Genomic DNA, 72,089 nt, shown 5'->3' with positions numbered 1-72,089 from the left:
TATAAAAAGTCAGTAGCATAATATGGCAGTAAGGCCCTGGCATAATATTGTAACACCATTTGCCCTGCAAAGTATCTTAAATAAAGATTTATTTAGTTTTTTTTTGTATTGTTTTGTTTGTTTGTGTTTACATGCTAAGAATTGCAGCTCTGAAACCCCAGGTGTTGACCTCAGAACATACATACATAGTAATGATGGATGACTATGTCTACACTTCTTTGATTGACAGGCAAGATAGTATACAGTGTGTGAGCTCCTATAAGCATTTGTGCTGGCTGCAAAGTTGGTACAAGACGCCCAGCATATCTTTTTCATCTTGATGCTCACTCCCATCATGCTACTGATATTTACAACCATTTAAACTACACAAAATAAGTGGTACCATGAGGAACTTTTGGAGATTCAAATACTCATTGTTATTTTTTGTAGTTTAAAGTTGTGCAAAAACTGAAAGAAAATTAAACCAGACAAATCTGAGTATTTTTGTTACAAACGCATTGCCCTATAAGTTAATAATAACAAGTATTTATTTTTCTAGCTTTGCAGCGTTTGAGTTGCTGTTGTTCTTAGTAATAAAGATCACTTTGTATTTATTTTATTCCTTACATCAATTTCTTTAAAATTCTGCAAAACTAATTCCAGCAGTCTTCATATCGATGATCTATAAGCCGTGGTGTTTTATTGCTGCTTGACTCAATACAAAAACGGGAAAATAAAATTTTATCTATGTGTTTTGGGTCTTTAATTAATTATTCGTTTTATGGCCAACTATAAAAAAGTAAGTGAAATGAAAGCAAAAAAGCTAGTATGAGTTTAATAACCTATGTGTTATCAAATTCATCAGATTTGTGTATTCTAAAACTTTCGCAACACATATAATTATTTTATTATTGATTGTATATTTTACTTGTAATTTTTAATGGTAGTTTACAGAAATAAAATCTAATTTCAGCCAGCTTCTATTTAAAATGCAATCAACTTTTTTTTGTTCTACAAAAAGCTTAAAAATCTATTCGGATTGTTGTACTTTTTTGTGATAAGTTTTTCAACTGAAATACAATCTACGCTTAAATATATTTAATTTCTCTACTTATGTTGAGTTTAGATTTTTTAAATAATACAGATAGTTCTACTTGGACACAGATTAATTAATTACCATTTTGACTTTTTTGATGCTATACTTTTTTTTTAGCAGAACTGTGTCAATATACAGAAAGATTACATCTGTATGCATTTAACATTAGTGTTAATACAAATGTGCTTACCTCCTGCAGGAATGAAAGTAAGCAAAGCTAAAATATAGAAGACAGAACTCATCTATTATACAGGCCCATTAAAATGTAATTAGCAAGAACTCAGACTCCATGTCCTGTAAAGACAAACTCATTTACTATAAATGAATAATGCTTACCATCCTGAAACTTCAATATGTAACATTTTATAAAGTAAATACTGTACATCTAACATAGGGAATTCAAAATATTTTCAACATTTGCTCCAAAATATTTATTTTGCTTTCTCATCTAGCGTTTTGCATTCATTATCATGTTCTCTTCTCTGGTAAATACTATCGTATTAATGACTTAGGGAATGCAACATATGCTAGCTATAAATCTGGAGCATGTGGATTTTCTACAATATTAAACTTCTATGATCTAATTTGCTTTATTCTCTCTGTATCCTTTGTTGAAGGATCAGTAATGCACTACTGTGAGCTATACAAATTTGATAAAATAAATAAATTAGAAAGTTATTTAAAATGACATGCTATGCTGTCGGAGGTATCTCGACCCCTATTAAATGAAAGGCGATACTTGCGAAAGGCCCATGCCGATATCGGTTTCTTACAAGAAACCCATCTAAATTTAGAGGAATCTTTAAAATTAAAGGCACAATGGGTCAAAGAAGTCTTGGTAGCACCGAGTGTTGGGAAAAAGAGAGGTGTGGCTATATTAATTGGGAAAAGATCTGAAGTGAAGGTTCTGCACTCTGAGGCTGACTCCGGGGGGAGATATATTCTGGTAAAACTTAAGGTCGCTCAAGCAACCTATACATTCTGTAATGTGTATGGCCCAAACACCTCTGATCCATAGTTCTGGAACTTAATTCAATCAAAACTCTTGTTATTTAGTGAAGGACATTTAATCTTAGGGGGTGATTTTAACATGGCACCACAATGCCCCCTAGACAGACTCAGAAATAACGTCAAACAGTTAAAGCAGAAAAAAGATAACTTAGGCTCTAAAATACTCAAGAAAATTAAACATAACCTTGCAATTCGAGATATTTGGTGAGTCCAAAATCCGGACACCCAGAACTATACCTGCCTCTCTAAAGCTCATAAAACCCTCTCCAGGATTAACCTATTTCTAATTGACGAACGCCTACCCACAACAAAAGTGAAAGCAGGAATAATGCCAATTCTTTTATCCGATCACGGACCCATTTCCCTCGAACTCTATCTTGATCATCTTAAGCTCAAAATATCGCGATTCTTTTTTCCTTATCATCTCACTACAGACTTAAAATTAAAAAAATGGATCAGAAATAAGTTCACTGAATATGCTAATTTTAACAATGATTACGTACAGCGCCAAGATATATTCTGGGAGGCTGCAAAAGCTGTGCTCAGAGGAGAAATTACTGCCTATGCTGCCATGTTATCTAAAAAGGTTAAGTTGAGAGAAAGGGAAATGAGCAATTCTCTGGTTAATTCATATAATCACTTCTTACTCGAAAAAACTCCCTTAAATTGGGCGAAATATATCCGTGCTAAAAATATTAGAGATACTTTCTTATTGACCCAAGAAACCCATAGAGAACTTAGGCCTAGATTTAGAGTTTTGCGGCCAAAGGGGTGCGTTAGCTACGCGTGCTTTTTTCTGGCCGCACCTTTTAAATACCGCTGGTATTGAGAGTTCACAGAATGGCTGCGTTAGGCTCCAAAAAAGGAGCGTAGAGCATATTTACCGCAACTTCAACTCTCGATACCAGCGGTGCTTACGGACGTGGCCAGCTTCAAAAACGTGCTCGTGCACGATTCCCCCATAGGAAACAATGGGTCTGTTTGAGCTGAAAAAAAACCTAACACCTGCAAAAAAGCCGCGTTCAGCTCCTAACGCAGCCCCATTGTTTGCTATGGGGAAACACTTCCTACGTCTGCACCTAACACTCTAACATGTACCCCGAGTCTAAACACCCCTAACCTTACACTTATTAACCCCTAATCTGCCACCCCCGCTATCGCTGACACCTGCATATTTTTTTTAACCCCTAATCTGCCGCTCCGTAAACCGCCGCTACTTACATTATCCCTATGTACCCCTAATCTGCTGCCCCTAACACCGCCGACCCCTATATTATATTTATTAACCCCTAATCTGCCCCCCACAACGTCGCCTCCACCTGCCTACACTTATTAACCCCTAATCCGCCTCACTCCCGCCTCAATAACCCTATAAGAAATAGTATTAACCCCTAATCTGCCCTCCCTAACATTGCCGACACCTAACTTCAAACATTAACCCCTAATCTGCCGACTGGAGCTCACCGCTATTCTAATAAATGTATTAACCCCTAAAGCTAAGTCTAACCCTAACACTAACACCCCCCTAAATTAAATATAATTTAAATCTAACGAAATAAATTAACTCTTATTAAATAAATTATTCCTATTTAAAGCTAAATACTTACCTGTAAAATAAATCCTAATATAGCTACAATATAAATTATAATTATATTATAGCTATTTTAGGATTTATATTTATTTTACAGGTAACTTTGTATTTATTTTAACCAGGTACAATAGCTATTAAATAGTTAAGAACTATTTAATAGCTAAAATAGTTAAAATAATTACAAAATTACCTGTAAAATAAATCCTAACCTAAGTTACAATTAAACCTAACACTACACTATCAATAAATTAATTAAATAAAATACCTACAATTATCTACAATTAAACCTTACACTACACTATCAATAAATAAATTAAATACAATTCCTACAAATAAATACAATTAAATAAACTAACTAAAGTACAAAAAATAAAAAAGAACTAAAATACAAAAAATAAAAAAATATTTACAAACATTAGAAATAAATTACAACAATTTTAAACTAATTACACCTACTCTAAGCCCCCTAATAAAATAACAAAGACCCCCAAAATAAAAAAATGCCCTACCCTATTCTAAATTTAAAAAGTTCAAAGCTCTTTTACCTTACCAGCCCTTAAAAGGGCCCTTTGCGGGGCATGCCCCAAAGAATTCAGCTCTTTTGCCTGTAAAAAAAACCCATACAATACCCCCCCCCCCAACATTACAACCCACCACCCACATACCCCTAATCTAACCCAAACCCCCCTTAAATAAACCTAACACTAAGCCCCTGAAGATCTTCTTACCTTGTGTTCACCTCGCCGGGTTCACCGATCGGTCCAGAAGAGGGTCAGAAGTCTTGATCCAAGCCCAAGCGGGGGGCTGAAGAGTGACGTCCATCCTCGGGCTGAAGTCTTCTATCAAGCCGCATCTTCAATCTTCTTTCTTCCGGAGCGGAGCGGAGCCATCTTCTTCTCAGCGGACGCGGATCCAACCTCTTCAAGCGACGCCTACTAGCCGAATGACGGTTCCTTTAAGGGATGTCATCCAAGATGGCGTCCCTCGAATTCCGATTGGAACAGCCAATAGAATGCGAGCTCAATCTGATTGGCTGATTGGATCAGCCAATCGGATTGAACTTGATTCTGATTGGCTGATTCCATCAGCCAATCAGAATTTTCCTACCTTAATTCCGATTGGCTGATAGAATCCTATCAGCCAATCGGAATTCGAGGGACGCCATCTTGGATGACGTCCCTTAAAGGAACCATCATTCAGCTAGTAGGCGTTGCTTGAAGAGGTTGGATCCGCGTCCGCTGAGAAGAAGATGGCTCCGCTCCGCTCCGCTCCGCTCCGCTCCGGAAGAAAGAAGATTGAAGATGCGGCTTGATAGAAGACTTCATCCCGATGATGGACTTCCGACTGCATCCCGATGATGGATTTCTTCAGCCGCCGCTTGGATCCAGACTTCAGCCCGAGGATGGACGTCACTCTTCAGCCCCCCGCTTGGGCTTGGATCAAGACTTCGGACCCTCTTCTGGACCGATCGGTGAACCCGGCGAGGTGAACACAAGGTAGGAAGATCTTCAGGGGCTTAGTGTTAGGTTTATTTAAGGAGGGTTTGGGTTAGATTAGGGGTATGTGGGTGGTGGGTTGTAATGTTGGGGGGGGGGGTATTGTATGGGGTTTTTTACAGGCAAAAGAGCTGAATTCTTTGGGTATGCCCCGCAAAGGGCCCTTTTAAGGGCTGGTAAGGTAAAAGAGCTTTGAACTTTTGTAATTTAGAATAGGGTAGGGCATTTTATTATTTTGGGGGTCTTTGTTATTTTATTAGGGGGCTTAGAGTAGGTGTAATTAGTTTAAAATTGTTGTAATTTATTTCTAATGTTTGTAAATATTTTTTTATTTTTTGTAACTTAGTTCTTTTTTATTTTTTGTACTTTAGTTAGTTTATTTAATTGTATTTATTTGTAGGAATTGTATTTAATTTATTTATTGATAGTGTAGTGTTAGGTTTAATTGTAGATAATTGTAGGTATTTTATTTAATTAATTTATTGATAGTGTAGTGTTAGGTTTAATTGTAACTTAGGTTAGGATTTATTTTACAGGTAATTTTGTAATTATTTTAACTAGGTAACTATTAAATAGTTATTAACTATTTAATAGCTATTGTATCTGGTTAAAATAATTACAAAGTTGCCTGTAAAATAAATATTAATCCTAAAATAGCTACAATATAATTATAATTTATATTGTAGCTATATTAGGGTTTATTTTACAGGTAAGTATTTAGCTTTAAATAGGAATAAGTTATTTAATAAGAGTTAATTTATTTTGTTAGAATAAAATTATATTTAATTTAGGGGGGTGTTAGGGTTAGGGTTAGAATTAGCTTTAGGGGTTAAAAAATGTATTAGAGTAGCGGTGAGCTCCGATCGGCAGATTAGGGGTTAATACTTGAAGTTAGGTGTCGGCGATGTTAGGGAGGGCAGATTAGGGGTTAATACTATTTATTATAGGGTTATTGAGGCGGGAGTGAGGCGGATTAGGGGTTAATAACTTTATTATAGTAGCGGCACGGTCCGGTCGGCAGATTAGGGGTTAATAAGTGTAGGCAGGTGGAGGCGACATTGTGGGGGGCAGATTAGGGGTTAATAAATATTATGTAGGTGTCGGCGGTGTTAGGGGCAGCAGATTAGGGGTACATAAGTATAATGTAGCTTGCGGCGGTGTGCGGACGGCAGATTAGGGGTTAATAAGTGTAGGTAGCTGGCGGCGACGTTGTGGGGGGCAGGTTAGGGGTTAATAAATATAATATAGGGGTCGGCGGTGTTAGGGGCAGCAGATTAGGGGTACATAAGTATAACGTAGGTGGCGGTCGGCAGATTAGGGGTTAAAAAAATTTAATAGAGTGGCGGCGATGTGGGGGGACCTCGGTTTAGGGGTACATAGGTAGTTTATGGTTGTTAGTGTACTGTAGAGCACAGTAGTTAAGAGCTTTATAAACCGGCGTTAGCCCAGAAAGCTCTTAACTACTGACTTTTTTCTGCGGCTGGAGTTTTGTCGTTAGATTTCTAACGCTCACTTCAGCCACGACTCTAAATACTGGAGTTAGAAAGATCCCATTGAAAAGATAGGATACGCAATTGACGTAAGGGGATCTGCGGTATGGAAAAGTCGCGGCTGGAAAGTGAGCGTTAGACCCTTTCCTGACTGACTCCAAATACCGGCGGTAGCCTAAAACCAGCATTAGGAGCCTCTAACGCTGGTTTTCACGGCTACCGCCAAACTCTAAATCTAGGCCTTAGATTTCAAGCCAAACTACACAGATTTGGCAACAAATCTGGAAAGATGCTAGCCAGATTAGTTAAAAACGAAGGAAACAAACCAACGATAGAAAGACTTTTACATAATGGGAAACAATTAATGAAGCCAGAAGAAATATCTGATCTATTCATAGAATATTTCCGAGATATTTACACATGCAGAGGGTATGATGCTGTGAAAGCTTCAGAGTTCTGGAGCAAAATCACCTATCCGATAGTTTCGGCTGATGAGATAACCAGCCTTAACTCTCCTATTTCAAAAGAAGAGATAGAGAAAGTAATCTTTAACATCTCTCTCAATAAAGCAGCAGGTCCGGATGGACTTCCGAATGAAGTCTACAAAATTTTGTCACCTGAAATAACACCTTATTTGAGCAATCTTTTCAATGAGATCTATGTCAATGGCAACTCGGTCCTACCCTCCTTCTCTTCGTCATTTACAACTTTGATTTTAAAAGGAGGTAAGGATCCAGTGCAAAAAGAGTCATACAGGCCTATTGCTCTGCTGAATTCTGATTATAAAATGATGTCCTCTATCTTAGCGAATAGGCTACAGTCCATCCTATCCAAAATAATCCACACAGATCAAGCCGGTTTTCTCAATAAGCAAAATTCCACGACTAAAATTAGAGAACTTCTTGTCACCCTGGATTACACCCAGAACCTCCCCTCTTCTGAAGCAGAGAGAGAGGGCGCCCTGGACTTAGCCATTCTGTCAACTGACGCAGAAAAGGCGTTTGACTATTTAACCATATATTAACTTCTTTAACAAATTTCGGGATCAAAGGAAACTTCCCTAGATTCCTAGAAAATTTGCATAATCAGTCTCATACGAGATTGATAATAAATGATACCATCTCACCCCTGATTGCAATGGATAGAGGGACGCACCAGGGCTGCCCTCTCTCTCCGCTTCTTTTTGATATAGCTATTGAGCCTCTGGCAATCATGCTAAGGGAATCACTGGATGGCATAAAAATTCGGAACTATGAGATAAAAATCGGACTGTATGCTGACGATCTTTTTATCTATTTGTCTAATACAAAGCTTAACATACCAAGACTTCTTCAAATAACCGACCACTTCAGCTCTTTCTCAGGATACAAAGTGAATAAATCAAAATCTGAGATTCTCTGGCTGAGGAGAAATAATAGTTCTATCTCAAATACTCCATTTAAAGTGGTCTCTGAATCCTTTAAGTATCTTGGGATTCATATACCAATTAACTTTGGAGACCTATATAAACTCAACATATCTCCTATACTAACTAGCATTTAAGAGAAATTAAAAGATTGGCAGCACTTACCATTATCTATCTCCGGCCGATCAGAATTGTTTAAAATGACTCTTCTTCCTAAGCTTCTCTATATTCTGCAGAATGTTCCGCTAATCTTGTTAGAAAAAGACATTCGTTCAATCAACACTGCACTCAGACAATTCATTTGGCAAGGGAAAAGATCCAAGATATCTCTTATCAAACTCACTGCACCAAGGGAGTATGGAGGCATAGCAGTGCCAAATATCAGATTTTATAATCTTAGCTTCTTAGCACGTATAATAATGGATTGGATCTTCACTAAGAATTATATTCTTAACAATAAACTGGAACTTAATATCTGTGAACCATACCTTCCATTGGCCATGATTCACTGCCTACCAAAGAAGCTCCCAGAAAAAATCAAAAGACTTAAAACTATATATAATCCCATAAAGGCATGGTGGAAAGTAACCAAAGTCCTGGCAATAACCAGCATTGTCTCAAATTATCTTCCCTTGATAGGAAACCCACAATTTCAAGCAGGTATAAACTCAGCGGTTTTCAATCGATGGCATAATAACGGCCTTGTTACGATTTCCTCTCTGATAGATAGCGAAAGAAAATGCATTAAGACCTTTGAAGAATTGAAGAATGAATTTAACCTTGTCAATAAAGATTTCTTTGCATATTTGCAAATAAGACATTTCACAGCTGAATTAACTAGAGAGGCTGGCTGGTGCTGGGCGCTAGGTAAGCTGGAAAATTGGCTAATTTTAGCTAAAAATGGCCATATGTCTATTGCTCCGTGTTATCACATACTTAGTGTTAGTAAAGCCGCCCCTACTCTGGAAGAGTTGGCAACGGTATGGACCTCCCTAATACCTCAAAGTAATATCGAATCCAAAACTCTTCAGTTATCGATTAACAAAGTGGCGTCTACCACCATTTCGGCTACCTGGCGCGAGGCGCATCTTAGGCTCCTTCACAGGACTTATTTCACCCCAGAGAAAGGCCTCAGAGTGCATAACCAACAATTTAATAAATGCCCCAAATGTTGCTGTCCTGCGGCAGACTTGATACATATGTTCTGGCATTGTCCCAAGATTAGAAGATTTTGGAATAAGTTAGAATACTGGCTTAAAACTGCCTTGAAAATTGAGATAACTACTCTATCACTATATCAAATCATTCTATGTTTAAATATAGATAGTAGCGTTTGGAGTAACGAAAAACTAGTAAACCTCTCTATCTTAGCCTCTAGATACTTGATCTGCAAAAAATGGAAAATGAGAACCCTGCCAACCATTACCGAAGTCAAGAATTATTTAAAAAAACAATGTGTATTAGAACAAAAAGATACAAACATTGACAAGGAATCGGATATAAGGAAGTTCTTTAATAAATGGGCAGCTCTTATAAAAATATTTCATGAAAGGGAAATTGATTTTCTGATCTTCCCATTTAAAAATTCAGAAATAGTTCTTCTTGGTATTTGGTAATTGGAGATAGGGGGCGGAGAATAAAAAAATCCCTGGGTTTTTTTTTTTGTTTTTTTTTTTGTTTGTTGTTATGTTTTTGTATTTTCTCGTTTACGTAGTGTGGCTGTATGTTGTATGGTGTACTGTCATGACCTGTCTTACTCAGTGGTGGCCATTGTCTCATCACTAGTCCAGACTTTGATTAATAATTTGATCCAACACTTAAATTTGGATAAGGAATTTTCCCGCGAAAATAACAAGAACAGGGGAAATCTTAGAGTATATATAAAAGCTATCCCGTTGAGAGATCTCAAGCCCTCAGATATTATAGATAGACCCCAGTCTGTCTCTGTTATACAGGTGGATAGCGATTATTAACACTTACATTTACACAATATCAACTCTTTTTCTTTTTTTTTCTCTCCCCTATATGTGATGTCATGAAGGTCATGACGATTGAGAAATTGTTAAGATAGGAAGCAAAAAAAAAAAAAAAAAACCCAGCAGAGCATACAATTTAATTTTGAGAAATCCTGTTAATATTGATAAATATTCCTGTTTGTGATTTTATATGATTTTTCTGTTGTTTGATTTGGGCCCTGCGTGGCGCTAAATATGTTTTTTCTTTCATTTTCCTTTTGTATGCACTGCTGGTTATAAATAAAAGTTTAAAAAAAAAAAATGACATGCTATATGTGTAAATAATAAACGAAAAATGTGAGTTTCATGTCCCTTTAAAGTCTATCGGCTATATTTAGAGTTTTGCGTTAGCCGTCAAAACCAGCGTTAGGGGCTACTAACGCTGGTTTTGGGCTACCGCTGGTATTTAGAGTGGTGTAGGTAAGGGTCTAATGCTCACTTTTCAGCCGCAACTTTTCCATACCGCAGATCCCCCTACGCCATTTGTGTATCCTATCTTTTCAATGGGATCTTTCTAACGCCGGTATTTAGAGTCTTGGCTGGAGTGAGAGTTAGAACTCTAACGACAAAACTCCAGCCGCAGAAAAAAGTCAGGAGTTAAGAGCTTTTTGGGCTAACGCCGGTTCATAAAGCTCTTAACTACTGTGCTCTAAAGTACACTAACACCCATAAACTACCTATGTACCCCTAAACCGAGGCCCCCCCACATCGCCGCCACTCTATTAAATTTTTTTAACCCCTAATCTGCCGACCGCACACCGCCGCCACCTACATTATCCCTATGTACCCCTAATCTGCTGCCCCTAACACCGCCGACCCCTACATAATATTTATTAACCCCTAATCTGCCGCCCCCAATGTCGCCGCCACCTACCTACAATTATTAACCCCTAATCTGCCGACCGGACCTCACCGCTACTATAATAAAGTTATTAACCCCTAATCCGCCTCACTCCCGCCTCAAAAACCCTATAATAAATAGTATTAACCCCTAATCTGCCCTCCCTAACATCGCCGACACCTAACTTCAAGTATTAACCCCTAATCTGCTGACCGGACCTCACCGCTACTCTAATAAATTTATTAACCCCTAAAGCTAAGTCTAACCCTAACACTAACACCCCCTAAGTTAAATATAATTTTTATCTAACGAAATAAATTAACTCTTATTAAATAAATTATTCCTATTTAAAGCTAAATACTTACCTGTAAAATAAACCCTAATATAGCTACAATATAACTAATAATTACATTATAGCTATTTTAGGATTAATATTTATTTTACAGGCAACTTTGTATTTATTTTAACCAGGTACAATAGCTATTAAATAGTTAATAACTATTTAATAGCTACCTAGTTAAAATAATTACAAAATTATCTGTAAAATAAATCCTAACCTAAGTTACAATTAAACCTAACACTACACTATCAATAAATTAATTAAATAAAATAACTACAATTATCTACAATTAAACCTAACACTACACTATCAATAAATTAATTACATAAAATACCTACAAATAAATACAAATAAATACACTAACTAAAGTACAAAAAATAAAAAAAGAACTAAGTTACAAAAAATAAAAAAATAATTTACAAACATTCTAAAAAGATTACAATTTTAAGCTAATTACACCTACTCTAAGCCCCCTAATAAAATAACAAAGCCCCCCAAAATAAAAAATGCCCTACCCTATTCTAAAATAAAAATATAAAAGCTCTTTTACCTTACCAGCCCTAAAAGGGCCTTTTGCGGGGCATGCCCCAAAGAATTCTGCTCTTTTGCCTGTAAAAAAAAAAACATACAATACCCCCCCAACATTACAACCCACCACCCACATACCCCTAATCTAACCCAAACCCCCCTTAAATAAACCTAACACTAAGCCCCTGAAGATCATCCTACCTTATCTTCACCACGCCGGGTATCACCGATCAGTCCAGAGGAGGCTCCGAAATCTTCATCCAAGCCCAAGCGGGGGCTGAAGACATCCATCATCCGGCTGAAGAGGTCCATCATCGGGCTGAAGTCTTGATCCAAGCGGGGGCTGAAGATGTCCATCATCGGGCTGAAGAGGTCCATCATCCGGCTGAAGTCTTGATCCAAGCGCGGGCTGAAGATATCCATCATCCGGCTGAAGTCTTCTATCAAGCAGCATCTTCAATCTTCTTTCTTCCGGATCCATCTTCATCCCGCCGACGCGGAACATCCATCCTGGCCGACAACTTCCCGACGAATGACGGTTCCTTTAAGGGACGTCATCCAAGATGGCGTCCCTCGAATTCCGATTGGCTGATAGGATTCTATCAGCCAATCGGAATTAAGGTAGGAAAATTCTGATTGGCTGATGGAATCAGCCAATCAGATTCAAGCTCAATCTGATTGGCTGATTGGATGAGCCAATCGGATTGAACTTGAATCTGATTGGCTGATTCCATCAGCCAATCAGAATTTTCCTACCTTAATTCCGATTGGCTGATAGAATCCTATCAGCCAATCGGAATTCAAGGGACGCCATCTTGGATGACGTCCCTTAAAGGAACCGTCATTCGTCGGGAAATCATCGGCCAGGATGGATGTTCCGCGTCGGCGGGATGAAGATGGATCCGGAAGAAAGAAGATTGAAGATGCCGCTTGATAGAAGACTTCAGCCGGATGATGGATATCTTCAGCCCGCGCTTGGATCAAGACTTCAGCCGGATGATGGACCTCTTCAGCCCGATGATGGACATCTTCAGCCCCCGCTTGGATCAAGACTTCAGCCCGATGATGGACCTCTTCAGCCGGATGATGGATGTCTTCAGCCCCCGCTTGGGCTTGGATGAAGATTTCAGAGCCTCCTCTGGACTGATCGGTGATACCCGGCGTGGTGAAGATAAGGTAGGATGATCTTCAGGGGCTTAGTGTTAGGTTTATTTAAGGGGGGTTTGGGTTAGATTAGGGGTATGTGGGTGGTGGGTTGTAATGTTGGGGGGTATTGTATGTTTTTTTTTACAGGCGAAAGAGCAGAATTCTTTGGGGCATGCCCCGCAAAAGGCCCTTTTAAGGGCTGGTAAGGTAAAAGAGCTTTTATATATTTTTTTTAGAATAGGGTAGGGCATTTTTTTATTTTGGGGGTCTTTGTTATTTTATTAGGGGCCTTAGAGTAGGTGTAATTAGCTTAAAATTGTTGTAATCTTTTTATAATGTTTGTAAATTATTTTTTTATTTTTTGTAACAGTTCTTTTTTTATTTTTTGTACTTTAGTTAGTTTATTTAATTGTATTTATTTGTAGGTATTTTATTTAATTAATTTATTGATAGTCTAGTGTTAGGTTTAATTGTAACTTAGGTTAGGATTTATTTTACAGGTAATTTTGTAATTATTTTAACTAGGTAGCTATTAAATAGTTATTAACCATTTAATAGCTATTGTACCTGGTTAAAATAAATACAAAGTTGCCTGTAAAATAAATATTAATCCTAAAATAGCTACAATATAATTATTCTTTCTATTGTAGCTATATTAGGGTTTATTTTACAGGTAAGTATTTAGCTTTAAATAGGAATAATTTATTTAATAAGATTTATTTTATTTCGTTAGAATAAAATTATATTTAATTTAGGGGGGTGTTAGTGTTAGGGTTAGACTTAGCTTTAGGGGTTAATATATTTATTAGAGTAGCGGTGAGGTCCGGTCGGCAGATTAGGGGTTAATACTTGAAGTTAGGTGTCGGCAATGTTAGGGAAGGCAGATTAGGGGTTAATACTATTTATTATAGGGTTATTGAGGTGGGAGTAAGGTGGATTAGGGGTTAATAACTTTATTATAGTATCGGTGAGGTCCGGTCAGCAGATTAGGGGTTAATAATTGTAGGTAGGTAGCGGCGACTTTGGAGGGGGCAGATTAGGGGGTAATAAATATAATATAGGGGTCGGCGGGGGTTAGGGGCAGCAGATTAGGGGTACATAGGGATAACGTAGGTTGCGGCAGTGTACGGAGCGGCAGATTAGGGGTTAAAAAAATTATGCAGGGGTCAGCGATAGCGGGGGCGGCAGATTAGGGGTTAATAAGTGTAAGGTTAGGGGTGTTTAGACTCGGGGTACATGTTAGGGTGTTAGGTGCAGACTTAGGAAGTGTTTCCCCATAGGAAACAATGGGGCTGCGTTAGGAGCTTAACGCTGCTTTTTTGCAGGTGTTAGGTTTTTTTTCAGCTCATACTGCCCCATTGTTTCCTATGGGGATATCGTGCATGAGCACGTTTTTGAAGCTGGCCGCGTCCGTAAGCACCGCTGGTATTGAGAGTTGCAGTGGCGGTAAATTATGCTCTACACTCCCTTTTTGGAGCCTAACGCAGCCATTCTGTGAACTCTAAATACCAGCGGTATTTAAAAGGTGCGGGGAAAAAAAAGCACTCGTAGCTAACGCACCCCTTCTAACGCAAAACTCTAAATCTAGGTGTATGGAAATAGTTAATGTTTATACAGTTTACAACAGAAATAAAAATGAGGTCTTAGATACTTACAAGTAACAGATGGTAACTCCGGCTTTTTATAGAATAACACAGAAGTGAAAATGAAGCAATGAATGGGAATGAGAAATCCTTAAAATTGATGCACTGGGCCAGATTCAATAAAGTTATTTTGAAAATTGAGTGGAGGTGTAAGGTCTCCTAGGTCCCTTGTATAATTCATAAAGAATAAAACCTCATTGAGAATTCAGAAGTTCACTGGAGGGGGGTAGTCAATATCTTTCTGGAATAGCCAGTGAGAATAAGCACTTCCAGCCTTAAATACAAAATATGTTTTGTATTCTGATAAAGAGTTGGACAATGTTTCATGGTTTCTTTACCATGTTCAAACACTTTTTTTCTGAAATCATAAATTCAAATTTTGATGGTCATAGTTTACTTTTCTACAAGTTTTATATTTATATTTAAAAGAAGGCATTTAAAGGGACAGTCTACACCTTTAGATTAAGCTGCAAATAGCCTCCTGCACCCTCTCTATACCATGCAGCAGTAACTGATAAAAGTTTATTTTGAAATGACTATTGTTTCTGGCCACTTTGAAATGGCTGCCAAGCTCCGCCCACTGATGACATCAAGATCTGGGCTGCATTTAAGGCTTCACTAGTTACAAAAGGCTCACTAATTGTATTCAACAGACTGTCAATGCTATTCAGCAGAGTGCTTAAATGCAGCCCAGATCGTGATGTCATCAGTGGGTGGAGATTGGCAGCCATTTCAAAGTGACCAGAAACAATAGTAATTTTAAAAAACTTTTACCATTCCTGCAGCATGGTATAAAAATGGCGCAGGAGGATATTTGCAGCTTAATCTAAAGTAAGACTTTAAGATGACTAAGGTGTCCCTTTTAATATTGGAGGGGAGTGGACTCAATGTGAAGCACCTGATAAGGTTGTAGTGTAAGTAAAACTGTAGAAAACTAAAATAAATATATAAGATATAATGGCAATATTGAAAACACAAGGTCTATTCTTGTCAATTATAAGAGCTAGGCAAAGGGATTCAGACAAGTGTTTGAGGGGTTTTAAAGGTTGAGGTCATTCATATACATAATTATTTCTATTTTATTTTACACACCATAAAAGCCAGGAATTTATTAGTTTTGTCCCCTTTATTTTTTGTGAATGTTTCAAGAGGATAAACAAATAGGCATTTCTTATATCACTGCTAGATCAAACAAAAAAGCCATAATCGCCGTCTGGTATGGTATATAATTGCAGGTACAGTTTACGCTTTCATAATTTGTTCTTATTAGATTAACATAAGTAGCTCAGCATAAGAATTTGATATAGAGATAGACAGGAACAAAATGGTAAAAATGGAGCTATCAACAAGGTAGAATCATTAAATAGATTTTCATGTTTGTGCACTAAAAGTGATGTGAAAGTAGTTTCCATAGAGTGGAATAAGATTTGTCATTTGTCTCTATGGGGTCACTCTGCTGCTTAGAACAACATCATTTTATAGAAAATAAACCTTCATTTGTTAATTGTAGAGTAGATCCCAATAGTTCTCAGCCCATGAACAAAGTAAGCCACTGGTTTTCTCAAATGATCAGCTGATGTTTGCTACTAAAATGACACTTCATGCTGAAATTTCCATAACCCACTTCAGAAGTCTCACACTTAGGGAAAGTTACAAATAAAAAATGTTCCCTAGATCAGTGTTTCTCTACACAGACCCCAAACGACACAGGGAGAAGAGCAGCCCCAGGCTCAGAGGGAGAGATACACACTAAGGAGAGGGAGGAAGAACAAATACAGAGTTTGAAAATAATCAACTTATCATCTGTCACACTAGAAGAATCTTAGTTAGAAGTACTTAGGTTGGGTCTTAACTTTGTACCCTCAGTTGATTTTGATGTGTTCGAGACTTTGCTTGATGTGAACAAGTTGGTTCGCAAATTAACATTAAAAAAGTTTTTCACTGCAGAATTGGTTGAGCAAGATGCTGTACAGATTAAAATCAATGTTGACAGAAGGGTGGAAAATGATTATTTTCAGGTAAAGGATGCAGTGGATTTTCTATCTTTGTATCAGCTAGAAAAGGATAGTAACATACTTGAAAACACCAAAAGTTCACATGTAGGTTACAGACCTAAGTCAATATTTTACTCCACTAGAAATAGAGGGAATATATTAGAACAATTTCATAAGAGAGTGGAGGAAGACTTAGTGGTACTGAAGTCACAAGGAAAAAGCCATAGAGAGAACCTTACAGCTAGACAGAAAGCTGGCTTAAAACTTCTGAAGCAAAGGGTTGATGTGGTAATAAAAAATTCGGACAAGGGAGGCTCCATTGTGATCATGGATAGAAGCTCCTACGTCCAAGAGGCATTGAGACAACTCAATGATGAGGAGGTGTACCTTGTGTTACGGGGGAACCCGGTTTCGACTTTCCAAAAAGAGATGAGGAGTTTGCTGGACGACGGGCTGGAGCTTGGGGTAATAGATCCGGATACCTTTGAATATTTGATGGTGGAGGAGCCGGTTACTCCGATCTTCCACCATTTGCCAAAGGTGCATAAGACCTTGGAGGATGTCAAGGGACGCCCAATAGTGTCTGGTATAGGTTCTCTATTTGAGAACCTGTCTAACTGGATAGAATCTCTGCTCCAGCCCATCGTTTGGAAACTGCCATCATTTCTAAGGGACACTAAGCACTTGTTAAATTTAACAGAAGACTTAGTTTGGGAATCTAATTACAACTGGCTCACCATAGACATGGTGGGCCTTTATTCAGCTAACCCCCACAAGGAAGGCCTAGAAGCTGTTAAATATATGTTAGACAGCTTTAGTGATTATGACACCAACCTCAAAAGTTTCATCTTGCGGACACTCCTTTTTTTATTAACTCATAACTATTTTGAGTTTGATGGTTTGTTTTATCTGCAGAGACGTGGGACAGCCATGGGGGCAAAATTTGCCCCGGCCTTTGCAAACATCTATATGGGTTGGTGGGAGCTGTCCCACGTCTATGCAGATGACAATCCTTTCAGAGACTCAATTGTAGCATACAAGCGCTACATTGATGATTTGATAATGGTTTGGTCAGGTACGGAAGCAGAGAGTGTATCCTTTATGGAATACTTAAACTGCAATAGAGCTGGCTTGCAGTTTACTTATGCTTTTGATACTAAGAAAGTACCATACTTAGATGTTGAATTGGAAGGGGACATAGCAGAGGGAGCAGTAATATCAACCCTGTATGTAAAGCCAATTACGGCTAATGCATTTCTTCATGCAAGGAGCTGTCATCCACGCCATATGAATTATGGAGTGGCAAAGGGACAGTTCATAAGGTTGAAACGCAATTGCTCCAGAGAAGTAGACTTTCAAGTAGAAAGCAAGTTGTTATGGAAAAAACTTAAGGCTAGGGGTTACCCTGATGGGCCTCTGCGAAAGGCCTACTTTGATGTACAAAAAATCTCTAGGGCAGATTTACTTAAGCCAAAAACATCAGGTACTACAAAAAGGCAAAGCGAGATAACATTTGTGACTAACTATTCAAATCAGTATAGGGAGGTTTGCGAGATTATCAAGAGAAACTTGCCAATTTTAAGGGCAGATGAAGCACTGAAAGAAGTGATAGATAAAGGTTGCCAATTTGTTTCAAAAAGAAACCTAACAATTGGCAACATTGTTTCACCCAGTGCTCTTAAGAAACCACAGAAGGAAAGCAGCTGGCTTAGCTGTAAGGGGCACTATAAGTGTGGATTACATGGCTGTACTGCATGCGGATATACTACAAGCGGTAAGGTTTTTCAGTCATGTTACACGCAACGAGTTTTTGACTGTAACTTCTGTACCAACTGTCGCTCTGAATTTGCAATTTATGCAATCACCTGTACATATTGCCAGAAACAGTATATATGGTGTACGACAATTGAGACACGTGAACGGATACGTGAACATTTAAATGACATTGAGAAAGGGAGGACAGCAACTGGGGCATCTAAGCACTTTATCCATGAGCATGGAGGTAGTGCTAAAACATTTACCTGGATGATTATAGATATTATCAAAAATAAACCGAGAGGAGGCAGTAGAGTAAAGGAGCTATACAAGAAGGAGGCCTTTTGGATCATTAAATTGAACATGCGTATGCCGAAAGGCCTAAATATTGAGACCGATCTGATTAATCACTGGCAATAAATAATTGAGAATCCAATACATAAATAAAGGTACATTGTTCAATTTGAATCTTCCAAACATAGCCCCAAGTTACGTCATTAAACAGATAATAGTATTATACCATAGGTAACAGTATATTAAACATTACTGACAATAACCAGGAGGAATTAGAAGGTGCCCCCATTCTTGCTACTTGACCAGTAATTCTGCTTCATATTCCCACATCTAAAATAATAACAATAGGGAACATATGTGTATATATATAGAAACATACACCAGATTGAGTTATGTGATGTTATGGTAATACATTTAATTAGAGTAGAAAGGTAGAAAGCCAAAGGTAACAATGGGCATTGTTAAACATAAGTAAATAACGCATTTAATAGTATTGTTAACCAGTTAGAAATAATGGCAAATACTCTAATGTTAATGAAAGTGTACACATATGTTTTCCTATATAATATTATGAAACAGTATATCAATCAGTTTTTTTCAAGGAAATACTTTTTAGGTGAGCACTAGTAAGCAATTAGTGTCCTCTGACAAATAGGGAAAAAGAACTAGGAATACCTAACACAGACAACCAATCAACGTAGAGGGAGTGAAATAAAAGACACCAATTGGTTATGACAAGTAGAGTCTATGATTAAGGCTAACTAAAGCCGAAACATGTTAGACATGTCTATCAGAAATGTGCTGTGTTTTTAACTACAAGCTATGTTTTAAGAAGAAGAAATAAAGAAAATTCTTAAGTTTTATACCTGTGCCGTTTTCCTTTGGTGATTGCTGCAATACGGCATAGGAGAGTGCCGTCCGGCCAGGTTCAAGTAAAACTTTTTCAACTAATTCCCAGTGGTATCTGGGTCATCCCACAGGATTTCCGAAGTGGACCGCCAGGACCGGTGACATCCCAATCCAAGGAGGAACCCCCCTAGACCGAACGGAACGGAACGGAAGATTGTGCAATACCCTGACACCAGAGGCAGAGAGGAAGTCACATGACCGGACAGGCCGGGTGACGTCAGACGCCGCAACACTGGTGAGGGGAGCGGAGGCTGAGCGGCAATAGTCGGCACTTTCAAATCGAAGAATTGGAGTAGGTGAGCCGTGAAGAGTCGCCGGGAGCCTTCTAGCTGCATATTTACTTCTGAATACGGCAGAGGGAGATTGATGATCCGGATTGGGATCGGAGAGGACGGGGTGTCACCGAGAGCGGTAAGATTCCTTTAGCTCACTACATTGTGTGTAACTTTTTGGCAGTGTTTCTCTACTTCAGTCCTCAAGAGCCTTAAAGTGATGGTCAATTTTTAGTATTTCAATATTTAAATATTAATAATTGAGTAATTATACATATCGCATATATATTTATTTAAAAATGTTAATCCTAAATGTAATAAATTAATAGTTTACTTTCACAGGGTTACCGTTCCTTGCTCCTCCCCTGCCATTACTTCCGTGTACAATCTTCATCTCTGCGATAGAGTATAACCACCCCTCCCCACGTCACCGCATTGTCATGTCAATCTTCTTGCCTTGCTCTGCGCACGTGTTACATTTATGTATGCAATACATTGTATCCAATCATTTGCAAATAAGCGTTTACAGTCATCTGCACCTTCAGAAATGAAAAAAAAAAAAATTGCCTGATACAATATTTCAACAGATGTTAGCCTCAGTAAAATGTTGCCAATCGCCTTAAATAAATGGTGAGCATGCGCACAGTTCCAATCTAGAGCACTCGCAGACACCGATAGAATAGTTAGGGCATGGGTAAGAGAAGTGTCGCCGACTGGCCTAAGCTGTCAGTGGATGTTAAAAAAACGTGACCTGAGAATTTTAATGGCGGCCGTGGTACGGGAGGAGGATATAAATAATAAAATCAGAGTTTAAACAATAAATATTTTAATAAATATAGCGATTTTAGAAAATTCATGAATTAAAGTCACATTATTATTTTTTTTGTTAAAATAACGATCGTTCAAGGTTGTAATAGTTTACCATCTCTTTAACAGGCCAGAGTTTCATTATATCTTAACTAGAGCACAGGTGAAATAATCATCTGAAGGGTGAGAGCTGGTTAGTTACCATGGTTACTGATCAGCTGATTATTTCCCCTGTGCTCTAGTTAAGTTATAATGAATATCTGGCCTGTTAAGCTTTTTAATGCTAACAACGGCTCTCAGCCGTTGCAGAGTTTCCCACTCAGGTGCTAACAACGGCTCAGAGCAGTCGCTAGCAGTCTCCCACCTTGAGGGAGATCTGCGGGCTCCCACCCGCTCCTACCCCAGCGATCAGGCCTGTATAGTGACAAGCATCGCCAGAGCTTCACGTTTTGCGTGGTGACGTCACGCGCAATGACGTGATGATGTCACCGCACAACTTTATTAAAAAAATACAATAAGTATAGAGAAAGGGGGCATACTGTTTAGAAGCCTGTATCTCAGGCATCTAAGCAGCTACAGACCCCCCAAGACTCACCATTGGAAAGGTAATCGCCTAAAATTTCCAACGGTATAAGTCTTGGGGATCTGAGAAAAAAAAAAGTTTTAAAAAAGAAATATTAAAAAAAATTAAAAATTAAAAAACCCCTCAAATTAGCTTAGCACCCATGTGGGAAAGTGCTTAGCACTCAAGGGGTTAAGGGTCTTGAGGACTTGAGTTGAGAAACACTGCCCTAGATTATAGTTAGGAGGCAAACACATTGCAACAGTAGTCTAGGACCAGTTGGGGAATATCATTGGCTTATCTGAACTCTAGAATGCTGACTGCTAATGACAGCAGAAGATGGACAAGACTTCAGGACACTATCAGAGGGTCCATGTTGTTAGACAATATAGACAGAGGATCTTGTGTGTTTCAGTATAAAAAATACATTAGTTCATTGCCTTCTGATCTTTTGTGGGAACTACAGATTTATCATTCATTTGAGCATTTTTTTACTCAAATAATAAAAGCTAATGTTTTCCTGTACTAAATAGTTCCATGGGTCAATTCTCTTCTTGAAAATTCAGTTAAGTTCCAAATAAATTAACCCTCATTATAAACAGACAACTGTACAAAGTAATTCAATTACTGACTGAAAACTTGTTTATCTAATGGATTGAGTGTGCTCCAAATTTAAAAACAGCTTATTGCACAATGTTAATATCAGAATATACCCCAGTAATAATATAAGTATAAAAAAGTTACTCATATTAAAATATCTTTCAAATAGAGTATCATTTGCCTTGATATTTAGCTGAAATATTAATATATAATTTTATATAAAAAATCATAAAATAATCATTATAGTGATTAAATTGTTACAGCATGTAATTGTTCTACTAACAATGCTACAATGCTATCACCTAGATTACGAGTTTTGCGTTAGGCTTAAAAAGCAGCGTTGGCCGGTCCTAACTCTGCTTTTTAACGCCCGCTGGTATTACGAGTCTTGCAGGTACAGGTGTACCTCTCACTTTTTTGGCCAGACTTGGAAATACCGCAAATCCACTTACGTAAATTGCGTATCCTCTTTTTTCAATGGGACTTGCATAGTGCCAGTATTACGAGTCTGCCAAGAAGTGAGCGGTAGACCCTCTCCTGTCAAGACTGGTACCGCATTTTAAAGTCAGTAGTTAAGAGTTTTACACTACAAAGCCGTAGCATAAAACTCTTAACTAAAGCGCTAAAAAGTACACTAACACCCATAAACTACATATTAACCCCTAAACCGAGGCCCTCCCGCATCGCAAACACTAAAATAAAATTTTTAACCCCTAATCTGCCGAACCGGACTTCGCCGCCACTATAATAAATATATTAACCCCTAAACCGCCGCACTCCCTCCTCGCAAACATTAGTTAAATATTATTAACCCCTAATCTTCCGCCCCTAACATCGCCGACACCTACATTATACTTATTAATCCCTAATCTTCCGCCCCCGACATCGCTGCCACCTACATTATACTTATTAACCCCTAATCTGCCGCCCCAAACATCGCCGACACCTACATTATACTTATTAACCCCTAATCTGCTGCCCCAACATCGCCGACACCTACATTATACTTATTCCAATCAGCCAATAGAATGCAAGCTCAATCCTATTGGCTAATTGGATCAGCCAATAGGATTGAACTTCAATCCTATTGGCTGATTGCATCAGCCAATAGGATTTTTTTCTACCTTAATTCCGATTGGCTGATAGAATACTATCAGCCAATCAGAATTGAAGGGACGCCATCTTGGATTACGTCATTAAAAGGAACCTTCAATCAGTGTTAGCCGTCGGATGAAGAGGATGCTCCGTGTCGGATGTCTTGAAGATGGACCCGCTCTTCTCCGGATGGATGGATGAAGATAGAAGATGAAGACTTCTCCTGGCTTCGTTGAGGACTTTGGCCTGGTTGCATGAAGACTTCTCCCGGTAAGGTGATCTTCAAGGGGTTAGTGTTAGGTTTTTTTAAGGGGGTATTGGGTGGGTTTTAGAGTAGGGTTGGTTGTGTGGGGTGGTGGGTTTTAATGCTGGGGGGGATTTGTAATTTTTTTTACAAGTAAAAGAGCTGATTACTTTGGGGCAATGCCCCACAAAAGGCACTTTTAAGGGCTATTTGTAATTTAGTGTAGGTTAGAAAATACCCTTTTAACCTAAAGGGAAAGGTGGGAAAGAACTCGAGGTGACAATCACAAACCTAAGTCCAGATAAACCTATGTACTGGATAAGGTAATGCCTAATGCCAAATATGATATAATAAAAATGAGGAGAAAAGGAACAGAGGCATTAATATGGCACACTTTAGGGGATTGTCCTCTCATTACATGAAGGGTAGGTGATTATGTAGTGTGATTCTATGTATTTAATTAAAACTTAACATTTATTAAAGATTAGATAAAATATTATCAATGTTGTGGACCATGCCACTTTTAAATAAAACACATAAGTAGATTATTTCACATATTCACAACCAAAAGAATAACTCAAAATGCTATAATTAGGATAATAATAGCTTACCGGGTATTGGTTTTAAAAATATAATTATCATATTGATTAATCGTTGGCCCTCTTCTAGGGCACCTATATAGGTGTAATCACTTAGCCTGCTTAGGATTAGGAGAGTGTGGAAACTGGTAATAGTTTAATTACCTTAAAGGCAATAGAAGCTTTGTTGATAATAGTTACGCTTCTTACACTTCCACCTAAGCTTGCTGTGGCTACTAATGGTAACGATAGTCTAACTATACCTTTTACCCTGGCTCAATATAATTAATTTTGTAGCTGATAGGAGGTAACTCCTATAACAGAGAGCTCACAGTGCATGTATATATCTTCTTTTTTTCTTTTTTATTCATTTTGAGTTATTCTTTTGGTTGTGAATATGTGAAATAATCTACTTATGTGTTTTATTTAAAAGTGGCATGGTCCACAACATTGATAATATTTTATCTAATCTTTAATAAATGTTAAGTTTTAATTAAATACATAGAATCACACTACATAATCACCTACCCTTCATGTAATGAGAGGACAATCCCCTAAAGCGTGCCATATTAATGCCTCTGTTCCTTTTCTCCTCATTTTTATTATAATTTAGTGTAGGGTAGGGCTTTTTTATTTTTTTGGGGGGGCTTTTTTATTTTGTTAGGGGGATTAGATTAGGTGTAATTAGTTTAAAAATCTTGTAATTTGTTTATTATTTTCTGTAATTTAGTGTGTTTTTTTGTACTTTAGATAATTTTATTTAATTGTATTTAATTGTATTTAATTTAGGGAAATAATTGAATTATAATGTAGTGTTAGGTGTTAGTGTAACTTAGGTTAGGTTTTATTTTACAGGTCAATTTGTCTTTATTTTAGCTAGGTAGTTTATTAAATAGTTAATAACTATTTAGTAACTATTCTACCTAGTTAAAATAAATAGAAACTTGCCTGTAAAATAGAAATAAACCCTAAGCTAGCTACAATGTAACTATTAGTTATTTTGTAGCTAGCTTAGGGTTTATTTTATAGGTAAGTATTTAGTTTTAAAAAGGAATAATTTAGTTTATGATAGGAATTTTATTTAGATTTATTTAAATTATATTTAAGTTAGGGGGGTTAGGGTTATACTTAGGTTTAGGGGTTAGTAAATTTAGAATAGTGGCGGCGATGTTGGGGGCGGCAGATTATGGTTAATAAGTATAATGTAGGTGTCGGCGATGTCGGGGCGGCAGATTAGGGGTTAATAAGTGTAAGATTAGGGGTGTTTAGACTCGGGGTTCATGTTAGGGTGTTATGTGTAGACATAAATTTTACTTAAAATTTTTATTTTATTGAGGTTTGTAGCAAAATGTACATTACAAATATAATCTGCCACAGTACGATATAAACAGGTGTAATAACAATTTTTGTACCTTAATAAAAAAAGAAAATATACAACAGTGAGTTACAGAAGTACTAAAATATAAACAGATTCAAATAACAACCTGTAAACCTAGGAATTACAGGCAAATATATCCTAAACCTTTTTTTATATATTTATAGAGACATCCTTTGCTATTCATTGGTCACCCTTGGACCCTTACGTACTTATCAGTATTGACGGAGGTACGCTAGAATAGTGTAAAATTTTATGAACCTCCCGAGTAATATATGGGCTACTAAAGAACCAATGGACTATATCTTGGGTGGCTGGAGGTAAAAAGTCTATAGTGATATACGGTCACTTTCGGACCATAACACATAATCTGTATTCTGTAGTATAGCATAAAGTTCTTAACTAATATATTTTCTCTAGTAAATGTTCCTCTCTGTATTTAGAAGATTACTCTTGCATCTAACTTTTCAGATAGCTCAAGAAAGAGGAAGTTAGCAATTAATAAGATCACTCTTGGATCTTATTATATAAAGTACAGATTAGGAGCATCAGCGGATACAAGTCGCTTAGGGATTAACCCAGTGAACCAGCTGGGCTAAACTATGACCATATATATGAGCAAAAGGCATGTAATGAATATGGAGGGAGAATATTCTGATATGGGTATATGTGCACAGGTCCCTTAGTCATAAGTTGTTATTCTAATCTGCATAGCTAAAGCAATAAAGCAACTCAGGGACAGGCTTAACTGTTGTGGGCCCTAATTTTGATTACAATCTCTAACATCCTGTTAAGTATGCAAATCTTCATGCCAGGATAATCTATTATATGTGACCATTTCTGACAACCTACTACCAGGAGTACCGAGAGTAGCACATCAAATACTACTATATATAAATGTATATCTTTGTTATACTAGTGGACCCCTTCAATTGTTGTGTTTACCCTGGGTGCTCTAAATTACTGAAATGGAAATTCAACTGACCACTATAAATGTATACTATAAATGTATAGTGTACATGAGATGGGTGTCCAGTCCATTATAGACTGAACGAAATAGTGGAATCTCAGATAACTATGATATTAACCTAGGTTTTTAACTGAGGAAAGAATTCTTTCAACTAGGAATATTCCTAAAGAAGCAAACATAAGCAGTTAAATATTAAAATACATATGAAATGTGTCCAAGAAAATAGGAGAGAGGAAGTCTAGGAGTACAGATACTTATAATATATAGCGAGACCTTACATATTCTCCATAATTGTAGTATATACAGTATATATATTGGTGTAAAACCTCCACCTAATCGTTTTATTAACAAACACACATTTTCTTTTCCAATTCCCCTCAAATCCTTACTGAGCAGCCAACCATCCCCATCTCAAGTAGCGAAATGACATACAAGCTAGTCTCAATAACCCTAGCAAGGTATAAATACTTAACATTAGGCATAATTGTCAAAAATATCCACATTAGTAGTATGGTATGTATATAGAGCCAGAACTGGCATAAATCCCAATAATAATCCCCACTGCTAGGGTGGGTATACATGCAAAACTTGAACTGACATAGAACAGTCAATATTAACTTTAGTAACAAAATAATTAGGTTTGACAATGTTAATATACATAAACTATTACTCTGAGCATAGGAGATAGGATAGAAAATACAGTTTAAAGAAGTCTATTTACTTTACGTTTATCTTTAATAAAGACCTCATCCTATGCTGCTTTGAGAGAATGTAACTGAAAACATTGCTCGAGGTCTCAGCATGTCAGACCCTAATACAAGTGATAGGCCCTTTGGAACGTAAGTGGACCTAGATACTATAGTGGTTAAAGTAGCCAAAGCAGCTATGTCCATCACCGGCATCCCAAAAATATAGTCGCACTCTTAGCCACAAACCGGCGTACTCCGACCGGAGCCAATTCATCCAAACCACTCTGTTTATCTGAAGGCGACATCAACTGCAACTTGAAACATCCGGAGGCATCCACACCACTCCCCGGGAGTTCGGCAGCAACTTCCCAGAGAGCTACCGCAGACAACTCTCCCTCCGACATTTGAGAACCTTGTGTACAAATAGCATCAGAGTGTTATTTGCTTCCAGCAGGGCACAAGCTATCTCCTTCTGTTTGTCCACATACTCTGTGTTAGTATATTGGTAATTTTCAAAGCCCGCCGGAACAAAAGAGCCACTCTCTGGTGAATCCATCTCCTTACTGATTAAATGTTGCGTTTCTTTCTCTTCCTCTGCTTCATAAGTACTGCCTTGTCGGGATACAGCAATCGGAACATGCTGTGATTCTTTAGACTCACAAGTCAAAGTGCTTGGCAACTTAACAGGCCCTAGGTCACTCTCCGTTGATGAGACCTCGTCATGCGTACTACTTTGTAGTAAGACAATTAAGTCTGCTCAATTACGATTCATTTTTTTTTCCATTTCCATGATAATAGAGCATATTAAATTGCAGAAATCCTCCCTCTCCTGCATGGTCACAGCTTGGCACATAACCCAGGCCTAGTGGGGGGAGATGAAAATGTTAACAGCAGGCCACGGGCTGACGTCCACTTAGCTCAATTCAGTGTTGGGGCACAATTATATAGCAATAGTCATATGTAATAGATAAACTTGGATCATTAATCCCACCAGTGTTGTTTATAAAATTGGATGGCAGTTAGATCTTGAGATAACCAATGAATTTTATAGATCCCATGTGGAACTTCAGAAAATGCGACCCACCATCTCTGCTGTGTAGACATGCCCCCCAGGTGTAGACATAAATTTTATTTCCCCATAGGAATCAATGGGGCTGCTAAACGCTGCTTTTTTGCAGGTGTTAGACTTTTTTTCAGCCGGCTCTCCCCGTTGATTCCTATGGGGAAATCGTGCACGAGCACACACAACCATCTCACCGCTAACATAAGCAGCTCTGGTATTGGAGTGCGGTAATGAGCAAAATTTTGCTCAACGCTCCCTTTTTGTCTGTTAACGCCGGGTTTGTAAAAACCCGTAATACCAGCACTGTCTGTAAGTGAGCGGTGAGCATAAACTGCTCGTTAGCACCGCACAGCTCATAACGCAAAACTCGTAATCTAGGTGTATGTGTTTAACCAATGAAAGTATGTTAAACGCAGTAAAGAAGTAAAGAACTGCTTAGGAGAATCATAGAATTTCTAGTCCCAATCAAAAACTGGCGCTGACTTAATCAGCAGCACTAGCTGTACATCACACAGTTATGTGACTAGAGATGCTGATTCGATGTGGCCCCTTGCTGATTCTTTTTGCCCTCCATCAGTACTTTTCCTATGTGTTTATCCCAATTTGTGGGGATTAAATATACAGGACAAGATTACAAGTGGCGCGCTAACAGTTTCGCACTAGCAATATCGTTTTTCTTTGTGTCTGAGTGCATCGGATGTAACGCTCGTATTACAAGTTGAAAGTAAACACGACCGAATGAGGGCAATTTAATGTAACACACGTCGGAAAAGCGCAACCTCAGAGCTCTGTTAACTGTTTTGTGAGTCAAAAAGGTGTCACAAAACATATTCGCCTAGATTACGAGTTTTGTCGGTAAGGCTGTGCGGTGCTAACAAGCAGTTTTCCCTCACCGCTCACCTACAGACAACGCTGGTATTACGTTTTTTTACAAACCCGGCGTTAGCCGCAAAAAAGAGCAAAATTTAGCTCCACATCTCACCTCAATACCAGCACTGCTTACGTTAGCGGTGAGCTGGCAAAACGTGCTCGTGCACGATTTCCCCATAGGAATCAATGGGGAGAGCCGGCTGAAAAAAAACCTAACACCTGCAAAAAAGCAGCGTAAAGCTCCTAACGCAGCCCCATTGATTTCTATGGGGAAATAAAAATTATGTCTACACCTAATACCCTAACATGAACCCTGAGTCTAAACACCCCTAATCTTACACTTATTAACCCCTAATCTGCCACCCCCGACATCGCCGACACCTACATTATATTAGTAACCCCTAATCTGCCGCTCCAGACACCGCCGCCACCTACATTATACTTATGAACCCCTAATCTGATGCCCCCAACATCGCCGACACCTACATTTTATTTATTAACCCCTAATCTGCCACCCCCAACGTCGCCACCACTATAATAAAGTTATTAACCCCTAAACCTAAATCTAACCCTAACCCTAACACCCCCTAACTTAAATATAATTTAAATAAATCTAAATAAAATTACTACAATTAACTAAATTATTCCTATTTAAAACTAAATACTTACCTATAAAATAAACCCTAAGATAGCTACAATATAACTAATAGTTACATTGTATCTAGCTTAGGATTTATTTTTATTTTACAGGCAACTTTGTATTTATTTTAACTAGGTCGAATAGTTATTATATATTGATTAACTATTTAATAGCTACCTAGTTAAAATAAAGACAAATATACCTGTAAAATAAATCCTAACCTAAGTTATAATTACACCTAACACTACACTATAATTAAATTAATTACCTAAACTAACTACAATTAAATACAATTGAAAAAAATTGTAAAGTACGAAAACAAACACTAAATTACAGAAAATAATAAAATAATTGCAAGTTTTTTAAACTAATTACACCTAATCTAATCCCCCATATAAAATAAAAAAGTCCCCCAAAATAATAAAAAGCCCTACCCTATACTGAATTACAAATGGCCCTTAAAAGGGCCTTTTGCAGGGCATTGCCCCAAAGTAATTAGCTCTATTACCTGTAAAAAAAATTACAATACCCCCCCAACATTAAAACCCACCACCCACACACGCAACCCTACTCTAAAACCCTTCCAATACCCCCTTAATAAAACCTAACACTAACCCCTTGAAGATCACCCTACCTTGAGAAGTCTTCTCCCAGCCGGGCCGAAGTCCTCAACGAATCCTAAGCTAGCTACAATGTAACTATTAGTTATATTGTAGCTAGCTTAGGGTTTATTTTATAGGTAAGTATTTAGTTTTAAATAGGAATTATTTAGTGAATTGTATTAATTTTATTTAGATTTATTTAAATTATATTTAAGTTAGGGGGGTGTTAGGGTTAGGGTTTAGACTTAGATTTAGGGGTTAATACATTTAATATAGTTGCGGCGACGTTGGGGGCGGCCAATTAGGGGTTAATAAATGTAGCTATGTGTCAGCGATGTTAGGGACGGCAGATTAGGGGTTAATAAAATTAAATTAGTGTTTGCGATGCGGGAGGGCGGCGGTTTATGGGTTAATATATATTTTATAGTGGCGGCGATCTCCGGTTCAGCAGATTAGGGGTTAAAAATATTTTTTTTGTGTTTACGATGTGGGGGGGGGGGGGGCTCGGTTTAGGGGTTAATAGGTAGTTTATGAGTGTTAGTGTACTTTTTAGCACTTTAGTTAAGAGTTTTATACTACGGAGTTAGCCCATAAAACTCTTAACTACTGACATTTAAATGCGGTACCAGTCTTGACAGGAGAGGCTGTACCGCTCACTTTTTTACAGACTCGTAATACCGACGTTATGCAAGTCCCATTGAAAATATAGGATACGCAATTGACGTAAGTGGATGGATACGCAATTGACGTAAGTGGATTTGCGGTATTTTCGAGTCTGGCCAAAAAAGTGAGCGGTACACCTGTCATTTCAAGACTCGTAATACCAGCGTTAGGAAAAAAGCAGCGTTGCGACCAACGCTGCTTTTTAAGGCTAACGCAAGACTCGTAATCTAGGTGATAAAAATACATGCAAAAAAGTTGCCAGGGCTCAAAAATATGAGGACTCAGGTTTTAGAAGAAAAAAAAAGCCAGGCAAACGGCTTTAACACAGAGATACATACATATATAAATATGTATATGTGTGTGTGTAAGGTAATAGAAGACAGCACTCGCTGGGCTTAAGGATGAGCAATAGAAGTTTTTATTTACGTGACGTTTTGGGACAGCTCCCCATCATCAGACCAACAATAAAATGTGACAAGCAAACATTTATACCCTCTAAGACCCTCCCCCAGTGAACAGAAATTGCGCCAAAAACGTTTGTCAAGGCAACCATACACTGTTTACACCAAAATACATACTCACCCAAATACAAGTTAATTAGTATCAGATACAATGTACCCAATCTATCCCAGAACATCCACCTCAATCTAAGTGAACATATAACATTAAAAAGTACAAATTACAAGACAAAGTCATGGACATAACTTGCTTCTAGCATAGAGCAAAAAGAAAAAAAAAGGGAGAAATGACATAGCAATGATAAAAGCATAGCAGTAATCTAAATATACATCATGATATAAATATAAATATATACACATGCCAATCTGTAATGTGACCAGAGGAATATCAGTACAGCAAATAGGAAATACAACATAATGGGCACTAAATAAATTGGCACTTAATCAATTGGAGAGTGAGACATACTGCATAAAGTAGGATCAAATAGCCATGCAGGATGCGATAAACATGCTAATAATATTTGTAGCACTGAGGACAATGAAACTGCATGTATCTCCCATACATATTTATTTTAAAGAGAACCATACAAAAATTCTTAAAACACTCCGTACATCATCAGAGCCACCATTCCCCGATGTGTGTAGCAGATTAGCCTTTAATATACATTAGCCTTTAGTATATAAGCCTGATGAAACAGCGTGTCAGCTGAGAAACTAGTTGCATGATTTTAATACATAGTGGGAACTTTTTGTACACTGTGTTTTTATACTGTTTTTATTAAAAAGTGATTTTATAAATTTCACTTGACTGAGAGCCGGTTCTTTTGTGGTTGGAGACTACGCCCCTGACGGAGGTGTGTGAGAGCCCAAGAATAGTGAGCTGGTACACTGAGAGATCCCAGTAGGTGCCACTAAGCACGAGTGAGTGCTGCCACACTTGTGTGTACCAGTCTATTGCCACTGTATATATGTATACTGCTTGTACTATATCACACTAGGAGGCGCCCTTCTGTGTTTTGTTTGCAAAATCACCATAGAACTAGCTGATGAGCTGTTGTTCGTTCCTGGTAGAGCGATTCTTATTTTGTATGCAATATATTTATATATATGAAATAAAGTACAAAGCACCAGCGCTAGAACTTAAGTGATGGTATTTGTATGTGCCTATCAGTAGATGTATCTGAGTTCAGTACAGTTTGGTATTTATATGGAGTGGATATATATAGGTGTATGTTCTAAAATTAAACTGTAAGTATATCGGTATATTGTACACCCAATACCACAAATATAGCAGGTATAGAAAAAAAAATTGTAACAAAATAGATAGTGTGCAGCCCAAATATTGACACAGAGTACCCCTGTCTCTGTAGAAGATGTGGTAGAAAGAGAGTTCAATAATGGTAAATAGGCACTCAGCTAAAACAATTTCTTTCTGAAATATGAATATATTCCTTTTCAACAATTTATAGATGGTATTTTGAATAATGGTCTTATGCAGATGAAATATTGTTCTTTCTCCCAGTTATCACTTCTCAATGTAATAACGTGAAGTAAGTGTTTCCTACTTACCAGCTTTTACCCCAATCGTATGAGGTAAGGTATTCGCTCTTTCGTGGGTAAAGTTGGTGATTTCTCTGTGCCTTTATAGGAAGACCTCCAAGTATCCTGATCCGTTTGTAGATCCCTTTCTTAGGGTGTGGCTAGGAGATTCAATGGAAATCCTGGACTCTCATGTTTCTTCTCAGATGGTGGTGAGAAGCGTTGTCCCCTATAAGCTCAGACTTTATGCTAGAAACATGGCCCCCTTCCGTGCAATACTGACGTTACTCGAAGGAGGAGTCTGGACGCGGCCTCTGCTGCCAGCACAAAGGCTACAGCCAGCAGACGATACGGCTTTACGTATTACATACAACAGCCGCGGATCACACATGAACAAGTTTCCTCACTGCAAAAGTATTTTGTCCTTTTATACAAGTATACTCCAGATTAGCACTAGAGAAGGGGAGGTATGTGACTGTTAAACTTAAGTTACCGTGCTGTTTGGTGTTTATGCATTTACTATTAGCTAATAAGCTAATAAAGTGCACCACGTCTTGTGCAGCTTTCACTCTTACACTGCACTGCTGGGATATACATGCTTATTGGACTGGGTCTCCTTTTTTCCTTTTTCATACATATATAAATTACTGGGTCATATTGGCAGCACTCCCAACGATGTGTATATAAACTTTTTGTAAGGTATATATATATATATATATATATATAATATATATATATAAAATATATATATACATTTGTACATTTGTATTTATGTATTTATATGTGTATATATGTATTTACGTTTATTTTTACTTTTTTTGATCCATTGACTTATATGGGGAAAGACGTTAACATGCGTACAATATTCTCACCAGCTTTTTGCGCTCATCTGGTTAACGCGCAAACAAACTTTTTGCTTTCAACTTGTAATACATGTGCTACCCAACGTTTAATACCGCTATTACTGTTGCCAAATGTAAGTGGTTGTTTCCATATTTTTGCCACTAGTAAAATTACAAAATTTAAAGTGACAGAGATTAAATTATGTTCACTTGCTTTTGGTGAATGTAAAGTAATAGGAAATACTCAAACATTATCAAAGGAGAAACACAAAAAAACTAAAATGATAAGAAGATTTCTTTCTAACCATAAATGCAGTGTATAAGTATGAGGAACGTCTTTCAGTAACCTCAAGACCAAGATATCACTTTTTATTTAAGTTCCAAGAAAATCCTTTTTTACTGTTAAAACTTATTTTAGTTTTCTATTATATTTCTGCAGTCCTCTGAAACTCTTTATTTTCAGCATATTACATGATGATCCCTATCTGACAGACCATAAAGATCAAATAGGTTGGGCTTTGAGCAGGGCTGAAAATCTTCCTAGTTCACAAATCCAACAGCATCCAATTTATGTCTCCCAGATCAGTATTTGACTGTAGTTTTTATGTCAAGTGTATTTTTTTTGCTTAGTTTATTATTCATCAGCTGCTTAATGATATAGCTCATAAGAAAATTCACAGTTTTTCATTGGTTAATTCTGTTTTGTTTTGGGAAACTTTATCTGCCAGAGGAGCTTTCACTGAACTTTTTTTTCAGTAGTAAATTTTGAAATATGATGTTTCATGAACTTTTAACATCATTTGTACTTTTTGGAAGTCAAAATGCACAGTTCAGCATGCCAGGGGGGTGCGATAATCAGAGAGTAACTTTTGTTTAAGGAATACAGCTATATATTCTAATCCTTTAAAAACTTTTTTTTTTCTTCTCAAATCAATTATCTAAAAATTGACTTAGGCATTAATAGTGTATTTGTAGAAAGCTTTATATATGTTCATAAAAATGAACTTAAAGGGATATGAAACTCAACTTTTTTATCTGTACCATATTTATTTATTTGCTTATTTATGTATTTAAAGGGACACTATACCCAAACATTTTCTTTCATGATTAAGGTAGAGAATATAATTCTAAACAACATTCCAATTTACTTCTATTACCTAATTTGCTTTATTCTTTAGATATACTTTAATGAAGAAATAGCAATGCACACAGTGAACCAATCACAGGATGCATCTATGTGCAGCTACCAATCAGCAGCTACTAAGCATATCTAGATATTCTTTTCAGCAAAGAATATCAAGAGAATGAAGCAAAATAGATAATAGAAGTAAATTAGAAAGTTGCTTATAATTGTATGCTCTTTCTAAATCATGAAAGAAAAAAATTTGGGTTTCATGTCCCTTTAATTGTTAATATATATATATATATATATATATATAGTTGTTATCAACATCAACATTACTCAACCCCTATTGCAAATCAGGTGTATTGTCAACATGTACAGACTTTCAGCTGTTTGCAATGAATATTTCAAGCAAAAGCAATTTAAATAGCTCAACTAGCTTCAAGTTGTTTTTCAAAATGGATATGTTCATTGCAAACAGCTGAAAGTCTCTACATAGTAACATAGTAACATAGTAACATAGTAGATGAGGTTGAAAAAAGACCGAAGTCCATCGAGTTTAACTTATACAAATTTTGACAATAAACATGATTTGCAATAGGTTGAATAATTTTGATTACAACTATATATAAAACACACAGAGAAAGTCCAGCACTCACTTACAAGCTCTCAGCTAAGATTTATAAGCAAAAATGGAAAGGTTAGTTACCGCATCTGGCCAAATGGGACAAGCCCAGGTACCACGTCAAGGTCCTTTAAAATACCTGGGACCCTAAAACAGCCACACAATGCAAGCTCTCAAATCCAAACAAACTAAGAACAAGGGAAGGGTGCACAGGCTAATGTAATCACCCTAGACATATACAAAACACGGAAGGGGACTGCACTCTCATACCGGATTGGGTACACATCCTATGACTCTGTAACATGCTCAGCCCTGGGTGCTCACCGGAACTCACAGGAAGCTGTCCTGTCCCCAGAGTCACAGGCAGTTAACCCCAGACAGGTCTGGGTGCAAAAACCATAGGGAAAATTACAAAACAAATTAATACAACACACAGAGAAAGTCCAGCACTCACTTACAAGCTCTCAGCTAAGATTTAAAAGCAAAAATGGAAAGGTTAGTTACTGCATCTGGCCAAATGGGACAAGCCCAGGTACCACGTCAAGGTCCTTTCTAATACCGGGGACCCTAAAACAGCCACACAATGCAAGCTCTCAAATCCAAACAAACTAAGAACAAGGGAAGGGTGCACAGGCTAATGTAATCAGAGTCACAGGCAGTTAACCCCAGACAGGTCTGGGTGCAAGAACCATAGGGAAAATTACAAAACAAATTAATACAACACACAGAGAAAGTCCAGCACTCACTTACAAGCTATCGAATTTCATATTTGAAGAGACTTAATTTAATTAATGACCTAAATATATCGTAACTCCTACCTAATGCAGATTCTAATAAACCCTGTATATCAGCAATTCTGACCTGGTACTTAGCAAAGCGCTTTTCTTCTTGAATTTGAAGACAGCGTCTTGAGCGCAACATTAACTGACTGTAGATAATTCTATCTGATTACTTAGCTTGTAGTCTAGCAAGATACTATTGACCAGATTACGGTAAAATAATCTGCTCATACTTGATTATTTAACTCATTTTGTAATACTAGTGGTAAAGGAACAGCATATATCAGTGACGTTCATAGTTAATTGTGGGAACGCTTTTTTCCTTAAATTTAATGTACAAGTTTTTAGATGTATAGTAACATAACTGAGGGTAAACCCTGTCATTTGTGGCTCACAAATATAGTTACAATAATTTAAGCCAAATGTTGCAGTATTCACAAAAACAGACAACCATGTCAGCTGGTAATGATTAACCTGGTACAAACAACCTGTGAAAGCTGAAGTAGGGGAAAGTTTTAGCATTTTTTCACAGCTCAAAGAATACTGAGGGTTACACTAATATCGTTGCTTGAATAAGTTACTCGAATACTCAAAAACATAATTACAACTATTCAAATCAAATGTTGAAGTATTTACAAAAAATAGACAATTATGTTAGCTGTTAGCTGTGAAAGCTAAAGCAGGGGAAAGTTTTAGCATTTTTTTACAGCTTAAAGAATACTGAAAACAAAGGGCTACCCCAACATTGCTGCTTGAATAAGTATAAAAACAGAGTAACCTATGTTTGATAACTGCTGGTAAGCAGCATTTATAATCACAACCACAGTTAATTAATTAGAATTTTCATTTTCATGATACAACAACCTGTGAAAACCGAAGCAGAAAAAAATCAGCATTTCCTCATAGTTCAAAGAATACTGAAAATAAAGGGTTAAATAAATACTGTTACTTGAATAAATATAAAAAACAGAGTAATCCATGCTAGATTTCTGCAAGTAAACAGCATTTGTAACTATAACCTTAGTTAACCAATTGGCAAAAGGTATAAAGTGTAGAAAGATCTGACTAAGATACCAGATATGCATATACTCAAGATTAACTAATCTAGATCAAAATGTCTGAATGTATGACACAAGCAGTGCAAAGTAAAGCACTACGTATTTATTATAGTTAAGTGAACAGTTCATGGACTAACAGATTCCATATATTGAATTCAATCGGTTGAAATGACTAACACATCCAAACTGTGAATAAAGTTCCAAAAAACAGTAATTACACAATATATACCTCAATCCTAGCATAAAGCTTATAACCACTTAATTATACAAGCCCAATAGAAATACAATACCAAATGTATAGTGACGAGACAATATAACCAAGGCCTCGATCACATATGCAGAGTCTCCCGTAAAAGCCGGTGACGCCAGATTTTGCGTGATTTTGGTATTACATATACGGCGTAGCATACAAGTTACGGCCGTATATTTCATCTGTCGCTCGCAATTTTTACTCCCATAGGCTAACATGGGACCGAGTCGTAAATCGTTATCCAATATCCAGCGCAAGGCCTTATGTGGCGAAAATGGAGAGCACCGTAACTCCCTAAAATGCCTGCAAAAATAAACTAACACCTAATGAATGCGCAATGTCTATCTACCTGTCAACCGCAATCCCCCACCGCAATAACTAATAAACTGTATTAACCCCTAAACCACCATAGCCCACACCGCAATAAACCTATTATAGTATTAACCCCTAAACCGCCATAGCCCACATAGCCTATTAAATGTATTAACCCCTAATCTGCTGCCGCCAACGTCGCCGCCACTATAATAAAGTTATTAACCCCTAAACCTAAGTCTAACCCTTACACCCCCCTAACTTAATTATTATTTAAATAAATCTAAATAATATTACTATTATTAACTAAATTATTCCTATTTAAAACTAAATACTTACCTATAAAATAAACCCTAAGATAGCTAATATTTATTTTAACTAGGTACAATAGCTATTAAATAGTTAATAACTATTTAATAGCTACCTAGTTAAAATAATTACAAATTTACCTGTAAAATAAAACCTAACCTAAGTTACAATTACACCTAACACTACACTATCATTAAATTAATTAAATAAATTAACTACAATTACCTCAAATTAAATACAATTAAATAAAATAAACTATAGAACAAAAAAAACAAACAATAAATTACAGAAAATAAAAAACAACTTACAAGAAGTTTAAACTAATTACACCTAATCTAAGCCCCCTAATAAAAAAAAGCCCCCCAAAATAATAAAATGCCCTACCCTATACTAAATTACAAATAACCCTTAAAAGGGCTTTTTGCGGGGCATTGCCCCAAAGTAATCAGCTCTTTTACCTGTAAAAAAAGAAATACAACCCCCTCCCTTGAATTCCGATTGGCTGATAGGATTCTGTCAGCCAATCGGAATTAAGGTAGGAAAAATCCGATTGGCTGATGTATTCAGCCAATCGGATTGAGCTTGCATTCTATTGGCTGTTCCAATCAGCCAATAGAATGCGAGCTCAATCCTATTGGCTGATTGGATCAGCCAAACAGATAGAATCCTATCAGCCAATCGGAATTCAAGGGACGCCATCTTGGATGACGTCATTTAAAGGAACCTACATTCATTGTTAGTCCGTCGGACAGGAAGGATGCTCCGCGGCGGATGTCTTCAAGATGGTGCCGCTCCTCGTCGGATGGAAGAAGATAGAAGATGCCGCTTGGATGAAGACTTCTGCCCGGATGGAGGACCTCTTCTGCCCGGATCGGATGAAGACTTCTGCCTGGCTGGAGGACCACTTGTGCCCAGATCGGATGAAGACTTCTGCCCGGCTGGGTGAAGACGTCTCAAGGTAGGGTGATCTTCAATGGGTTAGTGTTTTTTTTAAGGGGGGATTATGTGGGTTTTAGAGTAAGGTTGGGTGTGGGTGGTGGGTTTTAATGTTGGGGGGGGGGTGTATTTCTTTTTTTACAGGTAAAAGAGCTGATTACTTTGGGGCAATGCCCCGCAAAAAGCCCTTTTAAGGGCTATTTGTAATTTAGTATAGGGTAGGGCATTTTATTATTTTGGGGGCTTTTTTATTTTATTAGGAGGCTTAGATTAGGTGTAATTAGTTTAAACCTCTTGTAAGTTGTTTTTATTTTCTGTAATTTAGTGTTTGGTTTTTTTTGTACTATAGTTTATTTTATTTAATTGTATTTAATTTTAGGTAATTGAAGATAATTTATTTAATTAATTTAATGATAGTGTGGTGTTAGGTTTTATTTTACAGGTAAATTTGTAATTATTTTAACTAGGTAGCTATTAAATAGTTATTAACTATTTAATAGCTATTGTACCTAGTTAAAATAAATACAAAGTTGCCTGTAAAATAAAAATAAATCCTAAAATAGCTACAATGTAATTATTAATTATATTGTAGCTATCTTAGGGTTTATTTTATAGGTAAGTATTTAGTTTTAAATAGGAATAATTTAGTTAATAATAGTAATATTATTTAGATTTATTTAAATAATAATTAAGTTAGGGGGGTGTTAGGGTTAGGGTTAGACTTAGGTTTAGGGGTTAATAACTTTATTATAGTGGCGGTGATGTTGGTAGCAGCAGATTAGGGGTTAATACATTTAATAGGCTATGTGGGCTATGGCGGTTTAGGGGTTAATACTAGAATAGGTTTATTGCGGTGTGGGCTATGGCGGTTTAGGGGTTAATACTAGAATAGGTTTATTGTGGTGTGGGCTATGGCAGTTTAGGGGTTAATAATTAGGCTTATTGCGTTGTGGGGGATTGTCGGTCTAGGGGTTAATATATTTATTATTAGTAGTGAGAGGGGAGATTGCGGATATAGGGGTTTTACGTGTCGGGCTTATTTTTGGGAGGCAGGTTAGACTTTTACGGGAAATTTAATATTTCGTTTACTTTTCTTAGGCGCCGGCAGTTTCTAAAGTGCCGTAAGTCACTAGCGACTCCAGAAATTTGTATTTACGCTCATTTCTGGACATCGCTAGTTTATCCGACTTACGACACTTTAGGAACTGGCGGCTGGGTATATGTAATACCCCGATGTGCGAGGTGAAATTACGGGTGGCGCAGGTTCCCATGCTTGCGCCGAATCCTGCGCAGTATATCGGATCACGCCCCAACTCAGCAATTTTAATCCAAGTAGCTGGGTACACTTACTGACACAATATTGTGACTAACATCCTTAGACAAAGAGATTCAGATCCACTTGTGCTGTACTTTGAATAGAGATACCAACACACCCTAGTATTGTCCAAATTCATATGGAATATAATTGATACAAGTGTTCAATCCGCTGGAAAAATACCACACATAAATATCTTTTCCAGCAAAGTCAGATTACTGGGGCACACCAACTTACATGATGATTTACTTTTCTAAGTAATAATTTGTCAGAATTCCAATTCCCAAGCGAATATCACAAATCTGCAATATCTAGGTAGCCTGTCTCCTACTATTGTTCACCTATTGACTAATCCTTTCCACAATGGTACAATCAATACTTCAATAGGTATTGAATTCAGGCAATTTGAGTTTCTTTGTGATTTTAATATAAACACACAATATTTTAGTTAATTTATATCATAATAAAAGTTAAGTTTTACCCTTTACCTACTCCAACCCCTATGCTTTTTTAAGCATGATGTCTTACCTATTAAGGGGTCTTAGAAGTGCTATATAAGTGCAATCCTTCTAGTCCAGAATTTCCCCCTCTGGGAAATCCTTCTGACTTTAACCTTGCAATATCACTAACTATAGCTTGCTGCATTATATCACTATCTATAACTTGCTGCATTACATCACTATCTATAGCTTGCTGCATTATATCACTAACTATAGCTTATTGCATTATATCACTATCTATAACTTGCTGCATTATATTACTATCTATAGCTTGTTGCATTATATCACTAACTATAGCTTATTGCATTATATCACTATCTATAACTTGCTGCATTACATCACTATCTATAGCTTGCTGCATTATATCACTATCTATAACTTGCTGCATTACATCACTATCTATAGCTTGTTGCATTATATCACTATATATAGGTTGCTGCAGTACATTACTATCTATAACTTGCAGCATCATATCACTATCTATAGCTTGCTGCATTATATCACTATCTATAGCTTGCTGCATGATGTCACTATCTATAGCTTGCTGCATTATATCACTATCTATAGCTTGTTGCATTACATCACTATCTATAGCTTGCTGCATTACATCACTATCTATAGCTTGCTGCATTATAACACTATCTATAGCTTGTTGCATTACATCAATATCTATAGCTTGTTGCATTACATCCCTATCTATAGCTTGCTGTATTACATCACTATCTATAGCTTGCTGCATTATAACACTATCTATAGCTGGTTGCATTACATCACTATCTATAGCTTGCTGTATTACATCACTATCTATAGCTTGCTGCATTATAACACTATCTATAGCTGGTTGCATTACATCACTATCTATAGCTTGCTGCATTACATCACTATCTATAGCTTGCTGCATTATAACACTATCTATAGCTTGTTGCATTACATCACTATCTATAGCTTGCTGTATTACATCACTATCTATAGCTTGCTGCATTATAACACTATCTATAGCTTGCTGCATTATATCACTATCTATAACTTGCTGCATTACATCACTATCTATAGCTTGTTGCATTATATCACTATATATAGGTTGCTGCAGTACATTACTATCTATAACTTGCAGCATCATATCACTATCTATAGCTTGCTGCATTATATCACTATCTATAGCTTGCTGCATGATGTCACTATCTATAGCTTGCTGCATTATATCACTATCTATAGCTTGTTGCATTACATCACTATCTATAGCTTGCTGTATTACATCACTATCTATAGCTTGCTGCATTATATCACTATCTATAGCTTGTTGCATTACATCACTATCTATAGCTTGCTGTATTACATCACTATCTATAGCTTGTTGCATTTCATCACTATCTATATAGCTTGTTGCATTACATCACTATCTATAGCTTGCTGTATTACATCACTATCTATAGCTTGCTGCATTATAATACTATCTATAGCTTGCTGCATTATAACACTATTTATAGCTTGTTGCATTACATCAATATATATAGCTTGTTGCAATTTATCACTATCTGCAGCGTGTCACTATAGCTTGCTGCATTACATCACTATCTATAACTTGCTGCATAATATCACTATCTATAGCTTACAGCATTATATCACTATCTATAGCTTACAGCATTATATCACTATCTATAGTTTGCTGGATTATATCATTATCTATAGCTTGATGCAGTGCATCACTATTTATAGATTACTACATCACTATCTTTATCTTGCTGCATCACATCATTATCTAATGCTTGCTGAAATATATCACTATCTTTGGCTTGCTGAAATATATCACTATATTGCTGTCTGCATTACATCACTATCTATAGTTTGCTGCATTATATCACTATATATAGCTTGCTGAATTATGTCACTATCAATATCTTGCTGCATTACATCACTATCTATAGCATGCTGAATTACATCACTATATATATATTGCTGTATTATATCACTAACTATAGCTTGTTGCATTACATCACTATCTATAGCTTGCTGCATTATATCACTAACTATAGCTTGCTGCATTATATCACTATCTATATCTTGCTGCTTTATATCACTAACTATAGCTTGCTGCATTACATCACTATCTACAGCTTTCTGCATTATATCACTATCTATATCTTGCTGCATTACATCACTATCTATAACTTGCTGCATTGTATCACTATCTATAGCTTGCTGCATTATATCACTATCTATAGCTTGTTGCATAACATCACTATCTATAACTTGCTGCATTACATCAATATCTATAGCTTGCTGCATGATGTCACTATCTATAGCTTTCTGCATTATATCACTATCTATATCTTGCTGCATTACATCACTATCTATAACTTGCTGCATGATGTCACTATCTATAGCTTGCTGTATTACATCACTATCTATAACTTGCTGCATTATATCACTATCTATAGCTTGTTGCATTACATCACTATCTATAGCTTGCTGCATTACATCACTATCTATAGCTTGCTGCATTGCATCACTATCTATAGCTTACTGCATTATAACACCATTTATAGCTTGTTGCATTACATCACTATCTATAGCTTGTTGCATTATATCACTATCTATAGCTTGCTGCATGATGTCACTATCTATAGCTTGCTGCATTATATCACTATCTATAGCTTGTTGCATTACATCACTATCTATAGCTTGCTGTATTACATCACTATCTATAGCTTGCTGTATTACATCACTATCTATAGCTTGCTGCATTATAACACTATCTATAGCTTGCTGCATTACATCACTATCTATAGCTTGCTGCATTATAACACTATCTATAGCTTGTTGCATTACATCACTATCTATAGCTTGCTGTATTACATCACTATCTATAGCTTGCTGCATTATAACACTATCTATAGCTTGTTGCATTACATCACTATCTATAGCTTGCTGTATTACATCACTATCTATAGCTTGCTGCATTATAACACTATCTATAGCTTGCTGCATTACATCACTATCTATAGCTTGCTGCATTATAACACTATCTATAGCTTGTTGCATTACATCACTATCTATAGCTTGCTGTATTACATCACTATCTATAGCTTGCTGCATTATAACACTATCTATAGCTTGTTGCATTACATCACTATCTATAGCTTGCTGTATAACATCACTATCTATAGCTTGCTGCATTATAACACTATCTATAGCTTGTTGCATTACATCACTATCTATAGCTTGCTGCATTATAACACTATCTATAGCTTGTTGCATTTCATCACTATCTATAGCTTGTTGTATTACATCACTATCTATAGCTTGCTGCATTATAATACTATCTATAGCTTGGTGCATTATAATACTATCTATAGCTTGTTGCATTTCATCACTATCTATAGCTTGTTGTATTACATCACTATCTATAGCTTGCTGCATTATAATACTATCTATAGCTTGCTGCATTATAACACTATTGTTGCATTACATCACTATCTATAGCTTGTTGCAATTTATCACTATCTGCAGCGTGCTGCATTGTGTCATTATAGCTTGCTGCATTACATCACTATCTGTAACTTGCTGCATCATATCACTATCTATAGCTTACAGCATTATATCACTATCTATAGTTTGCTGGATTATATCATTATCTATAGCTTGATGCAGTGCATCACTATTTATAGATTACTACATCACTATCTATAGCTTGCTGCATCACATCATTATCTAATGCTTGCTGAAATATATCACTATCTTTGGCTTGCTGAAATATATCACTATATAGCTGTCTGCATTACATAACTATCTATAGTTTGCTGCATTATATCACTATATATAGCTTGCTGAATTACATCACTATCTATAGCAGCTTGCTGCATTATATCACTATATATAGCTTGCTGAATTATGTCACTATCAATATCTTGCTGCATTACATCACTATCTATAGCATGCTGAATTACATCACTATCTATATATTGCTGTATTATATCACTAACTATAGCTTGTTGCATTACATCACTATCTATAGCTTGCTGCATTATATCACTAACTATAGCTTGCTGCATTATATCACTATCTATATCTTGCTGCTTTATATCACTAACTATAGGTTGCTGCATTACATCACTATCTACAGCTTTCTGCATTATATCACTATCTATATCTTGCTGCATTACATCACTATCTATAACTTGCTGCATTGTATCACTATCTATAGCTTGCTGCATTATATCACTATCTATAGCTTGTTGCATAACATCACTATCTATAACTTGCTGCATTACATCACTATCTATAGCTTGCTGCATGATGTCACTATCTATAGCTTTCTGCATTATATCACTATCTATATCTTGCTGCATTACATCACTATCTATAACTTGCTGCATGCTGTCACTATCTATAGCTTGCTGTATTACATCACTATCTATAACTTGCTGCATTATATCACTATCTATAGCTTGCTGCATTACATCACTATCTATAGCTTGCTGCATTGCATCACTATCTATAGCTTACTGCATTATAACACCATTTATAGCTTGTTGCATTACATCACTATCTATAGCTTGTTGCATTATATCACTATCTATAGCTTGCTGCATGATGTCACTATCTATAGCTTGCTGCATTATATCACTATCTATAGCTTGTTGCATTACATCACTATCTATAGCTTGCTGTATTACATCACTATCTATAGCTTGCTGTATTACATCACTATCTATAGCTTGCTGCATTATAACACTATCTATAGCTTGCTGCATTACATCACTATCTATAGCTTGCTGCATTATAACACTATCTATAGCTTGTTGCATTACATCACTATCTATAGCTTGTTGCATTACATCACTATCTATAGCTTGCTGTATTACATCCCTATCTATAGCTTGCTGCATTATAACACTATCTATAGCTTGTTGCATTACATCACTATCTATAGCTTGCTGTATTACATCACTATCTATAGCTTGCTGCATTATAACACTATCTATAGCTTGTTGCATTACATCACTATCTATAGCTTGTTGCATTACATCACTATCTATAGCTTGCTGTATTACATCACTATCTATAGCTTGCTGCATTATAACACTATCTATAGCTTGTTGCATTACATCACTATCTATAGCTTGCTGTATTACATCACTATCTATAGCTTGCTGCATTATAACACTATCTATAGCTTGTTGCATTACATCACTATCTATAGCTTGCTGTATTACATCACTATCTATAGCTTGCTGCATTATATCACTATCTATAGCTTGTTGCATTACATCACTATCTATAGCTTGCTGTATTACATCACTATCTATAGCTTGCTGCATTATAACACTATCTATAGCTTGTTGCATTTCATCACTATCTATAGCTTGTTGCATTACATCACTATCTATAGCTTGCTGCATTATAATACTATCTATAGCTTGCTGCATTATAACACTATTTATAGCTTGTTGCATTACATCACTATCTATAGCTTGTTGCAATTTATCACTATCTGCAGCGTGCTGCATTGTGTCACTATAGCTTGCTGCATTACATCACTATCTGTAACTTGCTGCATCATATCACTATCTATAGCTTACAGCATTATATCACTATCTATAGTTTGCTGGATTATATCATTATCTATAGCTTGATGCAGTGCATCACTATTTATAGATTACTACATCACTATCTATAGCTTGCTGCATCACATCATTATCTAATGCTTGCTGAAATATATCACTATTTTTGGCTTGCTGAAATATATAACTATATAGCTGTCTGCATTACATCACTATCTATAGTTTGCTGCATTATATCACTATATATAGCTTGCTGAATTACATCACTATCTATAGCAGCTTGCTGCATTATATCACTATATATAGCTTGCTGAATTATGTCACTATCAATATCTTGCTGCATTACATCACTATCTATAGCATGCTGAATTACATCACTATCTATATCTTGCTGTATTATGTCACTAACTATAGCTTGTTGCATTACATCACTATCTATAAATTGCTGCATTGTATCACTATATATAGCTTGTTGCATTACATCACTATCTATAAATTGCTACATTGTATCACTATCTATAGCTTGTTGCATTATAACACTATTTATTACACCGCAGCATAAAACTTGTTGCTTTACATCACTACATAAAACTTGTTGCATTACACCACAGTATAAAGCTTGTTGCATTACACCACAGCATAAAGCGTGTTGTATTACATCACTACATAAAGCTTGTTGTATTACATCACTACATAAAATTTGTTGTATTACATCACTACATAAAGCTTGTTGTATTACATCACTAAATAAAGTTTGTTGTATTACACCACAGCATAAAGCTTGTTGTATTACATCACTACATAAAGCTTGTTGTATTACATCACTACATAAAGTTTGTTGTATTACATTGCTACATAAAGCTTGTTGTATTACATCACTACATAAAACTTGTTGTATTACATCTCTACGTAAAGCTTGTTGTTTTACATCACTACATAAAACTTGCTGTAGTACACCACTGCATAAAACTTGTATTACATCACTACATAAAGCTTGTTATATTATATCACTACATAAAGCTTGCTGTATTACATCACTGTATAAATATATATTTTTTCATATTATCATCTTCTTAACTGCAAAGGGCTACAATGCACTTATATAGGTATATATATATATCAATAAAAGAAAATGCATAGGAAATTAGCAAATCTAGGCAAGTATCCCTGCTTGCTTTTCCCCAGTAAAACTCCATATACATTGTTACCAATGCACAAGAGGATTTTGGGTAAGATATGCAAATTAGACATGCAAAATCTCAGACTTTTGCATATCTAATTTGTATATCTTACCCAGAATCCTCTTGTGCATGGGTAACAATGTATATGGAGATTTACTGGGGAAAAGCATGCAGGGAAACTTGTCTAGATGTGCTAATTTCCTATGCAAATATTTTTATTGATTTACTTTTGAGACATGGAGGATTTTAATCTCAAACTTTTATCTCCACCATCATTATAATTATATATATACTAGTCCTAAAGCCCGTGTACACGGGCCATTTTTGGCAGTACAGCAGTTCCACCCCTTGTCTCTCTATCCTCCCTCTATTTTGCTCTCTCTGCCCCCTTTCTTTTGCTCTCTCTTTCTCTCTCTCTCCCTCTCTCTCTCTCTCTCTCTCTCTCTCCCCCCCCCCTCTCTTCTGCTCTCTCCCCCTTACTCTATTTTGCTCTCTCTCTCCCCCTTCTCTTTTGCTCTCTCTCCCCTCTCTTTTGATCTCTCTCTCCCCCCTCTCTTTTGCTCTCTCTCTCCCCATCTATTTTGCGCTCTCTCTCCCCCTCTCTTTTGCTCTCTCTCTTCCCCTCTAGTTTGCTGTCTCTCCCCCTATCTTTTCCTGTCTCTCTCTCCCTCTATTTTGCTCTCTCTCCCCCCCTTTCTTTTGCTCTCTCCCCCTCTCTTTTGCTGTCTCTCTCCCCCTCTTTTGCTCTCTCTATCCCCCCTCTTTTGCTCACTCTCTCTTCCCTTTCTTTTGCTCTCTTTCCCTCCTCTCTTTTGCTGTTTCTCTCCCTCTTTTTTGTTGTCTCTCTTCCCCTCTCTTTTGCTCTATCTCTCCCCTTCTCTTTTACTCTCTCTCTCTCCCATTTTGTTGCTCTCTCCCCTCTCTTTTTCTGTCTTTCTCACTCTCTTTTACTCTCTCTATCTCCCCCTATTTTGCTCTCTCTATCCCCCTCTATTGCTCTCTCTCCCCCCTCTCTTTTGCTTTCTCTTTCCCCCCTCTCTTTTGTTCTCTCTCTATCTCCCCCTCTCTTTTGCTATCTCTCTCCCCCCTCTTTTGCTCTCTCTATGCCCCCTCTTTTGCTCTCTCTATGCCCACTCTTTTGCTCTCTCTGTCCCCCTTTCTTTTGCTCTCTCCCCCTCTCTTTTGCTGTCTCTCTCCTCTCTCTTTTGCTCTCTCTCTCTCTTCCCCCCTCTCTTTTGCTCTCTCTCTCCCCCTCTCTTTTGCTCTCTCTCTCCCCCCATCTTCCCCCCCTATCTTTCCCCTCTCTTCCTCCCTATCTTTTGCGCTCTCCCTCCCTCTCTTTTGATCTCTCTCGCCCCTCTCTTTTGCTGTCTCTCTCTCCCTCTCTTTTGCTCTCCCTCCCCCCTCTCTTTTGCTGTCTCTCTCCCTCTCTTTTGCTCTCTCTATTCCCCCCTCTTTTGCTCTCTCTCTATCCCCCCTCTTTTGAGCTCTTTCTTTCACGGACGCACGGCCCCAACCACGTCACACCGACCCCGACCGCGTCACGCCAGGCCACACCTGTTTCACGCCCGGCCCTGCCCCTGTTATGCCCGGTTGGCCCCAGATGCCAGGAGATTAATCTGCTGAAGGCTAGGTGTGTTTGTCCTTGCGCAGTCTTTACTGCGCATGACAGCTTCGGACAAACACACTTGGCCTTTTATATTATAGGATATAATATATTATAGGATATAATATATATACTATATATATATATATATATACACAGTATCTAACAAAAGTGAGTACACCCCTCACATTTTTGTACATATTTTATTATATCTTTTCATGTGACAACACTGGAGAAATGACACTTTGCTACAATGTAAAGTTGTGAGTGTACAACCTGTATAACAGTGTACATTTGCTGTCCCCTCAAAATAACAACACACAGCCATTAATGTCTTAACCATTGGCAACAATAGTGAGTACACCCCTAAGTGGAAATGTCCAAATTGGGCCCAAAGTGTAAATATTTTCCACCACTATTTTCCAGCACTGCCTTAACCCTCTTGGGCATGGAGTTCACCAGAGCTTCACAGATTGCCACTGGAGTCCTCTTTCACTCCTCCATGATGACATCATGGAGCTGGTGGATGTTAGAGACCTTGCGCTCCCCCACATTCCGTTTGAGGAAGCCCCACAGATGCTCAAAAGGGTTTAGGTCTGCTTGGCCAGTCCATCACCTGCACCCTCAGCTTCTTTAGCAAGGCAGTAGTTGTCTTGGAGGTGTATTTGGGGTCGTTATCATGTTGGAATACTGCCCTGTGGCCCAGTCTCCGAAGGGAGGGGATCATGCTCTGCTTGAGTATGTCACAGTACATGTTGGCATTCATGGTTCCCTTAATGAACTGTAGCTCCCCAGTGGCGGCAGCACTTGTACAGGCCCAGACCATGACAATCCCACCACCATGCTTGACTGTAGACAAGACATACTTGTCTTTGTAGTCCTCACCTGGTTGCCGCCAAACATGCTTGACACCATCTGAACCAAATAAATGTATCTTGGTCTCATCGAACCACAGGACATGGTTCCAGTAATCCATGTCCTTAGTCTGCTTGTCTTCAGCAAACTGTTTGCAGGCTTTCTTGTGCATCATCTTTACAAGATGACAGCCATGCAGACCAATTTGATGCAGTGTGTGGTGTGGTCTGAGCACTGACAGGCTGACCCCCCACCCCTTCAACCTCTGCAGCAATGCTGGCAGCACTCATACGTCTATTTCCCAAAGACAACCTCTGGGTATGAGCACTGAGCACGTGCATTCAACTTCTTTGGTCGACCATGGCGAGGCCTGTTCTGAGTGGAACCTGTCCTGTGAAACTGCTGTATGGTCTTGCCCACCGTGCTGCAGCTCAGTTTCAGGGTCTTAGCAATCTTCTTATAGCCTAGGCCATCTTTATGTAGAGCAACAATTCTTTTTTTCAGATCCTCAGAGAGTTCTTTGCCATGAGGTGCCATGTTGAACTTCCAGTGACCATTATGAGAGAGTGTGAGAGCGATAACACCAAATTTAACACACCTGCTCCCTATTCACACCTGAGACCTTGTAACACTAACGAGTCACATAACACCGGGGAGGGAAAATGGCTAATTGGGCCCAATTTGGACATTTCCACTTAGGGGTGTACTCACTTTTGTTGCCAATGGTTTAGACATTAATGGCTGTGTGTTGAGTTATTTTGAGGGGACAGCAAATTTGCACTGGTATACAGGCTGTACTCTCACTACTTTACATTGTAGCAAAGTGTCATTTCTACAGTGTTGTCACATGAAAAGATATAATAAAATATTTATAAAAATGTGAGGAGTGTACTCACTTTTGTGAGATACTGTATGTATATATATATATATATATATATATATATATATATATATATATATATATATATATAATTGATATGTATCTATACATATATACAGTTGCAAGAAAAAGTATGTGAACCCTTTGGAATGATATGGATTTCTGCACAAATTGGTCATAAAATGTGATCTGATCATCATCTAAGTCACAACAATAGACAATCACAGTCTGCTTAAACTAATAACACACAAAGAATGAAATGTTGCCATGTTTTTATTGAACACACCATGTAAACATTCACAGTGCAGGTGGAAAAAGTATGTGAACCCTTGGATTTAATAACTGGTTGAATCTCCTTTGGCAGCAATAACTTCAACCAAACATTACCTGTAGTTGCAGATCAGACGTGCACAACGGTCAGGAATAATTCTTGACCATTCCTCTTTACAGAACTGTTTCAGTTCAGCAATATTCTTGGGATGTCTGGTGTGAATCGCTTTCTTGAGGTCATGCCACAGCATCTCAATCGGGTTGAGGTCAGGACTCTGACTGGGCCACTTCAGAAGGCGTATTTTCTTCTGTTTAAGCCATTCTGTTGTTGATTTACTTCTATGCTTTGGGTCATTGTCCTGTTGCAACACCCATCTTCTGTTGAGCTTCAGCTGGTAGACAGATGGCCTTAAGTTCTCCTGCAAAATGTCTTTATAAACTTGGGAATGTATTTTTCCTTCGATGATAGCAATCCGTCCAGGCCCTGACGCAGCAAAGCAGCCCCAAACCATGATGCCCCCACCACCATACTTCACAGTTGGGATGAGGTTTTGATGTTGGTGTGCTGTACCTCTTTTTCGCCACACATAGTGTTGTGTGTTTCTTCCAAACAACTCAACTTTGGTTTCATCTGTCCACAGAATATTTTGCCAGTACTGCTGTGGAACATCCAGGTGCTCTTGTGCAAACTGTAAACGTGCAGCAATGTTTTGTTTGGACAGCAGTGGCTTCCTCTGTGGTATCCTCCCATGAAATCCATTCTTGTTTAGTGTTTTACGTATTGTAGATTCGCTAACAGGAATGTTAGCATTTGCCAGTGACTTTTGTAAGTCTTTAGCTGACACTCTAGGATTCTTCTTCACCTCATTGAGCAGTCTGCACTGTGCTCTTGTAGTCATCTTTACAGGACGTCCACTTCTAGGGAGAGTAGCAGCAGTGCTGAACTTTCTCCATTTATAGACAATTTGTCTTACCGTGGACTGATGAACAGCAAGGCTTTTGGAGATACTTTTACAACCCTTTCCAGCTTTATGCAAGTCAACAATTCTTAATCGTAGGTCTTCTGAGAGCTCTTTTGTGCGAGGCATCATTCACATCAGGCAATACTTCTTGTGAAAAGCAGAACTGGTGTGTGTTTTTTATAGGGCAGGGCAGCTGTAACCAACACCTACAATCTCATCTCATTGATTGGACTCCAGTTGGCTGACATCTCACTCCAATTAGCTCTTGGAGATGTCATTAGTCTAGGGGTTCACATACTTTTTCCACCTGCACTGTGAATGTTTACATGGTGTGTTCAATAAAAACATGGCAACATTTCATTCTTTGTGTGTTATTAGTTTAAGCAGACTGTGATTGTCTATTGTTGTGACTTAGATGATGATCAGATCACATTTTATGACCAATTTGTGCAGAAATCCATATCATTCCAAAAGGTTCACAGAATTTTTCTTGCAACTGTACATATAGATATATATATACATATATACATATGTATTTATGTGTATATATGTCTAACTACATATATACATATATAAATACATAAATATATATGTACACACCTGAATATATATATATTTATATATATATTTAGGTATACATACACATCTTTAGAAATGTATATGTATGTATCTATGTTAAAGCCCTTTTTAACACCTGTGACCTCATATCTTTGAGCGCTTATAAAAAAAATTTGTGCGATATTTTAAAATATTTTTTATTAGATGGTGCTATTATGAGTGTAACTGTATTTATAATGTATTTTTTATGTGCTTTGTATCACTTTTTAGTTTTGCAAAACAGTTAACCACAGCTCTGAAGTTGCGGTAATCATTCTAGCGTAAATCGCATTTGCACTTCTGCGATTGCATTTATGCTCAACTTGTAATACATGCTCAATTTAACCTGCATGCAAATAATCACAAAAACACAATATCACTTGTGCACAAATGTTTGTGGTCCACTCATTATCTGGCCCATTATGTTCATAAAATGTTTTTAGTATTAAAAAATCCCTTTAACTTTGTGGGCTGATTTTGCAGCATAATTGAATTAAAGGATCAATTGGCTTATAGTGAAGGTAAACTTTCAAGAATGAGTGCCTGGTTTTTAAAAATACTATTAAAAACAGGGGCATTTTCATTCATGAAAGTTTACATTTCACCCATTTTCTTAAAATACTTACCTTTTCTTCTTGGAATACACACAAACAGTGTACAGCTCCACAGTATCACAGGTGCAGGTGGTGAGAGGGACTGTCAACCTCAATAATATGTAGAAAAATTAGAAAATCCACAAAGTAGGTAGGCAGCAACGTTTCGGGATGTTATCCCTTAAGCATGATTAAGGGATAACATCCCGAAACGTTGCTGCCTACCTACTTTGTACCTGCATGGGATAAAGATGTTCCAATAAAGCATTGAAAACTTACAGTGGTGCTGTGGATTTTCTAATTTTTCTACCTTTTCTTCTTGAAGCCGCTCCAGCGCTTCACCAGCCCGCTGCAAGCCTCTTCATACATCAGCAATGACGATTCCGGCATCCTCCAATCACAGCTTTCCCCGGGGGAATCATTGCCTGAGGCAACGCCGTTAATGGAGGAAGTAGGAATTAGGTTTCGTCATTGGAGGGTAAGTTAACCAGGAAGAAGCAGGCGGGGGCATCATTTCAGAAAGGAGATCCGGCGTTTCAGAAGAAAAAGGTATTTTTAAAATACGGTGCAATGTCAATTTTCATTTTTCATGAATGAAAGTGCCCCTGTTTTTAATCGTTTTTTTTTTTTTTTTTTTTTTTTTAAACGGGCACTTTCAATGAGAATTGACATTCACTTTAAGTAATAGTAATTTGGTAGACTATTTGCTTTGGGATCTATTGGTTACTGTTATTTTATTTTATCTTTTGATGCCCATATATAAGTCTACTGCATGCATTTGATAATATGATATTTATTATTGTATTCCTATACTGAATGTATTAGTATTATAGCAACAATGTTTATAATGAAGTAGTTTTTCCAACAATGACATTTTTATATATGCTGTTATTTTTGTACCTAGTATTGTTACACTGGGTCACTTTGTGATTTTCTTATTGCTGTAACATTTTGCTTTTATTTATTGCTTTTTCTTCTGCACAAGTTTAATTCAGTTCACATCACATATGTTTAGTCTTTTTAAGAGCGGATGTACTGATTGTTCTGTTTTTGAAAATAACATTATTTTGTATTATAAATACAATTATTTTTAAAGAATCCATGGAACTTTATACCTTGTGAATAAACAAGATAGAATATTTACCTTCTCACAACACCCAAATCAATATGTAAAATATTTTTTTTAGTACCATATTTTGGCCAAAGCATGCAAGTTCATCAGATCATACTCCATAGGAGCCTATTCAATACGTTTCAACATCTGATGCTTTTCAAATCAGTTACAGTAGGTATTGTATAAATACATTTTGATTGTCTTTGCTACATACAACATTGTAAATAAAAACACTGTGGGCTCACTTAAACCTCACACAGTTGACCACTTTCATGGACACACCAGTGGGAATACTGGCTTTATATATTTCTTATGATTTTATGGGGTCGATTTATCAAGCTGCGGTGGGCAGGGGCACATATACGGGCCCCTGTTTGTGGCAGCTCGCCTCTGGCGGACTGAATTCCCCTGGCGGAATTCAGCATTGCACATGAGTGCTATTTTGGAATTGTGTGCAATTCCGTGCCCTGCCCACACACAGCCAATCACAAGTGGGCAGGAGCTGTCAATCTCCCCGGTCAGACCAGGGAGATTAAAATTCCCCAACTTAGAGGTGGCGAGAGGTTAGGAAAAGCAGAGTCTGATGACCGCTGCTTGTTATATACGGTGTGCAGGTTCTCTTGTGTCTAATGACCGCTGTTTGTTAAATACTGACTGCAGGTTCTCTTGTGTATGATCACTGCTGCTTGATAAATACTGACTGCAGGTTCTCTTGTGTCTGATGACCGCTGCTTGATAAATACTGACTGCAGGTTCTCTTGTGTCTGATGACCGCTTCTTGTTAAATACAGACTGCAGGTTCTCTTGTGTCTGATGACCACTGCTTGATAAATACTGACTGCAGGTTCTCTTGTGTCTGATGACCGCTGCTTGATAAATACTGACTGCAGGTTCTCTTGTGTCTGATGACCGCTGCTTGTTAAATACAGACTGCAGGTTCTCTTGTGTCTGATGACCTCTGCTTGATAAATACTGACTGCAGGTTATCTTGTGTCTGATGACCGCTGCTTGATAAATACTGACTGCAGGTTCTCTTGTGTCTGATGACCGTTGCTTGTTAAATACTGACTGCAGGTTCTCTTGTGTCTGATGAGTGCTGCTTGATAAATACTGACTGCAGGTTCTCTTGTGTCTGATGACCGTTGCTTGTTAAATACTGACTGCAGGTTCTCTTGTGTCTGATGAGCGCTGCTTGATAAATACTGACTGCAGGTTCTCTTGTGTCTGATGACCGCTGCTTGATAAATACTTACTGCAGGTTCTCTTGTGTCTGATGAGCACTGCTTGATAAATACGGACTGCAGGTTCTCTTGTGTCTGATGAGCGCTGCTTGATAGATACTGACTGCAGGTTCTCTTGTGTCTGATGACCGTTGCTTGATAAATACTGACTGCAGGTTCTCTTGTGTCTGATGAACGTTGCTTGTTAAATACGGACTGCAGGTTCTCTTGTGTCTGATGAGCACTGATTGTTAAATACAGACTGCAGGTTCTCTTGTGTCTGATGACCGTTGCTTGTTAAATACTGACTGCAGGTTCTCTTGTTTCTGATGACCGCTGCTTGATAAATACAGACTGCAGGTTCTCTTGTGTCTGATGACCGCTGCTTGATAAATACTGACTGCAGGTCTCTTGTGTCTGATGACTGCTGCTTGATAAATACTGACTGCAGGTTCTCTTGTGTCTGATGACCGCTGCTTGATAAATACAGACTGCAGGTTCTCTTGTATCTGATGACCGCTGCTTGATAAATACTGACTGCAGGTTCTCTTGTGTCTGATGACCGCTGCTTGATAAATACTTACTGCAGGTTCTCTTGTGTCTGATGAGCACTGCTTGATAAATACTGACTGCAGGTTCTCTTGTGTCTGATGAGCACTGCTTGATAAATACTTACTGCAGGTTCTCTTGTGTCTGATGAGCACTGCTTGATAAATACTTACTGCAGGTTCTCTTGTGTCTGATGACCGCTGCTTGATAAATACTGACTGCAGGTTCTCTTGTGTCTGATGACCGCTGCTTGATAAATACTTACTGCAGGTTCTCTGGTATCTGATGACCGCTGCTTGATAAATACTGACTGCAGGTTCTCTTGTGTCTGATGACCGCTTCTTGTTAAATACAGACTGCAGGTTCTCTTGTGTCTGATGACCGCTGCTTGATAAATACTAACTGCAGATTCTCTTGTGTCTGATGACCGCTGCTTGTTAAATACTGACTGCAGGTTCTCTTGTGTCTGATGACCGCTGCTTGACAAATACTGACTGCAGGTTCTCTTGTATCTGATGACCGCTGCTTGATATATACTGACTGCAGGTTCTCTTGTGTCTGATGACCGCTGCTTGATAAATACAGACTGCAGGTTCTCTTGTATCTGATGACCGCTGCTTGATAAATACTGACTGCAGGTTCTCTTGTGTCTGATGATTGCTGCTTGACAAATACTGACTGCAGGTTCTCTTGTATCTGATGACCGCTGCTTGATATATACTGACTGCAGGTTGTCTTGTGTCTGATGACCGCTGCTTGATAAATACAGACTGCAGGTTCTCTTGTATCTGATGACCGCTGCTTGATAAATACTGACTGCAGGTTCTCTTGTGTTTGATGACCGCTGCTTGATAAATACTGACTGCAGTTTCTCTTGTGTCTGATGACCGCTGCTTGATAAATACTGACTGCAGGTTCTCTTGTGTCTGATGACCTCTCCTTGTTAAATACTGACTGCAGGTTCTCTTGTGTTCAATGACCGCTGCTTGTTAAATACTGACTACAGGTTCTCTTGTGTCTGATGACCTCTGCTTCATAAATACTGACTGCAGGTTCTCTTGTGATAAATACTGACTGCAGGTTCTCTTGTGTCTGATTACCGCTGCTTGTTAAATACTGACTGAATGTTCTCTTGTGTCTGATGACCACTGCTTGATAAATACAGACTGCAGATTCTCTTGTAAAAAAACACTGACTGCAGGTTCTCTTGTGTCTGATGAGTTCTGCTTGCAAAATACGGACTGCAGATTCTCTTGTGTCTAATGACCGCTGCTTGATAAATACTGACTGTAGGTTATCTTTTGTCTGATGACCACTGCTTGTTAAATACTGACTGCAGGTTCTCTTGTGTCTGATGACAGCTGCTTGATAAATACTGACTGCAGGTTCTCTTGTGTCTGATGACGGCTGCTTGATAAATACAGACTGCAGGTTCTCTTGTGTCTGATGACCGCTGTTTGATAAATACTGACTGTGGGTTCTTTTGTGTCTGATGACCGCTGCTTGATAAATACTGACTGCAGGTTCTCTTGTGTCTGATGACCGCTGCTTGATAAATACTGACTGCAGGTTCTCTTGTGTCTGATGACCGCTGCTTGATAAATACAGGCTGCAGGTTCTCTTGTGTCTGATGACCGCTGCTTGATAAATACTGACTGCATGTTCTCCTGTGTCTGATGACAGCTGTTTGATAAATACTGAATGCAGGTTCTCTTGTGTCTGATAACAGCTGCTTGATAAATACAGACTGCAGGTTCTCTTGTGTCTGATGACTGCTGCTTGATAAATACTGACTGCAGGTTCTCTAGCGTCTGATGACTGCTGCTTGATAAATACTGACTGCAGTCTCTCTTGTGTCTGATGACTGCTGCTTGTTAAATACTGACTGCAGGTTCTCTTGTGTCTGACCGCTGCTTGATAAATACTGACTGCAGGTTCTCTTGTGTCTGATGACCGCTGCTTGATAAATACTGACTGCAGGTTCTCTTTTGTCTGATGACCGCTGCTTGATAAATACTTACTGCAGGTTCTCTTGTGTCTGACGACCGCTGCTTGATAAATACAAACTGCAGGTTCTCTTGTGTCTGATGACCGCTGCTTGATAAATACAGACTGCAGGTTCTCTCGTGTCTGATGACAGCTGCTTGATAAATACTGACTGCAGGTTCTCTTGTGTCTGATGACCGCTGCCTGATAAATACTGACTGCCGATTATCTTGTGTCTGATGACCGCTGCTTGATAAATACTGACTGCAGGTTCTCTTGTGTCTGATGAGTGCTGCTTGATAAATACTGACTGCAGGTTCTCTTGTGTCTGATGACTGCTGCTTGTTAAATACTGACTGCAGGTTCTCTTGTGTCTGATGAGTGCTGCTTGATAAATACTGACTGCAGGTTCTCTTGTGTCTGATGAGTGCTGCTTGATAAATACTGACTGCAGGTTCTCTTGTGTCTGATGAGTGCTGCTTGATAAATACTGACTGCATGTTCTCTTGTGTCTGATGACCGCTGCTTGATAAATACTGACTGCAGGTTCTCTTGTGTCTGATGACCACTGCTTGATAAATACTGACTGCAGGTTCTCTTGTGTCTGATGACTGCTGCTTGATAAATACAGACTGCAGGTTCTCTTGTGTTTGATGACCGCTGCTTGATAAATACAGACTGCAGGTTCTCTTGTGTCTGATGACCGCTGCCTGATAAATACTGACTGCAGATTATCTTGTGTCTGATGACCGCTGCTTGATAAATACTGACTGCAGGTTCTCTTGTGTCTGATGAGTGCTGCTTGATAAATACTGACTGCAGGTTCTCTTGTGTCTGATGACTGCTGCTTGTTAAATACTGACTGCAGGTTCTCTTGTGTCTGATGAGTGCTGCTTGATAAATACTGACTGCAGGTTCTCTTGTGTCTGATGAGTGCTGCTTGATAAATACTGACTGCAGGTTCTCTTGTGTCTGATGAGTGCTGCTTGATAAATACTGACTGCATGTTCTCTTGTGTCTGATGACCGCTGCTTGATAAATACTGACTGCAGGTTCTCTTGTGTCTGATGACCACTGCTTGATAAATACTGACTGCAGGTTCTCTTGTGTCTGATGACTGCTGCTTGATAAATACAGACTGCAGGTTCTCTTGTGTCTGATGACCGCTGCTTGATAAATACAGACTGCAGGTTCTCTTGTGTCTGATGACCGCTGCTTGATAAATACTGACTGCAGGTTCTCTTGTGTCTGATGACCGCTGCCTGATAAATACTGACTGCAGATTCTCTTGTGTCTGATGACCGCTGCTTGATAAATACTGACTGCAGGTTCTCTTGTGTCTGATGAGTGCTGCTTGATAAATACTGACTGCAGGTTCTCTTGTGTCTGATGACTGCTGCTTGTTAAATAAGGACTGCAGGTTCTCTTGTGTCTAATGACCGCTGCTTGTTAAATACGGACTGCAGGTTCTCTTGTGAGAACCTGCAGTAGTAGGGGGTCGAAGGGCTTCGGAAGTCTTTGATAAATCGACCCCATATATGTGTGCATTGATCCAAAAGGGCTATTGGCTGTTCAAATCAGCCAATAGGATTTCAGTAGCTCTCATCCTATTGGCTGATTTGAATTTGAAGAATCAAATCAACCAATAGGAATGCAAGGGACATCATATTTAAATGCGTAACTTGAATTCACTAGTATATGGCGACAATAATACAAAGAGGATCCTTCACGCTTCATGGCTCCATGGTCGCCGGTCCTGCTCCGTGCTCAACTTCGCTCCGTGCCAACTTGATCCTGGATAAAGAAGGAAGTGGTCCCAGCTTGGAAGAAGATGTTGGCTGCTTGGAAGAAGACTTCATCACCTGGAATAGGACCTTCTCCGTCTTCAGGAATGGTGAGTACCTATTTGGGGGTTCGATTTAGGATTTTTTTTTTATTTTTTGGGAGTTTTTTTTTTTTACATTAGGGATTTATTGGGCACTCTTAAAAGAGCTGGATGCCCTTTTAAGGGCAGAAAAAGAGCAGAATGCCCTTTTAAGGGCAATGCCCATACAAATGTCCCTTTAGGGCCAATGGGTAGTTTAGGATTTTTTAGTGTTAGGTTTTTTATTTTGATGGGTGGGGGGTTTTACTGTTAGAGGGGGACTTAGTATTTTTTAAGGTAAAAGAGCTGTTTAACTTAGGGCAATGCCCTACAAAAGGCCCTTTAAGGGCTATTGGTAGTTTAGTATTATATTAGCAGGTGTTTTTATTTTGGGGGACTTTTTTATTTTCATAGGGATTAGGTTTATTTTTTTTATTTTTTATAATTTGGTTTATTATTTTATGTAATGTTAGACTTTTTTATTTTCTGTAATCTTAGATTATTATTTTTTTTTTAAGTAATATTAGCTTTTTTATTTGTAACTTACTATTTTTTATTTTAGGTAATTGGGGTTAATTAAGGGGGTGTTAGGTTGCTTAATAATTGAATTAGTTATTTGCGTTATGGGGTTTTGGTGGATTAGGGGTTAATAGATTTATTTGGATTATTGCTTTTTGTGGGTTTGGCAGATTAGGGGTTAATCATTTTATTTGGTTTATTGCATTATGGGTTAATGGCTTATTAGGGGTTAATAGTTTTATTAGGTTTGCTGCAATGTGGGTTAATGGTGGATTAGGGGTTAATACATTTATTAGGTTTAGTGCGATGTGGGTTAATGGTGGATTAGGGGTTAATACATTTATTAGGTTTAGTGCGATGTGGGTTAATGGTGGATTAGGGGTTAATACATTTATTAGGTTTGCTGCAATGTGGGTTAATGGTGGATTAGGGGTTAATACATTTATTAGGTTTGCTACAATGTGGGTTAATGGTGGATTAGGGGTTAATACATTTATTAGGTTTAGTGCGATGTGAGTTAATGGCGGATTAGGGGTTAATCCATTTGTTAGGTTTATTGCGATGTGGGTTAATGGCGGATTTTGGATTAATACATTTATTAGGTTTAGTGTGATGTGGGTTAAAGGCAGATTAGGGGTTAATATATTTTATTAGTTATTGCTGTGGGGGTTGGCGGTTGACAGGTAGATAGATATTGCGCATGCGTTAGGTGTTAGTTTATATTTTCAGGCAGTTACAGGAGTTATGGTGCTCACATTTTTAGCGCAAGGCTTGCTGCGTCTGCCTATGTGTGGCAAGATAAAAATGGAGTAAAATTTCTCCTTTTCTGCAGCGTAAGTCCTTGCACTGAATATGTGATACCGATTTGCGACGCGGTTCTATATTAGCTTATGGGAGTAAATATTGCAGAACGGGTGAAATATACGCGCCAAATTTATATGTGGAACCGTATATGTGATACCAAATCCGCTTAATAAACGGCGACGCCGCATATGTAATGCCCCAGGAGTGCATCCTACTGTTATTCTGATATTGTGTTGCACAAGGCACATCTACTCTGAATCTCACATTTCATCTTAGATCCTCTGACTGGTGACAGTAATGGTGACCAGAAGCAAAAAATACACCTGCCTTTTAAAAGGATATATTCTTGGACTGCTTTAAAGGGATATGAAGCCCAAACTGTTTAAAATTGTATGCTTTATCTTAAACATTAAATAAACAACTTTCCAATTTTCTTCAAATAGAAAATTTGCTTCATTCCTTTAGTATTCTTTGCTGAAGGAGCAGCATTGTACTACAAGGAGCTAGCTGAACACATTGGGGGAACCAATGGCAAGAGGTATATATGTGCAGCCACAAATCAGCAGCTAGCTCTCAGTAGTGCATTGCTGTTTCTGAGTCTACCTAGGTATTCTTTTCAACAAATTATATCAAAAGAACAAAGCAACATAGATATTAGATAAATTGTAAAGTTGTTTAAAATTGTATGCTTTATTTGAAACATAAAATAAAGTGTTTGTGTTTCATGTCCCTTTAAAGCATAAAAGCTCTGTAAATGTTGCTGATAAAACAGTTTAAAAACCTCTAAATGTGTTTTGTATGCAGATATGTTGTACTGCAATGCACTTTCTGTAGATAAATAGAAAATTAATGTTTATGTCCCTTTAATAAGATGACAAATCAAATAAGTGCAGCAGTTTTATAAGCCCATTGCTCACATTTATAATCAGACTGTGCTTTGTAGCTATTATACATAAAAAGAGGAACCTTAAATAAACTAAGTGCCATTTGCTGAAGGTTACAGCCAACACATCACAAGTCAGTAACTTTTATTTAATACCTTTAGAGAAACAATTGACTCATCTTGCATGAAAACCTCTAACCTTTGTGTCTGTCTGCTTGTTCATTACAGATGCCGGCAGCAAGCTGACACCTCTTTCTCTGAATCGCTGACCTTTTGCCGACAGTTATTGTTTGTTAACTTTGCCTTTTCTGAAAAGCCTCTTATTGATGTGTTAAAGAATGAAGGAACATAAACAAGTGTAGCGAAAGGTTAACAATGAGGAATCGATACAAAAGAGAAGGCGCCAGAGAGATGTTAATACATTTAACCTGACCACTGATTATGGTAAACAAAATAACTGGATACTTGTGTTTAATTTAGGCTTTAATTGTGCAAATTGCAAATCAAATTTATAATGTGCGTAATATTCTGAACCTGTTGAAATTAATTAAACAAAATACACTAAATAATACAGAGAAAACTCTGGTACAAGATAGACATCCTTTTTTACCTTATACTCAAAACATTTCTATCATTAATATGAAAGAGCAGAATTTAAACATGTTGAATTACTTTTATGCCTGAAAAAAAGTTTGTAATTTTTGTTTATTTCAGTTGAAATGAATAAAGCAGTATCCTGCCAAGCCTGTGGAGGAATATGTTAATGTGGCTGTGATATTCAAAGTTCATCTTTTGTGCACGTAGGATTAGCGTTCATGCAAAAACTTTTTACTTTCAACTTGTAATACACCTGATAACCATGTAGCGGAGTTAACGCACGAGCGGGAGCGCAAATTACGGCTCCACTCATAATCTAACTCTAAGTGTAAAAACATTTCTTAATACATTAACACCTTGTATGCTGTAATTGTTCCTGATCACTTGCTTTATTTGGAGGAGGCAATGCGGACATACTGGGGTAAACATTTATAGACACTTTTATTTTGTTAGGAAAACTTGAGCTGATTTGTAGAATTGTATTTATAATTACAAAATCTGTAATCTTACTATTATTCAAGTTTATTGGAAAATAATTATTAAATTATAGTGTAAAATGTGTTGTTTTGTTTTCTTTACACTGTGCATAATTTAACATTTTATATTGCAATCTCAAATTACAAATGTTTCATGTTCCGAAATGTAGCCACCAATCAGCAAGCGCTACCAATTATGCTGAACTAAAAATGAGCTGTCTCCTAAGCTTACATACAATACCTACAATACCTTGGCATTTTTCGTGTTTTGTTGCCTCACAACCTGGAATTAACATGGATTGTTTGAGGATTTGCATAATTTAATTTACAGAACATGCCCACAACTTTGAAAAAAATGTTTTTATTATTGTGAAGCAAACAACAAATAGGACAAAATAACATAAAAAGTCAATGTGCATAACTTATTCACCCCCCTAAAGTCAATACTTTGTAGAGCCACCTTTCACGGCAATCACACCTCCAAGTCGCTTTGGATAAGTCTCTATGAGCTTGCCACATCTTACCACTGAGATTTTTGCCTATTCCTCCTTGCAAAACTGCTCCAGTTCCTTCAAGTTGGATGGTTTGCGCTTGTGAACAGCAATCTTTAATTCTGACCACAGATTTTCTATTGGATTGAGGTCTGGGCTTTGACTAGGCCATTCCTACACATTTACATGTTTCCCCTTAAACCACTCAAGTGTTGCTTTAGCAGAGTGTTTGGGGTCATTGTCCTGCTGGAAGGTGAACCTCTGTCCTAGCCTCAAATCACGTACAGAGTGGTACAGGTTTTGCTCAAGAATATCCCTGTATTAAGCGCCATCCATCTTTCCTTCAACTCTGACCAGTTTCCCAGTCCCGGCTGCTGAAAATCATTCCCATAGCATGATGCTGCCACCACCATGTTTCACTGTGAGGATGGTGTTCTTTGGATGATTTGATGTGTTGAGTTTGCGCCAGACATAGCGCTTTCTTTGATGGCGAAAAGTTCAATTTCAGTCTTATCAGACCAGAGCACCTTCCTCCATACATTTTGTGAGTCTCCCATGTGCCTTTTTCGCAAACTCAGAACGTGCCATTTTGTTTTTTTGCTGAAAGTAATGGCTTTCTTTTGGCCACTCTGCCATAAAGCCCAACTCTATGGAGCGTACGGCTTATTGTCGTCCTATGTACAGATACTCCAGTCTCTGCTGTGGAACTCTGCAGGTCCTCCAGGGTTACCCTAGGTCTCTGTGCTGCCTCTCTGATTAATGCCCTCCTTGCCCGGTCCGTGAGTTTTGGTGGGCGTCCGTCTCTTGGCAGGTTTGCTGTTGTGCCATGTTCTTTCCATTTGGTTATGATAGATTTGATGGTGCTCCTGGGGATCATCCAAGATTTGGATATTTTTTTATAACCTAACCCTGGCTTGTACTTCTCAACAACATTGTCCCTTACTTGTTTGGAGAGTTCCTTGGTCTTCATGGCAGTGTTTGGTTAGTGGTGCCTCTTGCTTAGGTGTTGCAGCCTCTGGGGCTTTTCAAAAAAGGTGTGTATATGTAATGACAGATCATGTGACACTTAGATTGCACACAGGTGGACATCATGTCACTAATTAGGTGACTTCTGAAGGTAATTGGTTGCACCAGAGCTTTTTATGGGCTTTATAACAAAGGGGGTGAATACATACGCACATGCCAATTTTCTGTTTTCTGTTTCTAAAAAATTGTTTTATGTATATATATTTCTCATTTCACTTCACCAACTTAGACTATTGTGTTCTGATCCATCACATAAAATTCAGATTAATAAAACATTGAACTTAAGACTGTAATGTAACAAAATAGGTAAAAAGTCAAGGGGGTGAATACTTTTGCAAGGCATTGTAGGAAGAAATATTGTTAATAGGAGTAAATTAAAAAGTTGCTTAAAATTGCTGCTCTATATCATGGAAAAATTGGGTTTCATATCCCTTTAAACACTGAAATTTGATTTTTTTAGCTAAGGATTCTTGCATCCCCAAATGTCCATTCATTACATATGCATGTGCAAGAAGTAAGAAATCCATATGCAGCCATCTTGCAAATAAAACATTTTGATATTGAGCTATAAGTAATGTAATTCAAATGTTTTTATGCCCTTTTAATAATGTTTCACAGCTAGGCATGCTTCATCAGATCAATATATATATTCATTCATAAATTTATTCTCAAGTAGATTTGTTCTCCTTCCAAAGTGCTTCAGTGCTTTAATGTACATGATTAATTATTGTTAACCAATAATCTAATTAAAATGCTGAGTAAAAACATTATTTTAAAGCAAAGATAAATGTTCTTTTAAAGAAAAAAAAGGAATTAAAAGGATATGTGGTTGGATTTGGCAATAGAAGTATCTCAATTTTATGTATTTTAATTTGAATTAAAATGCACATAAGCTGAATAAAGCTTGAAAAAGTGATTAGCTTGGAAACTATTATTATTGGGAAACTACACTACTTGCTAAGGTCATTCAGTCTTAGGGGCATATTTATCAAAGTGTCAATCTCAGTGCATTCGCCGGCGTCAATACGCTCGCCAGACATCGCTGACACGGATCCACATACGATCCCCTTATTTATCAAAAATCGCATCAAAAACACGTGTGGCAAAAATGGATCGATGAGCATCGGACTGTTGTTAACTAACAGTCATCGATGACGCGGTTATTCCGGTTTTTCCCAACTTTATTTATACCATTTCATTGCTGTCCATGAACAAGCACATTTCTCTAAAGCTAATCTTTTATTTTTCAACTGTTAATGTCCAAGAAATATCTACATTTATACTTCAACAAACAATATCTCATAGAAAGTTATTTTTATATTTATTTGTTATACAAAAAAATCTGTATTTGTATTTCTAGAAATCATGATATGCTTTAATCTCATATTTTTTTTTTATAAATGATTATTAATGCTAGAATTTGTACATATATCTTTGCACATACTTGTGTGTGTGTGTGTGTGTATATATATATATATATATATATATATATGTATATATATATATATATATATATATATATTCATTTGTGTGTTATGTCACAAACATATTTACATGTCCCTAATTTCCTTTTTTGTTCTAAACAATGTTGTCTTTCATATCTCTGTGTTTATTTATACCACTATATATATATATATAGTGTAAATTTCTTATTATTCTGAGCAGGAATAATTGCGAATATAGCATGTCATCAGGGTATCATATGTATTTGTTATTTTACACTCAATGGATATTTTAAGAGCTGGGCCAGTTTTCTCTCTGTACCTGTGTAACCCCTCCTGATTGCAATCAAGTTTTAAAAACTACCCCTTCACAGGTGTTATAAAATGGGCTGGCATATAAAATGACATTTCTTACTGAAAAAGAAATTCAAGAGAAGGAAGAAATACACTGAAAATAGCATGACAGTAAAGAGGTGATTTTAATTTCTGCTGTATCTGAATCATGACAGTTTAATGTTATGTGGGCTATCCCTTTGAGCTATCATCTTAAGATTATATTGAATCAAACATCAATTCGAATTTTAAAATCCTTGTCTAAAATATTACACTGTGTGTCCTAATATCAGCATCAATGTTTATCTTTAATACTAATTTCATATATACATACTTTCAAAGTATAATACACAATGTAACAAATGGCACAAGTTCTGATGAGTTCTGATAAATGACACAAGTATAGAACATTTTGATTTGTTAGTGATAGTTTAAAATGTATATTTGAATCAGATTGGCTGATATCATAAATCATGTAATTATACATATTCCAATCAAAAGTGGTTGAAAAATTTACTAGTGTGTGGGTTATTTAGGAATTTGCTTCATAATTGGTGCGAAAAGTGTTGAGTCAAAATTGGTGCAAAGTGGAACATGGTGCACATAGATTTTTCCAAAAAAATTAAAAGGAAGTTACTGTAGCTATATTATGTTGTGTATTTATTTCATTTGTATCTCTATATCTATTAGTGCGACAAGTTTGGAGCAAAACGTTTTTAACAAATTTGGAGAAATAATATTGTCCCCTTGCTTTGTAATGAGAGACAAAGTTGTAGCATAATCCATAAGTAGTAATGTATTTTTCATTTTTATCCCTATATCTACTAGTGCACCAAATGTGTAGCAATAATATTGTTTGATTTAGAAAGGGTATAAAATTTTAATAGCGTTTCTAATTTACTTTTATTATGTAATTTATTTTTTTCTCTCAGATCTTTGTCACACAGACATATGCTAAAATATACTGGTAGTTGCACCTTTTACTTTTCATAATTAAAGTGCTACAAGGTTTGTTAGACAAACAAATGGTTAACATGTATAGTAAGCCACAAAGGAATATGAATATTGACATTCTTATGATGGGATAGAGAGAAGGATTTGTGTTTTCCTTACACATTAAAAGTGATAATACGCTGAATATTTCCATCATTCCCATAGTGTGTATAGTCAAGTATAACAATGCAATGTATATTAATTAGTTAATTAGGTTCCATTTTTCCTATAATTTACCTTCTTCCAAGAGGGTTTGACTCGCATGTTTGCATGTGGCGAAGATAAGTGCAGTCCAGCTTGCCCGACCCTGCACATGATTCATATTGATTGATTAGATCAGCACACAAGCTTATTTGCATCTGGCATTTGATTGGTGATTACAGCTAAGGAGATCAGGTATATATGCATAAGCATGTATTCAAGGCTACATATAGCTACATTGGAGGAACATTTTCATTACAAGGAGTTAGAGGTGAGATATATTAGGATCACTGCAATGGTAAGGAGTGGCTATTACATTGTGCAAGAAGTAGTGTAGGTAGCTAAGGCCTATCCTCAGTGAAAGTGTCCCATGGTGTTGGCTTCTGTGCTGTGGATCCCATACAAATATCACTACCCTATTCCATTCTGCATTTTGGTGTTGTACAAGGTTCACAAGAGACATATTAGTTAAAATGTGAACTATAAAAATAGAAGATTATCATACATAAGACCATATTAACTTTACTATAATAAACCTTGTTCATATTGAAATAGTGCAGCCAAGGTTTGTAGCACAGAGGAGGTATTGATTGAGACATTATTGTTTTGTTCCTGTATATAATGTCCATATAAAATCACTGGCATATATGTACATAATGGTTATATAGCTTATTTCTTGAATATAATCTAATAATAAAAATATAATATAGATTTTACTGCTTCTTTTCTAGGAAATGCATCCACACACCAAATTAATTTCATTTAGAGCGTGTCCGATGTACCTTTGTGATCACTTACATAAGGATGATTTACATGTCTATAAATATACTGCAAATTCAATATATAAAATAAAAACTAGTGAGATGAAATTTAAAAAAGGGAAAATACCTTTCCCTCTTTACAGTTGCATAGGGTTTATCTGGAGGATTATAAATATGGGTAACAGACTTAGGTATAGTCTCCATTGCTGTTGTAAAATGTGTAGACTTTAATAGAGATACATGTTGTTACCACTTGTTTACACAGTAAACTGTAAATACTTAGCATGGTATTTTCATTTGTATCTGCCATCACTGTGCCGCACTCCTGTCCTTGCAGGTGAGAAGAAGACCCCTGTATATCTGCTGCTGAGCATGAAGGGATTCAGTTGCATGGAGTCCTTGTATCTCACCCATCAGATTATCTACTGATCATTCAGCAGCAGACACTGACTCAACCACAGACTGTAAAGTTTCAGACAGGGTGGGGTAAATTAAATGAGGCTGCTGTAGATAATATGTAATGATAGACAAAGTTTTCCCACATCAAACCATTATGGACTGGAATAGCGACCAGTGGTTTTGCCTTGTTTTACTATTGATATTGACTATATTTTACTGTTAGTTTTAGACTCAGTATTTCTGTAACTCTGTCACCTCAGATATAGATCTTGTCTTGTCTACTTGCCCTATGCACATGTATATCAGCTATTGGATTATGCTGGGGCTTCATAGCTCCATCTTTCTATCCAGTAGAATATCCTTTTAAACTATCACAAGAAAGAAAATATTTCCAAGTTTCTAACAAACAATATTGTATCTGAAAAATGCAACTGTATATTGTTCATTGGCTCAGTTAATAGAGCAAGTTATTTTCTGGTGAAAATGACTATTGTTCACTTGTCAGATGTATTTGTATGAACAATTATGTGCCTGAAAACGTCACAGCAATTATTAAAGCATATTTGTTTGACTGCTTTGTTTCCAAAGCTTATTTTTTTCTTATTTCTAAAAGTAGTTGAAAAATTAAACTATTTATCAATAAATTATCATATTACACACAAATAAGTAATATTGCTATTAGTATACACATTCATTGTTCAATTTAGAGTATTCATTTAGATTTTTGTGTTTTTTTTTTTTACAAGGATTAACACAGAGGGGCAGAATTATCAATGTCCACTGCACAACGATAAATGCCGACAGCATACGCTGTCAGCATTAATCATTGCACAAGCATTTCACCAGAATTGCTTGTGCAATGCCACCACCTGCACATTCGCGGCCAATCAGCCACTAGCAGGGAGTGTCAATCAACCCGATCGTATCCGATCGGGCGAATTGCTGTCCGCAGCCTCAGAGGTGGCGGACGAGTTAAGGAGCAGCAGTCTTAAAACCGCTGCTGCTTAATTCTTGTTTCCGGCGAGCCTGAAGGCTCACGCAGAAACAGGTGAATGCGGGGCCAGACAGGGCTTAATAAATGGGCCCCAATGAGTTACTGTTCCAGACTGTAAAAAGGCTGCTCATGAACTTTGGAGAGCGCATTAAACACTGGGTGGACAATGTTCCCCGCTTGGAAACCATCTCTCTTTGCAGTGAGTGGGCATCAGATGCTGTTTGTCCCACAGTTATCTTTGCACTAAACAATTCTTCTAAAGTGCTGCCCCCTGCTGTAGCATGATGTATTGCATGAGATCAGGGCCTATTGATTTCCCCCCAAAAGAAGGAGTGTCGGTTGATTTATCTTCACCACCTAAGAGCTGCTTAATAAATAGGGCCCTGTATGCAAGCAAATGTGTTTTTTGTGTGTTTTTATAATGCTCTAATAAATTACAAAATCTGATTAAAGGGATACTAAACCCAATTTTTTTCTTTCATGGTTCAGATAGAGCATGCAATTTTAAGCAACTTTTTAATTCACTCCTATTATCAAATTATCGTCATTCTCTTGCTTTTTTTGTTTAAAAAGCAGGAATGTAAGGTTCAGGAGCCAGCCCATTTTAGATTCAGCACCCTGGATAGTGTTTGCTTATTGGTGGCTACATTTTGCAAACCAATAAGCAAGCATAACCCAGGTTGTGAACCAAAATTGGGCCGGCAACTAAGCTTTACATTCCTGCTTTTTAAATAAAGATATCAAGAGAACAAAGAAAATTGAAAATAGGAGTAAATTAGAAAGTTGCTTAAAATGGTATGCTCTATCTGAATCATTAAAAAAATGGGGTTATTGTCCCTTTAAAATGTTTGTCAAGTTCAATTAAACTCCTATGGTTTAGATTAGAGATATTCTTTGTTTTGTAAAATGCAAATTCATAACAAAAAAATGAATTCATCAACAAAATTTAAAGAGAGTGACACAATGTTAACGAAATTCATCAGTATTAATAGTTTTCTTTAACTTACCTATGAAGGGTTAAATTCTTACCTCTAGCGAGCTGGAGAGCCGCAGTAAACTCAATCCATTTACTTAGAGCCCTGGCCGTGCTAAAATGAGTCTTAGCACAGTGGGTCTCAGAGACTGCATTAACCCCTTAATGACCGGACCATTTTTCAATTTTCTTACCCTTAATGACAATGGCTATTTTTACATTTCTGCAGTGTTTGTGTTTAGCTGTAATTTCCCTCTTACTCATTTACTGTACCCACACATATTATATACCGTTTTTCTCGCCATTAAATGGACTTTCTAAAGATACCATTATTTTCATCATGTCTTATAATTTACTAAAAAAAAAATAATAAAATATGAGGAAAAAATGGAAAAAAACACACTTTTTCTAACTTTGACCCCCAAAATCTGTTACACATCTACAATCACCAAAAAACAACCATGCTAAATAGTTTCTAAATTTTGTCCTGAGTTTAGAAATACCCAATGTTTACACGTTCTTTGCTTTTTTTGCAATTTATGGGGCAATAAATACAAGTAGCACTTCGCTATTTCCAAACCACTTTTTTTCAAAATTAGCGCTAATTACATTGGAACCCTGATATCTGTCAGGAATACCTGAATATCCCTTGACATGTATATATTTTTTTTTAGAAGACAACCCAAAGTATTGATCTAGGCCCATTTTGGTATATTTCATGCCACCATTTCACCGCCAAATGCAATAAAAAAAAAAAAAGTTAACTTTTTCACAAAATTTGTCACAAACTTTAGGTTTCCCACTGAAATTATTTACAAAGAGCTTCTGCAATTATAGCACAAATGGTTGTAAATGCTTCTCTGGGATCCCCTTTTTTCAGAAATAGCAGACTTATATGGCTTTGGGGTTGCTTTTTGGTAATTAGAAGGCCGCTAAATGCCGCTGCGCACCACACGTGTTTTATGCCCAGGAGTGAAGGGGTTAATTAGGGAGCTTGTAGGGAGCTTGTAGGGTTAATTTTAGCTTTAGTGTAGTGTAGTAGACAACCCCAAGTATTGATCTAGGCCCATTTTGGTATATTTTATGCCACCATTTCACCGCCAAATGCGAGCAAATAAAAAAAAAAACTTTACATTTTTCACAATTTTAGGTTTCTCACTGAAATTATTTACAAACAGCTTGTGCAATTATGACAGAAATTGTTGTAAAAGCTTCTCTGGGATCCCCTTTGTTCAGAAATAGCAGACTTATATGGCTTTGGCGTTGCTTTTTGGTAATTAGAAGGCCGCTAAATGCTGCTGCGCACCACACGTTAATTATGCCCAGCAGTGAAGGGGTTAAATTAGG

This window comes from Bombina bombina, chromosome 9 (genome assembly GCF_027579735.1).
Source record: "Bombina bombina isolate aBomBom1 chromosome 9, aBomBom1.pri, whole genome shotgun sequence".
Lineage (NCBI taxonomy): Eukaryota > Metazoa > Chordata > Amphibia > Anura > Bombinatoridae > Bombina > Bombina bombina.
Note: the sequence above shows the minus strand (reverse complement) of the source record.